The 69,368-nt window shown below is 42.1% G+C and overlaps 3 protein-coding genes across 9 annotated transcripts; 1 reads left to right on the forward strand and 2 right to left on the reverse strand.

The window, feature by feature from the left end:
* Positions 1-925: 925 nt before the first annotated feature.
* On the reverse strand, positions 926-36,295 carry elnb (elastin b). Of its 7 annotated transcripts, XM_061739734.1 has the most exons (51): positions 36,145-36,295; positions 33,822-34,037; positions 31,902-32,078; positions 26,717-26,803; positions 26,515-26,556; positions 25,513-26,352; positions 25,234-25,308; positions 24,681-24,728; positions 24,502-24,564; positions 24,369-24,413; positions 24,155-24,217; positions 23,999-24,043; positions 23,426-23,875; positions 22,831-22,866; positions 22,322-22,738; positions 20,315-20,344; positions 20,199-20,228; positions 19,880-20,086; positions 18,500-18,532; positions 18,079-18,339; positions 17,949-17,981; positions 17,779-17,838; positions 16,542-16,577; positions 16,223-16,438; positions 16,080-16,133; positions 15,232-15,285; positions 14,953-15,039; positions 14,772-14,795; positions 14,300-14,320; positions 14,033-14,059; positions 13,935-13,949; positions 13,796-13,819; positions 13,260-13,319; positions 12,914-13,153; positions 12,619-12,801; positions 12,459-12,497; positions 12,316-12,372; positions 11,936-12,226; positions 11,768-11,815; positions 11,178-11,681; positions 11,055-11,093; positions 8,400-8,459; positions 8,010-8,201; positions 7,877-7,903; positions 7,265-7,771; positions 6,311-6,370; positions 5,907-5,984; positions 4,468-4,515; positions 4,270-4,293; positions 2,947-3,012; positions 926-2,577 (listed from the first exon to the last, which is right to left on the reverse strand). In XM_061739734.1, the coding sequence occupies exons 1-51, from the start codon at positions 36,218-36,220 to the stop codon at positions 2,534-2,536; spliced, it is 6,459 nt and encodes a 2,152-aa protein (XP_061595718.1). In that variant the 5' UTR covers positions 36,221-36,295; the 3' UTR covers positions 926-2,533. The 7 variants fall into 7 exon arrangements, with proteins under 7 accessions (XP_061595718.1, XP_061595712.1, XP_061595711.1 ...); XM_061739728.1 differs by having other exon boundaries at positions 7,265-7,768; positions 8,010-8,459; XM_061739727.1 differs by having other exon boundaries at positions 8,010-8,459.
* On the reverse strand, positions 20,644-22,305 carry LOC133459608 (uncharacterized). The gene is made up of 5 exons (XM_061739735.1): positions 22,076-22,305; positions 21,866-21,898; positions 21,090-21,752; positions 20,897-20,929; positions 20,644-20,782 (listed from the first exon to the last, which is right to left on the reverse strand). The coding sequence occupies exons 3-5, from the start codon at positions 21,687-21,689 to the stop codon at positions 20,774-20,776; spliced, it is 642 nt and encodes a 213-aa protein (XP_061595719.1). The 5' UTR covers positions 21,690-21,752; positions 21,866-21,898; positions 22,076-22,305; the 3' UTR covers positions 20,644-20,773.
* Positions 36,296-63,764: 27,469 nt separating the features above from the next.
* mrps17 (mitochondrial ribosomal protein S17) lies at positions 63,765-67,044 on the forward strand. Its single transcript, XM_061740851.1, has 3 exons — positions 63,765-63,874; positions 64,187-64,328; positions 66,530-67,044. Exons 2-3 carry the CDS (start codon positions 64,206-64,208, stop codon positions 66,845-66,847), a joined length of 441 nt encoding a protein of 146 aa, XP_061596835.1. The 5' UTR covers positions 63,765-63,874; positions 64,187-64,205; the 3' UTR covers positions 66,848-67,044.
* Positions 67,045-69,368: the final 2,324 nt, after the last annotated feature.

Below are 69,368 nucleotides of genomic sequence, written 5' to 3' on the forward strand. Positions count from 1 at the left end.
TGGGAATTAGGGTTTTTACGTACAATTTCTTTATAGTCGCAGCTAAACGTTTTATTCACCAAATATATACCAAAAAATGTACTGATATTGTAATTATATCATTATTGTGAATAGTTTTGATCACAATATTCAAATTGTCAAAAGCTAATATCTTGAAGGCGTAATTTAAGTATGAAAAACAATTTTTCTTTTAGCCCAAATAAGTACGAGTCCCTAAATGAGCATGGCATGGGATACAAAAAGCATCATGCAACAATCGTTCAAACAGTTAGATGATAGAGAGCTTCATCAGTTCCACCAGGTTCACCCGTCACTACTCATCATCACCAGGATCTTTTCAGTTTGAACATTAAAGTCGAAAAAACATGTTCTGCAGGCTTTTTAATGGAAATAATATGTCAATGTTGAGAAGTCAGCAGCTTGCATGTAACATGACCACATTAATGTCAGCTGAGTTCCATCACAGGGAGAGCTTCCCTTTGCGAGACACATCTACACTTTACTGTCTTTACGAGGGACTCAAAGGCAAAAAAGAATAAGTCTGACTCCCTTTATCCTCTCAGAATCAGTTTGGTTTGAAAAGAAATACAGAGGCAGCAAATGTGTGACAGTCATACCTTACCAATAGCAATTGATTACCGACCATTCTGATTGATTAATGGGAAGGTAGCATGTTATGGCATTGTTGTTTTTTTAAGGTAAAAGCAACAGCTTGGGGTTACATTTTTTTCCCTTTACAGCTTAGCCTATGGCTTAAAAAATAAAAACCCACAACAGAGCAATAATGTTTAGACACATGTCTGTGTCAATGTAGTGTACAACTTCCTTCTCTTGCCTTTTGTTGAACCCTCTTTGAATTTCACATTTAAACTCAACATAGTAAGCTATGCTCACAGTTAGGAGATAACAATAAACTGAATCCAGATGTTGTTGATCATCTTTTTATTTCAGAAAAAGTGTAAAAAAGTGCATAATTTTCTTCATAAGCCAGATAAACAACAGCTGGTAAAAACACATTTTGAGCCACATGATAAAGAAACAAAATGTGAGAGTCCCATTACACATTTATTTTATTGTTTATCTTCATAACATCACATATTATTTATTGATCCAACTCACATTCAAGGACAATGTAGAAAACAAAGCACTTTTATTAAGCATGATGTAAGACAAGTTTAAACCTGCAAAAAAAAAAACACACACATGCACACAAACACACACACAATTACACAATGACTACTTCGAATGATGTAGCCCACTAAAGCAATAACATGTGTAAAATGATACCAGATTAAATTTCTCAGCATAATTTAAAAATCCTAGTAAATGTGAGTGATGTTTGGACAGTGTTTACAGAGGTACATCTAAAGTAGACAGACAGTAATCGGTACCCCTCAGATGTGTGAATGCGTGTATTCTGGTCATATTACCTCACAGTTAGTGTTTTTATCCACAGCAAATGTAAAGGTTAAAGCAACGCCACACCACACTCTCAAACAAACGCATCCTTGGTGAGAAAATATGCATGTCAGCCAAAGTTTTACACTCAAACTTACTCGTGTAATTTTTTGCGACTAAACAGTGCATTATATGAGTGGAAGTATCTCGCAAGTGTTACCAGTTACACACCCCGAGGTCTGGCAGAGCACACATAAACACAGGCAGCTTTCCAGAGATCACATCATGACCAGTCAAGAGAGAAAACTCCCTTTTGTTCATTGTTCCCCTAAAAAGAAAACAGCTGTCCACGTACTGTTTAAATAAGTGTTTGTATTTTGTTGTTAAAGCTAAGAACAGTGAATTGACTGCTTAGGTAAATGTGAAGCTAAAAAACAAAACCACAACAAAAAAAACTAAGGTAAACTCAGTGTAACTGAATCAAAGTGAGTTTGGTTCATAAACGGTGTCAGCATGCAGACAGGTCAGAAGGAGCTGCCCTGAAGGAGTCCTTGGCATCAGTTTTAACCCAGAGGGTTCACGGTGATTTTGCAAAATAAACAAATAATATTCAACAGAGCAACAACAATCAAAATCTGTATTATGGAAGAGCTTGGCCTCAGTGATGAAAAGAAATACCGTCTCTTCATTTCACAGGTTCTCAGCCTGGCAGTCAAGATCCACAAGGGGCTAGAAGGATGTTCAATGGGATAAATAATCTACTTTGATAACGTTAGTTACAACCACTTGAACCTACAGTTTGAACTTGCATTGCCTTGGCAATGGCACATCTGCTTTTTCTTGTCAAATACAAAAAAAAAGTTAGTAATCCAAATTAAAATAGCTAAATAATACAAAATAATTTTGAGCCCTTGCTCCCTTTCTGTCTTATTTGGAGGATCCAGCGTCCCGACAGCCTGAGAACCACTTGTGAGTTATTCAAATGCAGCTACATATTACATTTATGCAACGACAACATAACCTGTGAAAATGAAAATGTAAGTCGGCTCCTAAGGCAAGTAAGACATTTACATTCTGTGATCAAGCTATAGCACCACTGTTGTTTAAATGAGGTCACTTCCTGTCTGTCGCTCTCTCACTTCCTCCTTCGGGCACAGTATTTACCCTGACAGCCGCCACCTAAAAACCAGAGCAGACATTTATTCCTCCTGGTGTATGGCCTTGTACACCATGCTAGAACTCACAAGACTGTGTAAAATGTTGATCCAACACAACATGAAAATCAGCACTAAAACATTTTCGTATACCTGTTAACTGACAACTAGTCTAAAAGCATTTTTTCCACATCTAAAGCAAGCAGAGAAGAACACCTACGAGGCTAACAACCTGAATGTCAGAGGAAGCCCCGTTTCTATTTCTGACTTCTCAAAAGGGCCAATATGATAATTAAAGATTTAATGGCACCAAATGGCAGTGCAATAGTTTAGAGTATATAGATAGGTCTTTCTGTAAATACATTCTGTGAATACAGTGTGTGCTATTTCTTACCTCTGTAGCCTCCAGCTCCCAGCAAGGCCTGCATGGCTGCGTATTTGGCTGCCTTCTGTTGCTTGGCTTAAGGACATGGAAATAAAAACAGTGATATTGTTTAAAATTACACAAAACCAGAGACCTGTTGTTCACCACAGTTTTCACAATTAAAAGTGTCTGTTTTGTATTTATTTGTATGATGGGCTAATTCTATCCTTCATGTATACCGGCTTATTCCAATTCCGGATCAGGGGGATGTGTCTTATGGCACTTTTCCACTAGTACCTACTCAGCCCGACTCGCCTTGGTTTTGCGCTTTTCCACCAGGGGTCTAACGTGTCGAGTAGATACTTTTCTTTAACTATTCTGCCGAGGTTCTAAGCAGCTGAGTCGGCTGTATCTGACATCATCACACTACAGGCCACCGATTGGTCGGGGGGTTGGAGTCAGACGTCTGAGTCAGGAGGCGGAAATCAGAGAAAGAGCGACTCTGACGGCGGCTTTTTGTTCATTTTATTCAACCAGCACAAAAGTCTGTTTGGTGATCCAACTCTGAGGTGCAGATGTTCATAAACCTGGTGCTGAGGAGAGAATTAAAAAGGGATCTAGACGGGAGATAAGGAACTACCAGATCTACCAGGAGCTCTGTCTCTTCATAGCTGCTCACGGCTCCAGCTGACTGTTCAGCAGCGCCAAGACAAACAAAATAAAAAAAAAAAAAGGCGCCGCTTGAAGCTTCTTTCACTCCCATTTTTTAACTTGATATCAAACACAAGCCACAGACCCAGCAGCACATCTATCATCTCCTACTTTTTACATCTTTAGTGGTGTTGTCTTCTCTGTTTAGATACACAATCAAGTACGTCATAGCAGCTTCACTCCAACCTCCTACTTCTGATATGGGTATTGAAAAGAAACGAGGGCAAGGCGAGTCGAGTTGAGTCAGGCTGAGTATGTACTAGTGTAAAAGCACCATAAGTGTATCCCAGCTTTTACCTGGAGAGCTCACCTGTCCAGTGCAGGATCACATGTCAACAAACATACACACACTCCTATGGGTAATTTAGAATCACTAGTTATATTCATACATGTTTTGAGACTGCGGCAGGAAGCCACGCAAGCTCAGGAAGAACATGCAAACTCCACACAGAAAGGCCCCTGCTGGGATTTGAACCAGGAACTAATTTGCCAACAGGTAAAAGTGCCAACAACCCACCCACTATGCTGCACTGTTTCATTATTCAATGAGTTTTTATGTTTGTAAACTTCACATATATAGGAGAGCATATGTATTAGGGACTAAAGCATGGTTATCTTAAAAGACAATGTGAGTTTTCTTACATTTTTGTCCAGTTCCTGCATATCCTTGAGAACAATAACAGGGGAGAAAGGGGATTAGAAATGGCTGATAATCTTAACAATAGTTTCATTCAGCCGTTTTGTTATCTCAGCAATGGCATGAGTATCAGAATGAAAGCGCTTTCCGTTCCCTTCCTAATGTGCCTTTAACCATGCATGTTGCTGCCAGTGACCTCTTACCTGGATAAACCCCTCCCGTCGCTCCGCCAAAGCCGGTGCCAGCACCCCCTGGTGGAACAATGGATGCATTACAGTCTGAAACGCGCCCTTTTGTCCGAGCTGGATGAAAGGTGAAACTTTTATCGTACTAGGGCTGGGGATCGATTCAAATGTCAAGAATCGATTTGATTCCAATTCTTAAGATTCAGAATCGATTATCAAGATTTGATTCGATCCGATCCCGATATCGATTTGGGTTAGTGTTATTAAAACTGTTTTTTGAGTTTTTGCATGAATTATATGACTGTGTAGTTATGCAACATATGAATACTGGTATTATATTGAGATTCAACAGCAAGTATTGGCAGCTAATGATGCTGTAAGGACCAATCAGCTCCCAGAATGCTGATAGAACTGCTTTCAGAAACATTGTGTGGCAGAATTACCAAACAGATCCAGGGCAGCAAACAGAGGCCGTGTGAAATCGGTTTTAATATTTCCCTCATTCTGTTTAAATTTTTTCCAGTTTCGGTCTATATCAGGTTTTAATTTTTGATAATTTGGTTTTTAGCATTTTATGCAAATGTAACCCCAAGACAGTATATAAAGTAATGAAATATAGACAATTTATGCAATTATAACTGAAAACTTTAATGTTTTCAAGTACTCAAAACCATGTCCGATGACACCACCCATGAGTCTTTATGTCAAACTATTCAAAAGATATTGCAGAAAATAGGGACTATCAAATATCGACCAATCAGAAGAAGGGGCGGGGCTAATTTGCACCAATTATGTTCAAGGACTCAAAACTGAATCCGATGACACCACCCACGAGTCTTTATTTCAAACCATAAACCAGAAAGTAGGAACTATCAAATATTTTTTGGCGTCTATCGTCGCCAAGGTAACACTTTTGACTGAGAAAAGTAATGCCCATCGTCGCAGGATCGAGACGCACATTTTGATGGATAACACACCTGGGTGCACGTTACGGCTCGGCCGAAGAAGCGAAGCTGAAGAAATGGCATAAGTGTGCCAAAATTACACGATTAATTCAAAATGGCCGACTTCCTGTTCGGTTTCGGCCATGGCTCCAAGAGACTTTTCTTTAAGTTACGACATGATACAGGTGTGTACCAATTTTCGTGCATGTACGTCAAACCGTATTGTGGGGCTTGAGGCACAAAGTTTTCTAGGGGGCGCTGTTGAGCCATTAGGCCACGGCCATTAATGCAAACCATTAAATATCAAATTTTTCACCAGGCCTGGCGTGCATGCAAAATTTGGTGACTTTTGGGGCACGTTTAGGGGGGCAAAAAGGCCCTCATTTCATCGGAAGAAAAATAAAAACGAGAACGAGAATTCCTACAGATACAATAGAATAGGGCCTTTGCACTGTAAGTGCTCGGGCCCTAATTACTCGTTTTTTTTTTTTTCAATAGCTCATTTAAACTGACCTGGCAGGGTGCCTGGTCCCCCTCCTATACCTCGGCCTGTTCCTCCTATCCCCCCTGCGGTTCCTCCGAAGGGACTACCTGAAAGAGTAAGTAAATTGAAGTTAAAAAAAAAGTCTTATAACTTATAAACTTATAAAAGATTGGGAAAGACCTTCATATAAGCATTTTTCAGCCTTTAACTAAATTGATATTACCATCACAGTAAAGTTGTAGTCATGCAGAAAATAATATCATCTTTAATGTAAAGTGTCTGCATATTCTAATTAACCATCAAAACCCTAAAGTCCCCAGATCTGGGGATGTTGATAAGAGAATGCAAGTATGAGCAAAATAGACTTGGGGTTCAAAGGGTTAATAATTGTAATATTGTCTTTCATCATATTTTTAGCAATTACTCTTCTGACCTGAACCACCTCCAGGGACACCTCCTGCGCCTGTAGATGGGAGAGCTCCCACTCCGGTACCTAGTAAGTATGAAAACATATAAACACTTTATCTAAGAACTGATTATCTGTTTTCTCCATATGTCTTCATAAAATTCTCTATATTGATGTTCCAACTCATTATGCTTTCCTAGAACATTTTGAATTCTTGACAAGTGATCTAAGCTTTTTTGTTTATAAGCAAAAAATGCCTTTGGGATATAAACAAATTATATTAATGCAGTATTTGATTTGCTCATTCTACACTTTGCTTTGTTCACTTTATAGTAACTAAATTATAAAATGAAGAATGGCTCTTGAAAGGGGCTGATTTCAGCGTGCATTTCTTGCTCAACTCATTGGTCTCAATCCAGTGGGTAACTCACAGAGAGCCAATTCAGATATTTCCAACAATGTACTGCAGCTCGGACATTTGGTTGATATTATCCAGAGGAGCAGATGGGAACAAAAATGACTAAATCAAGCATGCTGAACTTTGTGCTGAGTTTAGCCAGTGGGTATGAGGGATAAGGTCTGATTCAGACCATGTGTGACCAGAGGATGAAATCATCTGCATTCACTGAGAACAAGTGGACACTGATTAGGTTTATCCTTTGGTATTTTCTGTTGGCTTGTAAGCAGCTCTACAATGTAATTTATGCCCTCTGTAAGACGTGGTAGGCACCACTGAGTATTTTCAGTAGTTAGAGTGGGTGTCACGTTGGCAGTTTCATTCTGCAAGTGTGAAAGTGCAACACAATATATTGACCTCATCTTCAGGACATTGTCAGGATTTAAGCTTTAGTCAGATATTTTTGACTGGATCTCCCAACAGTTATGGAAACAGTTCTGTCCTAAAGTGGTAGAGTCAACATCCAGAAACATGTAACAGAACTTTAATGTTTTAATTTCTGTGTAGACCTAAGAAGATGTTACCTGGTCTGAAGTTTGAGCCGCCCAAAGATGAACCAAAACCAGATTTAGAAGGCTTTCTTGCTCCAACTGTTTGACCACCAGCTCCTGGACCGAAGCCACCTGGTCCAGCTCCTCCGGGACCGAAGCCACCAGGTCCAGCACCTCCGGGACCGAAGCCACCAGGTCCAGCACCTCCGGGGCCGAAGCCACCAGGTCCAGCACCTCCGGGACCGAAGCCACCAGGTCCAGCACCTCCGGGACCGAAGCCACCAGGTCCTGCTCCTCCGGGACCGAAGCCACCAGGTCCAGCGCCTCCGGGACCGAAGCCACCAGGTCCAGCTCCTCCGGGACCGAAGCCACCAGGTCCAGCTCCTCCGGGACCGAAGCCACCAGGCCCAGCTCCTCCGGGACCGAAGCCACCAGGTCCAGCACCTCCGGGACCAAAGCCACCAGGTCCAGCACCTCCGGGACCAAAACCTGGCCTAGTTCCAGCTCCACCCAGACCAGCTCCTCCGCCAAGGCCTCCTGCTAGAAAAAAAGAAATTACACTTACAACAACTAAGTTTACATAATCCCAAAAAAGTGATATTTTACACAGCAGTAAAAAAAAAACAAAACAAGAACCAACTTTACCTGGACCATAACCAGCTCCTCCGTAACCTGGGGAACAAATTTGATGAAAGTCTGTTTAGTCAAACTCGATCTGGAAATTCATTCAGGCCAGCACCTCCCCTCACCAACACACACATGCATGATGCCTGCGTACCGGATTTAGAGGGTTTTCTCTTTCCTAATCCTTGGCCACCTGGTCCAAATCCAGTTCCTGTCCCAGCGCCACCTGGTCCAAATCCAGTTCCTGTCCCAGCGCCGCCTGGTCCAAATCCAGTTCCTGTCCCAACGCCACCTGGTCTAAATCCTGTACCTGTCCCAGCACCACCCGGTCCAAACCCTCCAGGTCCTGTCCCAACGCCACCTGGTCCAAATCCTGTTCCTGTCCCAGCGCCACCTGGTCCAAATCCTGTACCTGTCCCAGCGCCACCTGGTCCAAATCCTGTTCCTGTCCCAGCGCCACCTGGTCCAAATCCTGTTCCTGTCCCAGCTCCACCTGGTCCAAATCCTGTACCTGTCCCAGCGCCACCTGGTCCAAATCCTGTACCTGTCCCAACGCCACCTGGTCCAAACCCTCCAGGTCCTGTACCTACACCACCTGGTCCGCCTACAGTACCGGGAGGGAAAAAAATATATAAAAGACATTTTAACTGAACTCTTTTACAGAAAGCATTTAAAATTGTACTTGAGACAACCTTTCAACACTAAATCAGTAACTCATGATCACAACAGTATCATTTTAGAAATGGATATATCGTTTTGACGTCCGGTTACCAGGTCAATACTTATGTTGGGCCACAGTCCTGTGTTGAACATGGGAAGACTTAATTTCAATTCTGAGGCCCAACTGTGAGGCCAGCCTCGATTTCTTACAGCCGACCGCATGGTTTGAAACAAAGGAACCTCCATAATGACTCAAAGCCCCGGCAGGATTTGCATTTACGGCCCTTCGGTGATAAGGAATAGAACCCTCATTGGGCAAAGACCCCAAAACGCAGGAGGGTCCACTGCCGATTTATGGCATCCCAGGCCCGGCTATAAAGAGCAGGCTCCCCCATCTTTCTCTCTTCTCTCTCAGCCCTGTCCACTCTCCCATGGAGTTCTCTGTGAGCTATGAAGCAGGCCACAGCTCCTTTTTTAGCATGAAGAGCTACTAGCTATGGACCAGCCTTCTCCATTATCGTGCCTGAAGAAGCGTCTGGTTGCCTTGAAATGGCAACCATAATCCGCAGCGCTGCAACGAGTGACCGCAAACATCCGAGCCCCAGATGAGTCGAACGAGGGACCCTTGCATGTCCCGAGGTGAACGCCTTTGGACCGACCTGGAGCTGAAGGAGGCCCAGCTGTGGGGCCCATGCTGCATCCCCTCATCCACACTGAGATGAGGAGAGCAGGACAGAGAGAGAGACGCTCTTTATCAGGATCAGCTGCGGAGCGTAACCACCCAGCTGTTCACCAAGGAACGCTGACCGGCCAGACCAAACCACCAACTACAAAGATCCACGTGAGAGGCTGTTTTGTGTCTGGGCAGAGAATCATAGTTAACATATTTAACTAGCTTAGTTTTACGTTGTGAGCCGGACCGCTAATCCCATCACAACTGTGTTTATTAGTTTAAGTGTGTTTGTTTATTTTATCATTTGTCTAATGTTGCATCCACATTGCTGGATCTTGATGACATATTCTTTTACAACAGAAAACAAAGCCCCTCCTTATTTCCCAGTTGAATGACCAGAGCGCACATGTGAAGTTAGTTTCACATTGGTGCATCTCTGTGTGGGAAAGATCAGAAGAACTTGGTCTTCTGGTAGTGAGAAGTTATTCTAGTGTCTTGGGTTTTACTTTCTTCTATATTTCTTTCATCCTCTCTTACTAACCCCCCCCCCCCCACACACACACACACACGCTTATCTTGGCCATAAAGCCTCTGAGTTTGTTTTTCACTGTATGAGCCAATTTGAATCACGCGAGACTCAGTCAGCACGTGACTTTGTCAGCCATCTTTTCTTTTGCCTCACCAGGTGTATGTACAGCCATCGTGACAAAAACACACACACACACACACACACGTATATAATCTGAAGTTTGTGTTAATGTTTAGTTAGTTGTTGTTCGGAGGAGGGGGATTACTGTTTTGGCTCTTTCAGAGCTGCCGGACGCGGCTGAGGGATCAAGCAAGGCGATCAACGCTCTGACTTTAACGTTTGGGGAGCAAGGCCGTAAGCTGGGTGCAATTCTCGAACAAAATTGCAGGCTGGCGGTGGTCTTTGAGCTCATTGGCAAGATTGATAACACCCTGGAGAAGCTGGGAGCTCGGCTTGGCGGGAAGTGATCACAAATTCGTCTGATTGGAGTCGCCATTGATGAGCCAGAGACTGAAGGCAGACGGAAAATTACTGGGCTGCCTGTTTTCAATAAAATTGTTGATTCTATAATCTGGCCTTGACAGAGCGGTCCTGGCCGATCGCTGAGGTCACAATCTTCCTGGTGGAATGTAAACAAGGTGACTCTGCCCCCACTACTAACCCTCCCCCTCTCCCACGAACACCTGTGGATACCTGTCTCAGAACTGTATCGAGCCGCCTGATAACATCAAGGACATTTGGCTGAGAGCAGCTCTGGGCGAAGGTTCACGGACGGACTCATCGCTTCACAGACAGACACTTACTGATAAACACACACAATTCCCTCAATTCAACGCCTTCCTCGGCTCCTCCCTCTTATCAGCCCCCCCCAACAGTCTCCGGGTTTCGAGCGCCAGACGGCGATCACTTGGATGTACTGTGCGGGACCCCCCCCCCCCCCCACACACCCACATGCAAGTCTTGTGATGTCTGTTGATCTGTGTGCTGCTGAGGTGTTTTTTTGCACCTTGATACTGTGTATTTACTCAGTGTGAAGATTACTCATTTTGATAAGTTATCTTCATTATTAATCATTATTAACTGAACCAGCACTCCCTTTGTTGCAAAACACTTGACATCAAAAAGAGGAGTCTGAGAAGATAATGTGTCGTGATCTTGAGTACAACAGCGCACAGCGACAGAAATACCTTATATATATAGAAATATAATTTTTTTCGGTACCTAATGTATCTTTTCTTTTAAATATTTCTCCAGTGAGAAAGACATGTCTGGAATGATTGTATGGATATTGCATGTTATCTACAAAAGCAGGTGAAACCCAAAGCAACATGTCTCACCTTGTCCATAACCGGCTCCACCAAGTGATGATCCATAACCTGTCAACATGAGTTCACAGCTTGAACCTATTTTGGGATTTTATAAAATGTTATCTATAATGTCATGATGCATCATCATCATACCTGGTTTTGGTGCTTTTCCTTGACCTGGTGTATAAACACCAGGACGGGACCCTGTTCCACCAGGTCCGAAGCCTCCTGGTCCTGTGCCAACACCACCTGGTCCAAATGTTCCAGGCCTAGTCCCGGCACCACCCAGTGCTGTGCCTGCAGTGCCGGGCCCAAACCCACCTGGTCCAGTACCTCCAGTGCCGGGCCCAAACCCACCTGGTCCAGTACCTGCAGTGCCGGGCCCAAACCCACCTGGTCCAGTACCTGCAGTGCTGGGCCCAAACCCACCTGGTCCAGTACCTCCAGTGCCGGGCCCGAACCCTCCTGGTCCAGTACCTCCAGTGCCGGGCCCAAACCCACCTGGTCCAGTACCTCCAGGCCCATAACTACCAGCCCCAGCACTGCCAGGCCCAAAGCTCCCTGGACCAAATCCACCTGGTCCAGTTCCATAGCCACCTGGACCAGTTCCATAGCCACCAGGCCTGGTCCCAGCACCACCAGCTCCTGCTCCGTAACCTAAAAACAGAACACAGTTCAGTTTCAGGCGTTTTCATGAATGCTGGTACCTGTGTTTAATCTCTGATGGTTCAGTGTTGTCATACTTTTCTGTGGTTTGCCGGTTCCTGCTCCAGGACCGAACCTAGAACCTGCTTAACACAACACATCAACAGGTAATCGTTTATATGCTGGTGAAACGTAATCTTTTATCAATACACATTTTTTAAAGTAAGTCAGAACAGAACATTTTTAATCGAGTGTAGGTCCCAAACCTCCACCATATCCTCCTGGTCCACCGCCGAGTCTCCCTGAACCAGCGGCTACACCTCCAGGACCTGTTCCAACTCCAAGAGTCCCAGCACCCCCAGGACCAACACCAGTGCCTCTGCCTCCAGTCGGGCCTCCAAAGCCTCCAGGTCCAGTTCCGTATCCACCAGGGCCAGCTCCAAAGCCACCTGGGCCAGCACCGTAACCTCCAGGTCCCGCACCGTAACCTCCTGGACCAAAGCCGTAGCCGCCAGGCCCAACCCCTCCCTGGCCTCTTGCTCCAGCAGCCCCATATGCTGATGAACAACAAAAATAATGAAGGTAACAGTTAACGTCCTTTCTTAAAAACCCCTGAATGAATTACAAAAAGAGTGCGGTGTGAGACCTTTTCCTGCTTTGCCTGCTCCTTGTCCCACTCCCGCTCCAGTGGGGTAGCGTACGCCTGAGTTGGGAACAACAATGCAGTGCTTTTAGTCATCTTGTGAGTTTCAGCTGTGCTCTGTTACTTATCGGTTTAAGTTTGCGTACCTCCAATTGGTAAAACTCCAGCTCCACCTGCACCATAGCCTGCAGCAGATTTTGTGTGATGAGTTAAAATGAAAAAACTTTGCATCATGGAATTGTAACCACGTCGTTTTGGGGACAGACACCAAATCCTTTTGGAAACCAAAACATAATTCAAGCTCACTTTTTCCAGGTTTTGGGATTCCTGTTCCAACTCCACCAGCACCACCAGCCCCAGGTACCAAGCCTGTTGCTCCAGGACCTCCTCCAGCTGATCCAGGTCCGGTACCAACTCCTCTTGCCGCCGCACCAGCGCCACCAGGTCCACCCCCGGCACCTCCTGCTAGAGTCCCATCAGCACCGTATGCTACATTAAGAAAGAAAAATATCTTACTTATACTAGTAGATAAACAGTTGTTGATATGGACTAGTTGTAGATGTTAAACATATACATTAAAATATACATTCATGAGTCAGACCTTTTGGAGGCTTTGCCGTTCCCCCTACTACGTCAGCTGCACCCCCTAATCCAACTCCAGTCCCAGTGGCAGAACCGTCTCCTCTCCCCACTCCTGTTACACCACCTGAGACACTTCCTGCTGCCCCAGGACTGGAGGGACTCCCTCCGACTCCACCTGCTCTTCCACCTGTGCTATCTCTCTCTCCGTCAGGGCCTCCTTCTCCATCTCCTTCACCTGGTGTGTCACCTCTAGGGACACCTTTGAAACAGAAATCCAAAGATTTTAGTGCAATCTAAACTCTTGTGAGTGAAAATGACAATTGTGTAAAAGATGTTGTAAATGTTAAAGGATAATCTGGATTTACCTGGGGGTTTGAGAGGCTTAGCTCCAGGTAGCGTGCCGCTTGAGCGATCACCCCCAGAACCTGCCAAAAATCATGGGGTATAATATTATATATATATATATATATATATATGTATATATATATATATATATATATATATATATATATATATATATGTATATATATATATATATATATATATATATATATATATATATATATATATATGTATATATATATATATATATATGTATATATATATATATATATATATATATATATATATATATATATATATATATATATATATATATATATATATATATATATCCCATGTACTGAGTCTCTGGAAAGCACCTATGTACTTATGTTACGCTATATAGATTATATATATATATATATATATATATATATATATATATAAATAAATAAATAAATAAATAAATAAATGTGTGTGTGTGTGTGTATTTTTTATAGCTTTGAAATCACTGCTGAGGACATGAAAAAACTATGGCATGATGCAGAGCTCGGTGTGTGTGAGTCAGGGTTAATCTCACCTCCAGGGGGAACTCTTGTTCCACCTGAGTTGAAGAGGACAGAGAAAACCAAGACAGATGCCAAAATGGCCATTTATTACTCAGCAGCAATTACTAACGTGTGTCTTTTGAAGTGTCTGAGCCGCGTGGTTTGACTTACCAACTCCTGTCTCGGCTGTTGAAAACAAGAGCAGAGATAATGTCAAGAGAAATCCTGACCACAGCATGAACTTTAATAATTTATAGATGGTTACATACCACTTGGTTGTACAGGTCTGCCAGCAGCTGTAATAACAGAAATATATATATATTATCGTGGGAAGCGAGCTGTCAGAAGTTTTCATTCCATGAAAGGTGAGAAAAACACTGAAGATGTGAAAGCACTTCCGAGGAAACACCATCATCAAAATTAAAAGTGAACTAATTTTATAAGGTGTATTATAATGCTGTTTTCTCAGTTACTTTTCATAATATGCTTTATTAACTTCCCACAACAAATATTTAATAGTCCTTATGTAAACTTACCAGAGGTGTCTCCTGTTGAACCTGTAGAACATTAAACCAAGAGTGTTGGTTAAAATCCACCGTTTACGGACAGCATCATTATAATTCCTCCAAATATCATCTAAATTGAAGTGAGAATATCATGACTTGACAACCTTGATTAGTTTGAGTAAGCCCAAATGCAGTTACCATTAAAATTAAAATTTCACATTAATATCAAACCATCCATTTCTGAGCTAAATGTGTAACCTTAAGAGTGGCGGTGGTGAACTTTTTATAAGAAAAATAATAATAGAGATGATTTTTTAAATCCTGGACTCAAACAGTGTGTAGATAGTGCAGTATATTCTCCACTTTACAGTGAGGGAGTAATGAGGTTAAGAGCTTTATAAACGCAAGCTGGTGTCTGATAAATCTAAAGTCTGTAATACATGTGTCTGACTGCACTGCAGTGCCATGCGGTGGCTTCAGAAGGACAGGTAGAGTCTCTCACCTGGAGCCGTTGTCCCATTGAAACCTGTTTTATAAAGATGGATGTAAAAAGGCATAAAAGACAGAAAACAGCACAGATGAAATTACTAAGTATTTTCTAGCTTGTTCACTATTGCAGAAGTTGTTGAAACATTAGTAAACACTAAAGTTGTTCAGTTTTGTTAGTTAAATGATTAAATGACCTGGTTTTGCTCCAATAATGGGGATTCCTGTTCCATTCAGGCCGTCTCCATCGCCTCCAACTGGCCTTCCAGCTACACCAGTGCCTCCTGTTTTAGGATTGACGTCACATTTGGACAATTTTTAACTAGAGGTGTAGTAATATGTAGTAAAGTTGCACAAATAAATAAATAAATCTAGTTTTTAATGTTTTTCTTATTCATTTTGGAAGTCTTAGCTACAGAGCCTGTCTCCCATCCTCTTTAATGAATAGGTCTCATATTTCTAGAAATGTCACACACCATCCGCTCCAGGAATTCCAGATCCCTCTATCACACTGGCAGCCCCCCCATCACCTGTCAGGGCCAGAAAAAAGGGTGGGAAAGGGGAAAATTCAGATTGAAAAAAACAATTCAAAACCAGTGAGGAGAAGTATCAAGTTATAAATAGGTATGTTAAAGGAGCATGAGGCAGGATTGAGGCAGGATTTATGAAAATAATTTGTATACGTTTTAAGTTTTCTAGTAATAATATCAAATGAAGCGTTCCAAACCAAAACGAATGAGCCCTCTAGTGTATCTCTCCGTTGCCTTGAACAGGCTGTGTGCTGCAAAATGTGCTGCAATTGTGACCGGAATTTCCCGCGCTGTACTGCGGATGTGACGTCACATGACGCTGCATGCGCGTTCTCCCCGTTCTCCCGTGCCGGCTTCGCTGTTGGCTGCAGTACCGCCGGCGGCCGTCATGGTGAAGGGTGGCGCTAGAGAGTCTCATTTCTTAAAAGGAGCCTCATGCTCCTTTAACACAAGTTTGTGTACTTGAAACCAGACGAAAAAAAGTCTTCCTTTTTTCTGTTGCAACAGAACATACATACATACATACATACATACATACATACATACATACATACATACATACATACATACATACATACATACATACATACATACATACATACATACATACATACATACATACATACATACATACATACATACATACATACATACATACATACATACATACATGGCTTTTAGGTTTTGCCAAACTTGGTATTAATCATTAATATATATGCAAACAAAGGGAAAAAGGAAAAACACAGCATTCTTCTAAAATGTGATTTGTGTGTAATGTACGACTGAACTGATACCATCTGATGACGGTGCTGGTGTGCTACCCGGGACTCCACGTCCTCCTCCTGATCCTGTAGTTATAGGTTATCACACATCACCCATCTATATATTCATTAACAAATCATTGAAACTTGCCCCAAGTGTTAAAAAAGAGGGTTACCACTGGGTCCAGTTGTTGTCCCTGCACCGCTGCCAGTACTGGTTCCATTCACTGTAACACCAGTTCCTGTCCCGGTTCCTGTCCCCGTTCCTGTGCCAGTTCCTGTGCCCGTTCCTGCCCCCGTTCCTGGCCCCGTTCCTGCCCCCGTTCCTGTCCCCGTTCCTGCCCCCGTTCCTGTCCCCGTTCCTGCCCCAGGTCTAACGCCATTAGGTTGCCCTGCAGTTTACACAAAAGGTAATCTGTTATATGAATGGTTTTCATTAACAACTTTGTACACGCAATTTTCCTTTTCTTGCAGTCTCGTTGCCCTTCGCCTCACCGTATTTAGCAGCTTTGGATCCAGCTGTTCCATAACCTGAGGATACAACAAATAAGATGTGTCACATTTTGGACAATGAGGTGATAAAACAGAACCAGACGACTGTGCAGATGAGCGAAGCAAGTCAGGTAGCAAGCATAATTAAAGCTGCAAGCAGCGATGAACGGGCCCTCGCGCGTGCAATTTGCACCAATTAAGGTAAAGGACTTAAAACTAAGTCTGATGACACCACCCACGAGTCTTTATGTCAAACCATTCAAAAGTTATAACAGAAAATAGGGACAACCAATCAGAAGAAGGGACGGGGCTAATTTTCACCAATTATGGCCAAGGACTCAATACCGAGTCCGATGACACCACCCACGACTCTCTATGTCAAACCATTCAAAAGTTATGGCAGAGAAAAGTTTTCTAGGGGGCGCTGTTGAGCCATCTTGCCACGCCCATTAATGAAAACCATGAAATATCAAATTTATCGCCAGGCCTGGCTTGCGTACTAAATTTGGTGACTTTTGGGGCACGTTTAGGGGGGCAAAAAGGCCCTCATTTCGTCAGAAGAAAGAATAACAATTCCTACAGATACAATAGGGCCTTCGCACTGTAAGTGCTCGGGCCCTAATTAGAAATGTCCCTTTTACAAGCTGACTTTTCCTCATCTCCTCAGGTGAGGGTTGTAATGTTTATCCAAACATATTTTTTGAATGGTAGTTAGCAGTTTTTTCAGTTTTTTCTTTTCGGCCCAGTTCTTTCAGTCTTCACATCACTGCAGACCCTACTCCAGTCCACCCGTCAGCCTCCCACTCCACCTGGCCCCTACCTCTGTACAAGACCATGAAATATGTCACTTCCTGACATGGAGGCAATAACTCATTCCAACCCTGGAGTTGTAAATTGACCTTTTTCTGAAAGACTATTATATTCTGAAAGACTATTACATCCAGAGATTTTTTTCTTTCTTTTCTTGGCTGCCTTCCCAGTGCCTGACTTATTCCTGCATTGTGAACCAAGATCTTTCTGGTTGTACAGAGGCCGAATGACCTCATCACTCCCTAAGCACCTCCCACACTAAACCATTGTAAGCCTTCTCCTGGCTGAGGGATGCACCCCCCACCCCCTACCGTCCATGCCAGGTAAAGAGCTGGACCAGTGTTGTATAGCTAGGTTGAGAAAAACTACTTGCTCTTCCTGGATGTAAGTCCTGACAGTCAGACATTACTTTAATAGGTAAACAACTTACCTCCTCGTCCTAGTCCCCCTCCAAGTACCCCAGCACCACCTGCTCCACCCTGGCCAACACCTAAAATATAACAAAATATATTTTTACTGGAATTTGGATCAAACATCTATCATGGTCTTTCTGAAAAAAAAAAAAAAAAAAAAAAGAAAGTAAATATTATATTTTCATACCATATTTGCCAGGTTTTGATCCGGGTCTATAACCTGTCAATAACAGAAATGTGTATCTTAGTGATTCTAGCGGCTTAGAAATTAGAAAAATCGGAAAAATGTTACTTCAAAATATAATTTGCCCCAGAACCTGTTCCATATCCAGTTCCTGGTCCTGTGCCGTAACCTCCACCTGGTCCATAACCAGTCCCAGCCACTGATCCAGATCCAGGTCCATATCCACCTGGTCCATAACCAGTCCCAGTCCCAGCCACTGATCCAGATCCAGGTCCATATCCACCTGGTCCATAGCCTCTGCCAGTTCCCTGGACTCCTCCCGTCCCTGGTCCGTAGCCACCAGCTACTGGACCACCCAGACCAGACCCAGGGGCCCCACCACCCCCAGGACGCCCTGTGAAGAGGAGCAAGAGTGTGTGTAGTTTATCTCTATGTTTATTTCTTGCATAAGACTAGTGACTCTCGTGATTTACTGCAGAAGAAATGTTCATTATGCCATACAACGTTTCATGTTTACATAAATCATACATTTTATTCAAAAGTAATGCAAGTACCATATTTGAGGGACTTGGCCCCTCCAGGAAATCCTATGAGAAAAACACCAGAAAATTAAAAAATGTACAAAAAGCAGAGTGTGTCTTATGAGTGTTTGTGTTCAATGATATGCTTTGAATTTCTTGCACGCCACTCGCTTCCATTTAGTTCTGTAATTAAGTCCTGTATTTCCTATGAGCCTTTAAGGTGTATCTTCTTAAAACTCCACAAATGTGAGGAGCTTCGGGAGCTGCGTGCTGGCCTACGGTTGCCCCCCCCCCCCCCCCCCCCCCGCAGTCATCCCGCCGCTGCTTCCACCTGCCTGTGGTCCCCCACCCCCCTCTGGTCATCCCGTTGCTGCTTCCACCTTCGTGCAGTCCCCCACCCCCCTCTGGTCATCCCGTTGCTGCTTCCACCTGCCTGTGGTCCCCCCCTCTGGGCATCCCGCTGCTGCTTCCACCTGCCTGTGGTCCCCCCCTCTGGTCATCCCGTTGTTGCTTCCACCTGACTGTGGTCCCCCCCTCTGGGCATCCCGCTGGTGCTTCCACCTGCCTGTGTGGATGCCTGCTGTGTGCTGCTGACGTCCCCGACCCCCCTGTCTGGCCTTATGATCCTGGTCCTGCTCAAGGTTTCTTCCCTCCTAAAGGGGAGTTTTTCTTGCCACTGTTTGGCTTAAGGCTTTTCTCCCACTAGGGGAGTTTTTACCTGCCAGTGTTTATGTAATAATTGCTCGGGGGTTTATGTTCATGTTCTGGGTCTCTGGAAAGCGTCTAGAGACAACATCTGTTGTATTAGACACTATACAAATAAAATTGAATTGAATTTAATTTAATTTAATTTAATTGAATTGTATGTTTTTCATAAGTAACAACATTTAAAAATGTGGTTGTTTCGTAAAGTTTCTTAAAAGCTTTGAAAGTATTGTTTTGGCTGATTTAATAACATCAGATACATCTGATCAGATGGTTCACATTCCTTCAACCGTGTATGATACAGCATGCATGCACACCAGATACCGTTCAGCATGTGTCATGTGTATCAGGAACAAGGGAAAATTTTATATTATTGTCATATCTTATGATTATCATCATTGTTGCCATATCTCGTATGCTAAGAAATGCATCCTGGTGGCACAACACAGCAAATGTGAATAACCAAAAAAGTTGCATAAATTCTCTTATGTCTGTTCTCGTTCATGTTGAGTATTTGATCTGGGATCACATACTGAAATGACACAATTTTCAGAAGAAAAGTGGAATTGATGATCAGATTTCTGTTCCACGTTTCCCGGAAAAAAAAAAAGCTATGAGTTACACCTACCAAACAAAATATCAGATTATAGGTCACTTCAACCATGTAGTGTGAAGAAAGCTCATATCTGTCCGTAACTCCGGACCTACCTGGTCCAAATCCAGCTGGTCCACCTCCTGTCCCAACACCAGAACCCCCCGTTGTCCCTGCAACTCCAAGTCCTGCTCCAGGTCCGCCACCAGTTGCTAGTCCAACACCTCGCCCAGGAACTCCCCCATTGACTCCAAGTCCAGACCCAGGCCCAGTTCCACCTCCAAGTGCTCCTGTGCCCAGCGTACCTCCAGCACCTCCTCTGCCTGCACAATTTAATGACACAAACTCAAATGGATATTACATTTTCTCCAGTAAATATGTATTAATATCAGTTCATAGACCTTAAAAGAGATGTGTTTTTATAAGTTGTCTTACCATATTTGCGTGCTTTGGCACCTGCATAACCTGCACAAACATAAGATTTTTGGAAACTTCTATACTGACCAAAAACTTATTTAAATGGATTTGAATGTAATTTTGTTGTAGCCTACCTCCAGGTCCATAGCCAGTTCCAGCACCACCTGGCCCGACTCCACCAGGTCCATAGCCAGTACCAGCACCACCCGGTCCGACTCCACCAGGTCCATAGCCAGTACCAGCACCACCCGGTCCGACTCCGCCAGGTCCATAGCCAGTACCAGCACCACCCGGCCCGACTCCGCCAGGTCCATAGCCAGTACCAGCACCACCCGGTCCGACTCCGCCAGGTCCATAGCCAGTTCCAGCACCACCGGGCCCGACTCCGCCAGGTCCATAGCCAGTACCGGCACCACCAGGCCTGACTCCACCTGTACCAACACCACCAGGTCCATAGCCAGTACCGGCACCACCGGGTCCGACTCCGCCAGGTCCATAGCCAGTACCAGCACCACCCGGCCCGACTCCACCAGGTCCATAGCCAGTACCGGCACCACCCACTCCTCCAGATCCTGGAACTCCAAGCGCTCCACTTAGCATGCCTATAAGGGGCAAATTATTCACCTTTTATTTGATTTTTTTTTTCTTTTTAAAAATCCAATTATTCAACAATAACACAGTGACACCTAGTTGATGAGTCATCTTATTTTTCTTACCATATTTGCGAGCTTTTGCACTGGCATCATACCCTGAAACACACATATAGTAGGTTGATTATGCACTTCTTATCTTCCTAATGATGCAGATAAAATAAAAACTTCAGACACTAAATCTATTACTGTTAATTGCACAGTAGAATAAAAAGAATGTTTTATATATATGTGTAATCATATGGTAATTTATAATTACCCCCAGTCCCAGTTGCTGTTCCTCCTGGTCCAGTACCAACACCACCTGGACCAAAACCAACCCCTGATCCAGTCCCTGCAGCACCTGGCCTGACTCCGCCAGGTCCATAGCCAGTTCCGGCACTACCAGGCCCGACTCCGCCAGGTCCATAGCCAGTTCCAGCACCACCAGGCCCGACTCCGCCAGGTCCATAGCCAGCACCACCCGGCCCGACTCCACCAGGTCCATAGCCAGTACCGGCACCACCAGGCCCGACTCCACCAGGTCCATAGCCAGCACCGGCACCACCAGGCGCAACTCCGCCAGGTCCATAGCCAGTTCCAGCACCACCGGGCCCAACTCCGCCAGGTCCATAGCCAGCACCACCAGGCCCGACTCCGCCAGGTCCATAGCCAGTTCCAGCACCACCAGGCCTGACTCCACCAGGTCCATAGCCAGCACCGGCACCACCGGGCCCAACTCCGCCAGGTCCATAGCCAGTTCCAGCACCACCGGGCCCAACTCCGCCAGGTCCATAGCCAGTTCCAGCACCACCGGGCCCAACTCCGCCAGGTCCATAGCCAGTTCCAGCACCACCAGGCCTGACTCCACCAGGTCCATAGCCAGTACCGGCACCACCCACTCCTCCAGATCCTGGAACTCCAAGCGCTCCACTTAGCATGCCTATAAGGGGAAAATTATTCACCTTTTATTTGATTTTTTTTTCTTTTTAAAAATCCAATTATTCAACAATAACACAGTGACGCCTGGTTGATGAGTCATCTTATTTTTCTTACCATATTTGCGAGCTTTTGCACTGGCATCATACCCTGAAACACACATATAGATTATAGATTATGCACTTCTTATTTCCTAATGATGCAGATACAATAAATACTTCAGATACTAAATCTATTACTGTTAATTGCACAGTAGAATAAAATGAATGTTTTATATATATATATATATATATATATATGTGTAAGCATATGGTAATTTATAATTACCCCCAGTCCCAGTTGCTGTTCCCCCTGGTCCAGTACCAACACCACCTGGACCAAAACCAACCCCTGATCCAGTCCCTGCAGCACCTGGCCTGACTCCTCCAGGTCCATAGCCAGTACCGGCACCACCAGGCCCGACTCCGCTAGGTCCATAGCCAGTTCCAGCACCACCCGGCCCAACTCCGCCAGGTCCATAGCCAGTACCGGCACCACCAGGCCCGACTCCACCAGGCCCATAGCCAGCACCACCCGGCCCGACTCCGCCAGGTCCATAGCCAGTTCCAGCACCACCCGGCCCGACTCCGCCAGGTCCATAGCCAGTACCGGCACCACCCGGCCCGACTCCGCCAGGTCCATAGCCAGTACCGGCACCACCAGGCCCGACTCCACCAGGCCCATAGCCAGCACCACCCGGCCCGACTCCGCCAGGTCCATAGCCAGTTCCAGCACCACCCGGCCTGACTCCGCCAGGTCCATAGCCAGTACCGGCACCACCCGGCCCGACTCCGCCAGGTCCATAGCCAGTACCGGCACCACCCGGCCCGACTCCACCAGGTCCATAGCCAGTTCCAGCACCCCCCGGCCCAACTCCGCCAGGTCCATAGCCAGTACCGGCACCACCAGGCCTGACTCCGCCAGCTCCAGCAGCACCAGTGCCTGCACCACCTGGAAATATTTAAGACATTTCAACTCTGTTATCAAATTCAAATACTACACGCCTCTGTTATTTTATGTAATTATACACAAATCTGTCTCACCATATTTGCGTGCTTTGGCTGAACCGGGACCATAACCTATCACACAAAACAATCATAGTGAACAGTTACTCACCTGAAACCATAGAAACCAGAATTGTCATGATCCTTTCCTGGTTTTCCTTTCCTACTGCCAGTTTCATCAGTGCAACCAGCTTCCCCTGTGCTCCCTCACCAAATATATACCTACTCCTTCCACTCAGTCTTTGCCTGATTGTCTTAGCTCCATGAAAAGCCTTCTAGCAGTTTTCTCTGGATTGTCTTGTTGGTTTCTACCCTGCCTGTTCCAGACTACTCTGCGGGCTCGTCGCTTGTCTGGTTCCTGGTTGCTCAGATTCTCTGACTGAAGGTCTCTGCCTCTAAGAAGGACTGATTTTTGGCTTGTTCAGGTTGTGGACTACCACATTCCGCTTTGACTTGTACCACCTTATTTTTGGCTAATAAATTGAACTGTTCTACCGGCCTTGATCGTGCTATTCTTGGGTTCAACCTCACGGCCATCACAAGAAAGTTCCAGGAATTGTACAATACATTGTATATACAGGACACTTTGCAGAGCTTTAAAAGAAACATAACATTTGTACTTCTCAAGATTTACCAAAGCCGCCTGGTCCAGCTCCAGTTCCAACTCCGAATCCTGGTCCAGCTCCAGGTCCAGTTCCGACTCCACCTCCAAATCCAGGTCCAGTTCCGACTCCACCTCCAAATCCAGGTCCAGCTCCGGTTCCAGTTCCGACTCCACCTCCGAATCCAGGTCCAGTTCCGACTCCACCTCCAAATCCAGGTCCAGCTCCGGTTCCAGTTCCGACTCCACCTCCGAATCCAGGTCCAGCTCCGGTTCCAGTTCCGACTCCACCTCCGAATCCAGGTCCGGTTCTGACTCCACCTCCGGTTCCAGTTCCAACTCCGCCTCCTAACCCAGGTCCAGTTCCGGTTCCAGCACCTCCACCTCCAGTTGTGACTCCCACTCCCCCTCCAGGAAGTCGTCCAGCCCCACCCCCTAAAGTGCCTGCTTGACCAAGTGTTCCCCCTCCAGCTCCAGTTCCACCTAAAAAAAGGAAAAACAAAACTTAAAAGAGCCCAAGATATATTCAATACTGGGTGTTGACTGTTAGATGATGGTAATACAGCAGCTATATGTTGAAAATGAGGCTGACACTTTAAGTCGTACCATATTTGGCTGCAGCTTTGCCTGGTTTCTTTGATTTTCCTGCCCCTGTGTTTGGAAAAATGAAAAAGGTTCAAGTTGCAGAACTGCTTCCTTCACAATGATCATTGTCATTACGTATTGTAGTCAAAGAGTTACTGACTATCTGTTCATGTGTACCTGATTTTGGTGTTATGAGAGGGTAACCACGAAAAACCCCGGCTATCTGTTGTCCTTGACCATCTAATAAGAAAAAATGTAACTTAGACACAACAATCTTCTGAAAAAATGAATTGCATAGTGCGATAATTTTTATTTGTGATTAATCTTTTAAAAGTAAAGGAATAACAGCTCTGGCTGTAAACATTTGGGTTTTAGACTCTGTGACACATACTGCCTACTCCGGTTCCTGCCCCGCCTTGGCCAAGTACTCCTGCCCCTAGAGGGAAAAAGTTGGCATTTTTTAATCTCATGAGCTCTGCTCAGATGTGAAGTGCCAGATTCATTAACATAGTTCTTTTACATACCCGTTTGAGACCCAAGTCCAGATCCCGTGGCTACTCCAGGTAGAACGCCACGATTTCCGACACCTGACCAGAGGACGTGCAAAAGACAATTTTATCTCCAATTGGACGGCATCTTTTAAATGATATATTATTCAGTTGTGTAATACAGGTTGTCATGTGGTGTTTATGATATAACACACCTTGTCCAGGCACAAATCCACCTTGATAGAGTCCAGGCACCCCAATACCTGTGTGACACCACATTCACATATAAAACATTCTGAAAATATCTGTTTCTGTTTGATCATACACTATAAACATTTTCATTTCCAGCTGGGTTGTGATGAGGCATTGTGACACCACCGCGGTTGACCTGAATGTCAGCTTCCTACCACCTGCAGAGGCGACACCTTGGAAGTAGCTTTAACAAAGATTTGAACCACGGGAATGCCATATGATGAACTTCCTGACTGACTATGGGGTAGTCCCCAACTGAATGATCACATCTGACTGTAAATACCCTTTAATTGTTTTTTGTCTTTCACCTTTGGTTTGTTGATTCTTGCCGTCTGTGCTTTGAACTTATTGTATAAAAGTCCTGTTGTCAAACCACTCTGGGTCAGCACACCAACCCAGTCATGCACTGTGTCTGGTCCGTTCACCGCCGGCTACTAAATAAAACTCTCAACACCACAGCGGATTCCTGAACTGGATTCTATATTATTCCTCAACAGTTGTGATCTGAAAACCAACCTGGAACTTGTTTTGATGCTTTGCCAGTACTCGTTCCAGCAGGTCCTCCACCTGTGGTTCCAGTCTGAGGCAGTACTGGAAAAAAAACATTAACTCAAATTTAGAATGTAAACATGCAATTCAGAAATACAAACTCTTTAATCCCATGTTAACTCAATGTCATTGGTTTTTCATTTATTGTTGTTTTTGTTTTTTAACTTTGAAATGTTATACTGTATTTTGTGGAGTACATCTGTATCGCTGTTTACACTGTAGTTTAATGTAAATCATGTTGTGTACCTCTGCCTGGGACTCCAGATCCACCTGGCCCGTATCCTGTTCCCCCGGTACCAACCCCTGCACCACCTGGCCCGTATCCTGTTCCCCCAGGACCAACCCCTGCACCACCTGGCCCGTATCCTGTTCCCCCGGGACCAACCCCTGCACCACCTGGCCCATATCCTGTTCCCCCGGGACCAACCCCTGCACCACCTGGCCCATATCCTGTTCCCCCGGGACCAACCCCTGCACCACCTGGCCCATATCCTGTTCCCCCGGGACCAACCCCTGCACCACCTGGCCCATATCCTGTTCCCCCAGGACCAACCCCTGCACCACCTGGCCCATATCCTGTTCCCCCGGGACCAACCCCTGCACCACCTGGCCCAAATCCTGTTCCCCCAGGACCAACCCCTGCACCACCTGGCCCATATCCCTTTCCACGAGGTCCAACCCCTGCACCACCTGGCCCGTATCCTGTTCCCCCTGGACCAACCCCTGCACCACCTGGCCCATATCCTGTTCCACCGGGACCAACCCCTGCACCACCTGGCCCGTATCCTGTTCCCCCGGGACCAACCCCTGCACCACCTGGCCCAAATCCTGTTCCCCCAGGACCAACCCCTGCACCACCTGGCCCGTATCCTGTTCCCCCGGGACCAACCCCTGCACCACCTGGCCCATATCCTGTTCCCCCGGGACCAACCCCTGCACCACCTGGCCCAAATCCTGTACCACCTGGACCAACCCCTGCACCACCAGGACCAACCCCTGCACCACCAGGACCAACCCCTGCACCACCTGGCCCAAATCCTGCACCACCAGGACGAACCCCTGCACCAAGGGATGTTCCCACACCACCTAAGGTCAGAAAATTAAAGAAGTCAACCTTATTGGAACAGTTAAAGCTGTGTGTAATTCACTTGTACAGAGTTACCCATGTGATTTCTTGCTTGTGTTGTTCTCTCAGATGTAAGTCGCTTTGGATAAAAGCGTCTGCTAAATGACAATGGTAGTAGTTACCTGTTTTAGAAGGTTTGGGTCCATAGCCACCTCCATATCCACCTAAATCAAATAAACAATTAGATTCCTTAAAAAAAAAAACACATTTATTGGCATATTAGACAAATAAGGTGACCTATGGAGATTTAGCAGCTATCGACGATAGAAGTATTTCAAATTTCTACAAGAACTACAGCACATGCTGCCAAATAAAACTATTGACCTCCAGGAGTGTAGCCTGTTCCAGCTCTCTGACCTCCAGCTCCAAGGGCTCCTCCACCAAAACCCCCTGCTCCGAGGCCTCCATATCCTATTAAAAATAAACCAATACTACAACAACCACCAGGAGCCTTCTCTTCTTCTTTCTTTAGATGCAGAGAAGGCTTTTGACAGAGTTGAGTGGAAATTTCTTTTTTCTGTTTTATATAAATTTGATTTGGGTGTTAATTTCATTGAATGGATTAAAATGATTTATAATTGTCCAAAAGCTGCAGTAATAACCAATGGCAGGTGCTCTGACTTTTTTTCTTTATCTAGAGGGACAAGGCAGGGCTGTCCTTTGTCACCTTTGCTTTTTGCAATGGTGATCGAACCTTTGGCGGCAAGTGTAAGAGACAACATAAGTATTCAAGGTTTAAAGGTCGATAATAACGAACATAAAATTTCCTTATATGCAGATGATATTCTTTTATACATCACGGACCCAGAGAAATCAATATCACACTTGCAAAACACAATTAAACAGTTTGGAAGTTACTCAGGTTATAAGATCAATTTCAGTAAATCTAATGCTGTTCTCTTACACATGACACCAACAGATGAAATGCTTACATCTTGTCCCTTTCATTGGACACCAGGGGGCTTTAAATATTTGGGTATACATATTACTCTCAATTTAGATAATCTGTTTGAAAAAAATTACACCCCAATTGTACACAAGATAGAATCAGACCTGTTAACATGGTCCTCTCTTCCACTGTCACTATTAGGGCGCATAAACACTATTAAAATGAATGTTCTACCAAGATTTATTTTTCTTTTCCAGATGTTACCATGCTTTTTATCTGTGGAGTTCTTTAAACCATTAAATAGCAGCATCTCAAAATTAATTTGGGGCAATAAAAAACCTAGGATCAGTCTAATGACCCTAATGAAACCAGAATCCATGGGAGGTCTTGGCCTCCCCAATCTCCAATATTATTTTTGGGCAGCCCAGTTAAGGAATCTGGTATCTTGGGCATTGGGAAGACAAGAGTCTCGGTGGGTCCAAATGGAGGCTACGTTTTTCGAACCCCTGCCACTGGTCTCTCTTATATTTATGAATAAGTTTGAAAAAATAAAAAACATAGACAAATGTTTCTCTGTTTTTAATACCCTGTTAGCATGGAGAGATTGTAGGAAAAAAAACAGTATTACCACCTGTACTTCAATTCATTCCACTATTTATCAAAATCCAGATCTGAATATCAAACATATCAACATAGGTGAATGGGCAAACTCTGGTTTAAAACAGTTTAAGGATTTATTTAATTTGAACATGCAATTAAAATCATTCATTGACTTAAAATCTGAATACAACATCCCTGACAAACACTTTTTTAAATATTTACAAATACGGAGCATTTTTCAATCACTTATCAAAGCAAATCAAATTCGACTTGGACTATCTGAAATAGAGGACATATTTATAACTTCAGACACAATTAAAGGAAAGATCAGTGAGTTTTATAATATTTTATCACAAGGAGGTTTGTCATCTTTCCAAACTTCAGTGAAGATATGGGAGAAGGAGTTTGGGATGGTCTTTGAAGAAAATACTTGGTTAAATATATGTGAAAATATACATTTTCCTTTTACTAGTAATAAAATTAAAGAGTTAAGCTCCAATTTGTATTTATTAAATCACACACTGGATCTTCAGTTAGACCGGAAAAAAAGCAGGATATTAATTATGATCACATACTTCGCTAAGAAATACATACTTTTACATTGGAAAGATGATTCCCCTCCAACTTTCAAGTTTTTTTTGGATCAAATTTCAGTTTTTTTACCATTGGAAAAATTAACTTTAGAAAAATACAACCGAGCTCATATTTTTCAAGAATTTTGGTTCCCATTACTCTCAAAACTGGATAATTTTTCCAAAGGGGACCAATGAGTATCTTTATTTTCGAACTTGTGCCTTATATGCATGTATGTTTGTATGTATGTATGGATATATATATATATATATATATATATATATATATATATATATATATATATATATATATATATATATATATAGTTTGATATCGCTGTTGCTGCCATTATATATTTTTTTAATTTATTTATTTTTTTAATATTTATTTAATTTTGTTCTCCCTTAATGTATGTTTTTTTTTTTTTTTTTTTCCCCTAGGGTAATTATGGGGAGGGTAGGAAAGTGGGTATAATAGAAATCATGCATGTGAAAATGTGAATTGTGAAAATTATTGTGAAATAAAAAGATATTAAAAAAATAAATAAACCAATACTTAGCTCTTTTACTAGCGAGGGTGAAAACAGAACACTAAACTAAACATTCAATCAATCTGTGTATGCCTGTACCAGTCTCCAATTTACTTTGACACTGTAGAGTTTTTGTGCAGATTTTTGCAATAAATTCATTTCCATTATACTGTTGTTTAGATATGCATTTGCCAATATTAATTAATTTTTATGCAGCACAGTGGCTTAGTGGTTAGCACTATTGCCTCACACCAAGAACGTTCCTGGTTCAACTCCCGGGCCCAGCAGGGTCTTTCTGTGTGGAGTCTCCCCGTGCTTGCGTGGGTTCCCTCCGGTTACTCCGGCTTCTTCCCACAGTCCAAAAACATGTATAGTAGGTTAATTGATGATTCTAAAGTGCCTGTGTGAATGTGCTTGGTTGTTTGTCTCTATATGTGCGATAGACTGGACAGGTCCCTGCGATAGACTGGTGACCTGTCCAGGGTGGACCCCTGCCTCTCGCCTGTAATTAGCTGGGATAGACTCCAGTAGACCCCCTGACCCTGCACAGGATAAAACGGGTATAGAACATGGATGGGTGAAAAATTACTTTAGATTTTTTAATAAATTAGACTAGTGGCCCTTTCGCACTAGTACCGCCTTAGCCCGGCTCGGCGCGGCGCGGCGCGGCTCCACCCGCTTTGTCGCCGTTTGTTTTTCCACAGCCAGGTGAGAAGTGGGGGGAGTTTGGGTGAAGCGGCTGTGACGTACTCAATTGCGCAACACCTTTGTTCGTGTCGGCGCAGATGAGAAATCAGCTGGAGCCGCGAGCGGCTGAAAAAAGAACAGCCCGTCTACATCCCTTTTTTAATTCTCTCGTCAGCCACCAGGTTTATACCTCAGAGTTGGATCACCAAACAGACGTTTGCACTTTATAATAAAATCGCCGTGAGCCGCCAGTCGCCCTCACGCTGACTCCCGCTTCCTGATTCAAACGTCTGCCGGCCCCCCCCGACCAATCAGTGGCGCGGAGGGTGATGACGGCCCCGCCCCCGACCAATCAGTGGTGTGGAGGGTGGTGACGTCAGAAATAGTCCCGGCTCAGCCCGGATAGAACCTCGCCAGAATGGTTACAGAAAAAGTATCGGCTTATACATTAGCCTTAATCAGTGTGTGTGTGTGTGTGTGTGTGTGTGTGTGTGTGTGTGTGTGTGTGTGTGTGTGTGTGAGAGAGAGAGAGAGACGGGGGAAGAAAGAAAAAACGAGAGGCCTTGTGGAAATATGGAAATGAAATAATGGTACATGTGTGCAGTCTTTGCCTTGCTTCATTGAGTTGTTAGAGCAACAATATTTAGTGTAAAGGGGTAAACAATGGCGCCATGAGGAGGAAGCCAGGGCACAGAATTTCCACTTGAATGACTGTAACTACAAAACAAAATATCCCCCCCTTAAAGGGGACCTATTATGGCATCTACCTATTTTAAACAGGCCTTGGATGTCTTAAAAACAAGCTTTTGATTGTTTTTGCTAAATAAATTAGAAATTCAGCCTCTGAGCCATGTCTTTATCTTCCCATTCTCTAACCGCATTCTCTCCCAGTGGGCGGGGCTATGATAATGAGGCACTGTGCTGATTGGCTGCCTGACGCAATGACGCGATGACGCAAAGGACGCGATACACCGCTACAAAAAAATGGCGGAAGCTCCGGCCGGCGGAGTTAGTTGTGGGCGTGGTTTCACGCATCGCTCCTGTCGTTACGTAACGACGGGAGCAGAATCTGAACGGCTCGTAGATCCACATCACACTGGACGGCTCATCCGGGCGGCTGTACAGACCAGCCCCCGAATCTCGCACTCAGAAGGCACGCCGATTTTTTCCAGTGTCCAGCCGCGGTACTGCAACAAAAAATCCCATGGGGCCAAGAAAGCTTTTTTCCCATAGACCGCAATAGTAAAAGAGAAGCCTCTAAAACTGTTCACAGGACACCTCCAGCTGTAATCACCGGCAATTACTAATCTTTGTTTTCTATATTTTTAAGTCATGGACTTTATATCCGTCAAAAATGTTTTCTAACGGCCAGAAAAGTCAAAGAAAAGTCTCTTTCTGGGCGTCCACGGATGTTTTATATTGATATATATTATATAATTATATTATATAAATACATTAATAATATATGTAATACTTTACATGTAATAATATACATTAATTAATATATTATATTAATACATATTATATTAATACTCGCGTCATTGCCCCGGGGCATGATGGGAGACCCCAGAGCATCATGGGAGGTGACTCAACTGCGCATGCTCTATGGGCCACTTAACGCGGAAGTAAACCCGGAAGTCAGAAATTTTTTCGGCATATGCGCTGGCTGAGCAGAATCAATTGAAATGAATGGGTGGCCATTTTCAATGTACCATCCAGTTCTATAATACATCCATGGTACAGACACTGCAGAATTTGGTTGCTTTCCTCCATCTCTGAGTTGGCAGGCTGAGGGGAGACCAATTTATATACTGTATGTTAAAGCAAGAAAAAATGTGTTTTTCATAATAGGTCCCCTTTAAATAAAAAAAACCTGTATTTATTCAACTGTGCACAATAGTCTAACTTCGTACCCAGCTAATGTACACACTGTGAGTCGTACAAGTCTGCAGCAGATGTTATTAATTATTCCTGTTCTGATTTGAACCTTCACATACATGACATCATTCCAGTGTGCAGGCAGAGATTGCATGTAATGAGGAGATGTTTTACACTGTTCAGAACATTTGACTACAGAATGATCCAGACTTTTTACCAGTTCTAGAGTGCAAGATGCTTGTTACTTACCCTGGGAAGGAAACTATTACTGTACATGTCTAACTATAAATGTATGCATGACTTTAACTACTGATAACTATGTATGTGAGGAGGAAACAAAGAAGCAGTCTTACCTGCACCTTGACCACCTGGACCAGTGCCTGCTTGACCAAAACCACCCGGACCAACTCCACCAGGCCCAAGTCCATAGCCTCCAGGGCCAACACCACCGGGTCCAAGCCCACCAGTCCCTACTCCTCCTGGTCCGACTCCTCCTGGTCCGACACCCCCAGGTCCTTGTCCACCATAGCCTCAGAGAATTAGGGTGAAACAGGATTGAAAGCACTGATAATCAGAGGTGTCAAGTAACAAAGTACAAATACTTTGTTACCTTACTTAAGTAGAAATTTTGGTTATCTATACTTCACTGGAGTAATTATTTTTCAGACGACTTTTTACTTTTACTCCTTACATTTTCACACAATTATCTGTACTTTTTACTCCTTACATTTTAAAAACAGCCTCGTTACTCTATTTCATTTTGGCTTTTAAAAAAAACTATCATGTTAAATTGCTCCATCCGGATAGAGTGAATTTGGTTGTGGTTGTTTCAGATGTTCTTGTCCAGTTTTGTTCTTACATCTGTTCCCTCAGATTCCTGCAACTAAACTTGTACATTCCAATAAACATTAGGATAAATGATAACATGCCTCTGAAGTTTGACTTTTTACACCATTACAATACTTATAGGCAACTAGTCATCATATCTCCTGCTCTCTGAAACACATGTTAATGCTCAATAGTACACATATATGGTTCTTTAATATATTTGCATTATACTAAGATACATTCATTTTCAATGGCTTTTGTCCTTAATGGCTTTTTCCCCCCTTACATTACTTTTATTTTTATACTTTAAGTAGTTTTGAAACCAGTACTTTTATACTTTTACTTGAGTAAAAAACTTGAGATGATACTTCAACTTCTACAGGAGTATTTTTAAACTCTAGTATCTATACTTCTACCTGAGTACTGAATGTGAATACTTTTGACACCTCTGCTGATAATATAATATTGTGACTAGATGAAGACAGCAAGACTTCATTGCCTTCAGCTGACAGCAGCAACACGCATGTATGCTGTATGATGTAGGCAAAGAGCCAGGCGTCCTCAACTGTTGTCATTTCTCAGCTGAGATGCTTTTTCCTTGATTTCATTGACTGGAGAAACCGTTGCACCGGTCTGACGTTGCCGTGTTACGGCCAACACAGTATACCAGTGGAATGGCCAGCTAGATGTGAGGTTACTGTTTCAAACTGCACTGTGCCGACCCAAGCTGCACCACTCTGTGAAATCATGGCTTTTGTTTGGTTTTCAATCAACATGAGGAATTAATTTTCCCTGAGCCACAAAAACTGTAACCTAGGTCTCCTCCAGAAATTAATGTTTAAGTTTCATTTGTACATTTGAAAGTAATTTTGTTTTTACTTGAAGTGATATCAGCCAAAGTTATACATTTAGGCCCTTAGAGTTGTCATTTTGTTTGAAGTTTATTTTATTTTTTTTGTATTTTAATGTTTATTTAACAGAGACGATACATACACATTGTCACAAAAAATGAAAAATGTGATGCATACAAGACGTCTAGCTTCAGCTAATTTGCAGTCTTTGTCCCTGGTCAGGCAAAAGAAGGATAAAAGATACTGAATATAAAATACAATAATACAAATACAGTGTATAATGCAGTGAATAGATATCATAAACAAATAAATACAGCTCCAAAATTTAGATTAAAAATTGCACAAGTTAAATACATTAAACATTAATAAAATACTGTACTGACAATGACTTGAAAGTTAATGCTCGCATTTCTGCTTCTGCTTAAGCCAATGTTTAGCTTTGGCACTAAACATCCTTAATTGTGTTTGGGATTTTATTTCTGGTGGTAAAGAATTCCATAGGTGTGTACCCAGCACTGAAAGGGATGACTGACCAAATGTCCTGCATCATGGTAGAATTCATAAAACTGAGGAGAAAACACATTTGGTATCTACCTCCTCCAGCTCCAGGTCCGAACCCTCCTAAAGCAGTGCCAGTCCCTCCTGGTCCACCTCCTCCAGCGGGCTGAAAGCCTGTCCCAGCTCCACCTGGTCCAAAGCCTGTCCCAGCCCCACCTGGTCCAAAGCCGGTTCCAGCTCCACCTGGTCCAAATCCAGGCCCTGCACCGGCCGCTGTGCCTGCTCCGACTCCAGCAGCTGGTACAAATACACCTGATACACAAAGGCACCATTCAGATTCCCATAATGTGAAAAGACAAATTGTAATCAGATTTGAACTGCTTTCAGCTGTTGTTTGAGCAACGCAGAAGTCTGTTCAGTTACATTTGATTTATGCTGCACCAGTTCGCAACAATGTTCATTTCAAGACTATTTGTGCAGACAAAAACCAAGCAAGCTGTATTCATAACAATTGTGAGTAAAGTGATTTGTAGTAGCACTGCAGACTTGTTTGATGTTGTACTGGTTGTTTGGGGATAACTAACAGAAGTTGTGCAAGTTATGAGTCATCACTTGAAGGTAATTACACAGGATTTTCCTTCTCTGCCAGCTCTTAACCAGTTCAGTCTGTGTAAATAAGAAGGATTAAATGTAACAAATTGGATCAGATGCCACACAAAGAGAGAGAAGAAGAGGGGGTGTGTGCATCCCTGTGCTAAGCGTGTAAATGAATGCGGTGGTTATCAGCTCTGCGCTCAGTGTTTCCCTGCAGCTGATAACACTCTCTGCTTCATCTAAAAGGCATGCGTCTCCGGTCATAATTCTCACACTTTTCTGCACCTAAGTTGTGTTTCAAAAATCATGCTGGACGAAAATAGAAACACACAGACTGAACAACTATAAAAGGAGAAGTTTGCTATGAATCACGAGTCCAGATGCCAAAAGAAAACGTGTGAAGGGTCTCTTGCAGAATGCGTGTGACTGATCTCACATTAATGCCATGTACACTAACAGAACCGTAAATATCTCAGATGTTCAGTCATTCGGTTCAGCCAGCTGCTTTGTGCAAGTAAGATTCCTCACAGACACAAATATATACTCAAATTCAAACTGTTTGGAATGGATTTTCTATACATTTGAAAGAATATGTTTTATCATTCTCTTCATATCTAATAATATTGCTTCAGACCAGGCCGGCAGGACTCCCAGAAGATCCCAGAATCCTAACGACTCGCCCTGAGACATATGCTGTTCGACAGCTAACGTCTTTATTGATTGGATCAAATCCAATGGTTACTATGGTGCTTTAGGTTTCATCATCGTAAAAACATGTTGGCTTGTTCAGCATCTTGGTTTATAGTATTCAGGAGTTTGACTTTCTTTGCGGGAAGCATCCCTGAGAGGTTGCTGCGTGGGGTTAATTATGTTCAGATGGGGACTGAATGGATTCACCATCAGTGCTGTCATGAAGACAGGATGCAGCCTAATGGTTTAGATTCTAGAAGATGCTGTAACTGCAGCGTTCCCCCACTGCCAAACACTTGTGTTCACACGATCCTTTTCCCACCTCTCATTTCCTGTCAGCAACACATTTTCTAGTTAAGACAAAGCGTAGCATCCAGCTGCACGTGTACTTAGAGAACAGCTTTAGTGTGTAACATCTCCATGTTGTCATACCGTGCAGGAAGGTTTTCTTTCTTTGGTTTTCTTTTTTTGATATCTAAAAGTAGAAAAGGTTTGTACCAGGAGGGAAAGTGTATAACATCTAAGATTTCATTAAACGCTCACTGTTGCCATGACTATTGTGTGGTGACACCTTCACTGGCATGAAAAGAAAGAGTTGTGTCCCTTTACTGCAAGCTCAGGTTCAACACAAAAATAATGAACACAGTTAGTATCCAGAGACATGATGTTTGAAGCACATGGTTAAGTTTTAGCAGAATTAATCAAGATAATTGTAATATTGGTCCCCAAACCTCATGCTTCAGAGGAACATACACCTGGGTTTTGTGCAGAACAAGCAGTTTTAGATTTCAGAGGAATGTCATCTTTGTTTAAAATTTTTGATGTCTGTAAAGTCCATTCTGACCAACACCTGGGATTTTTGTTTCAATTCCACAGAAAAGTCCAACATCAAGATTTGATTGATGATTACACCCATACGTCTATTATTTATCCTTCACTTACAATTTCTTCTAGGAAAATATAACCGTAAAAGCCCTTCCAAACATGTCATAGAAAATCAACAAAACCTGAAGAAGAAAAATAAAAGCTGAGTTAATGCATTTCTCCTCTCCCATCATATCTATGCAGCCCGTGACACCTGACCCACAGGTGCTGCACTCTGGAGTGCTGCACACCTGCAGGGAAGACAACCCACCTCCTTGCAGTGACGGTTTCCAGAGAGCCAGGAGAAGCACTCCATGCAGGTAAGTGACCACCGTCCCTCTTGCCATCTTGCTCTGAAATGTCTCCCTCTTTCCCCAGGCTCCAGGTTTTATCCTCAGCAAGCCTATCGGGGCTTGACGAGGCCTGTAGGAAGAAGGAGGGAAGATGAATGAATAGTAAGGGCAAAAAAAAAGAGGGGGGGGGGGATTTAAAGCAGGATAGTATATAATTGGCTAAGAGACGAAAAGAGAAAGACAGAAAAGGAAAGAGAGAGAAAAAATACTCTGGATCCCCTTATTAAATAAAATGGGTTGGTTTAACCCTCCAGTGGATGTTGGACTGCATTTATTTGATTGGAGGTGATATTGTCAAGAGGAGAGTGTGCAGGGTGGATGGCTTGAGAGGGGGTCTGCATACTCCTCCATAAATCACAAACAGATACCCATTCTTCTAGAGTTATAGATTTCTAAACTGCATCATGTCTAAGTGACACTGTAATGACAATACAATGAAATGCAGCTTTAAATGATTTGCATTATTCAAATGTAATTATAAAAGCACAGGCATCATGCCACTGACACGTAACCATGAACGCAGCTGATGGACACAGACATAAACATTTTAACTGTAACCTGTTGCTGTGAAATATGTTGTTACGTATCCTTAAAAGGTTGGGGGGCGTAAAAGGATTCTGGTCCGAATTACAACATCAGGGTTCATTGCCAAAAAAAGGGAAGTTAGATAAAAAAAATTATTTAAATTGACAATACGATGACTGGTAAAGGTTTATCATTGATTAAATGCAAATCAGGGACAGATGGGAAAACGTTTGAAGAGTACAGTAGAGAAATGGAGGGAAGAGAAAAGAAGGGAACCGAGGGAAAATGATCGAAGAATTAAGACATGCACTGTAAAGATGAAGCATGTGTTTTTTAATGCCTTTTGTCATCTCTGGATCCACAAAAACTGGTTTTCTATGTTCGCAGTTTTGTGACCAACAGTTCCAGCTGCCATGCAGACTCCCGGTCCAGGATACCTGGAAGCAATCAGTGTTTTTATTTCAGCCAGCGGTATTGTTATGGGTTTTCTCCATGTTTGGGCTAGCTGGTCCCGTCCCAGGTCCGGAGGGTCGGTGTTTTAGTCTGGCAGGATCAGTGAAATACTTTCAATCCCTGGAGGTAATGAGTTTAGAAACAGATGAGGTTAATGAGCTGATGGCACCTTGATTGAGACTGAGGGGCAGGAGAAACAGCTGAATCCTTCATCTGAGACAGCTGTGCTCTTAGTGTGGCAGAAATATGCAGTTTCACAGGTTTCAGGTGGACAGTTTTACTGACCTATTGCAGAAAGACAAGCATCAAGTCTGTGAATAAACTATTTGCATGCTGTAAAAGTCCAGGGGGTCGTGTTAAACTCGTTCATAGTTCAGAGATGAGCATAACCCATACGATTCATGCATAAAAGGCTAGTTTTTCACGTCCTGCACTACACCAGTCTGAAACATGGCAACAGTTTCTGTGATGGGAGCACACACACACAAACACACACACACATAAACCTTTGGCTCTGAGTTTTGTTCAAAACAGCTCAGTTAGTAAATGAGAGCATTGTATATTTGTATTTCTGCAAGAGTTTACATGTACATCTGTGTTTTTGTGCTTTAAAAAGAGAGGCAGTGTTACCTGAGCACCCATAATTGGTCTTAAAATGTAGCTTTATTGCTCCATTTTCAGACCTGGTATGCCCTGTGTTTAGCTTTGATGGAACTGCATAGTTATGCAGTGAACTAATGCTGAAGTAATAATAAAGAATGAAGGGGAAATGAAAAAGTACATGCTAAGAGCAATGTGTATGATTAGGTATTGCAGCCACTGATACAGGTGTGTTGTCAAGGCTTATAGGATATACACAAGAGACATACTTAAACGGATTTCTGATTCAAGCTGTATGTTACGTTTACATTTTAAAAATGTATTTGCTGAAATCATTTTTGACATGAATGCCCTAAATTTCATTTATTTGCACCGCAGTCCTTATGGAAGCCACATTTTCCCTTGTCAGCTTGGTATAAATGCTTTAAAAGGATTTTCTCTCAATAGAAATCTCTCCATCTCAAATCTGACATCTCAAAAGGGGGGGTAATGTTTTTTCTGACGCATGTGCATGACTGGAGGGTGTCAAAGGGATCATTATGTTTCTCAAAGTGAGAAAAATAGAGCTGTTAATGTATTCTGAGAGCAACCTTCCACTCCAGTAGGGTCTTGGTGGTGGCAGTGATGTAATGACACTGACAGGTATGAAGGTAAATATGGTGAGAAACATCAATTCAGCACAGTGTCCAACAACTATAAGTTTAGTTTGTTTTTCCTGCAGAGTTGTCCAGGTATTTGTGTGGGGTTCTGCCCGACATCTGGAGGCGTCCAAGTCTGGTGAGCTGGAGCACGATCCCACATCCCTCCAACGCGTGCTACAGTAAGTCTGTGCTCCCGTTGACCGATGACGACAAGAGCAGGATACAAGTGTCCTCATAAATGTACAGTAGCTGAGTTTATCAACTTGGTTTTTGGGGGGGGTTGTTTGTTTTTTTGTTTTACATCTTCAACAAGTCCTGCATGGAAACAAAGCCAGATCACTCACAAGAGTGTAAGAGATAAGTTGAAATATATTCAAGTCATTGAAACTTAATACAACACTTATGTATTGCCAGAGGTGTCTTCAGTATTCACATTCATTACTCAGGTACAAGTATAGATACTAGAGTTTAAAAATACTCCTGTAGAAGTTGAAGTATCAACTCAAGTTTTTTACTCAAGTAAAAGTATAAAAGTACTGGTTTCAAAACTACTTAAAGTATAAAAGTAAAAGTAATGTAAGGGGGAAAAAAGCCATTAAGGACAAAAACCATTGAAAATGAATGCATCTTAGTATAATGCAAATATATTAAAGAACCATATATGTGTACTATTGAGCATTAACATGTGTTTCAGAGAGCAGCAGATATGATGACTAGTTGCCTATAAGTATTGTAATGGTGCAAAAAGTCAAACTTCAGAGGCATGTTATCATTTATCCTAACCTTTATTGGAATGTACATCCAAGTTTAGTTGCAGGAATCTGAGGGAACGGATGTAAGAACAAAACTGGACAAGAACATCTGAAACAACCACAACCAAATTCACTCTATCCGGATGGAGCAATTTAACTGGATAGTTAAAACGCCGAAATGGCTGTTTTTTAAAATGTAAGGAGTAAAAAGTACAGATAATTGCGTGAAAATGTAAGGAGTAAAAGTAAAAAGTCGTCTGAAAAAGAATTACTCCATTGAAGTATAGATAACCAAAATTTCTACTTAAGTAAGGTAACAAAGTATTTGTACTTCGTTACTTGACACCTCTGTGTATCGCTCATTTGACGTTCATTTCTTATTAGAAGTTTTATAAAAGTGCATTTCTAGATCAGTCGCACACATTTTCACGAGCACTTGATTAAAAGCAAACAAACATTTTGATCCCTTCACCCTTCACATTTGAAAAACTGTAATCAGAGGTATGTTTCAAATTTTTATCACAACTCTTGCCCATGAGACTTAACAGCAAGCGTACAGAAATGTTTTGATTAGTTCATGTAATTTTTGTACTCTATAAGTCCCAATTTCATTTAGCTAGTTACTTGCGAAATACAGTATTAAGGTCTATTAAGGTCTGTTGCATATTTTGTGCTCTATTTGATTTTGTAAAAGTGACAAAAACAAAGCAGCGAGATGATTTTTACTATTGCCTCGTAACAAAGGGGACTTGTTGAGGAGCTGTATACTCTCCTGGTGATCTGAGGTCCTCCCATAGTTCAGGGATGTGCATCTTAGGTTAATTAGCTGGGATTGTCGGCAGCTATCCAAGCTCTCGTTGTCAAGTATAGACAATAAGCATCACACAAGAAAGCTAAAGCTACAATAAAAGGAGAATTCAGAGGAAGTCTGTAAAGTATTTCAGCCTTCTCAGGTTTCCTGCAGCATAAGGTTTTGAGGACAAAACAAAACAGTAATTTGATTATCACTACTCTTAAGAGTTGCTGATAAATTCTGTTTTGCTGAAGTTACACTGGAAACCTGTAGACATGACATCATGTTGTCTGAATTTGGCCCGTTGTCCTGGAGGAATAAGAAGAAATCACCACTCTCCAAAACTGGGCATCGAAATACCGGTTTTATTGCCAGAAATCTCTTCCACATAGTTAAGGGGTTATTATTCACATGAATATGTCATGAATGCGGTAATGTATGTAAATAGTGTGATTAATATCAACTTTGACAGGCAGCGTTGCCGCGAGCACGCCCAGCCACTCTTGTCCACCTGCTGTCTGCAACCTGCGCTGCCCTGATCCATGCCAACTCACAGAAGCATATCAGCGTTGCAAAGCAAGCAGCTGAATGAGTGGTGCCTGTTTTGAGTTTACCTAATGTCTACCTAGCGTTTACCCAACGTCTGCTGTCTATATATGGATGTCTGTTCGCGGAGGGGGCTGCTCCCCCCTGTCAGACTGCTAATTTACCCCTCGGGGTGATGGAGCAGCGAGACCAAGCAATGGAGAGAAGAATGGAGGTGAAGGCAGCGAAGCAGAGCAAGAGGCAGACAGAACAGATTTAGCGCAGCCAAAAATAAACACATTTTTTTTATTTTTGCACACAGACGTCAGGTTTGCACTTGTTTGTGTGACATTCCGATTGATCTGAGCACAATCTCATCTGCAGTGAACCCACTTGTGCATCTTAATACACTTGTCACCGTGGAAACGATGTATCTTTCACTGCACAGTGGGACGTAGCCACGCAGAGCCGCCGCAAGGGGTGTGCGAAACGTGCAACCGCACGGGACCTCGCGCCCCAAGGGGCCTCGTGCTATGGGCGTTTTTTTTTTTAGTTTCAAATTTTTTTCTTTTTTTTCTTTTTTTTTTCCTTTTTTCCCTTATAAATATCAACAGTCACGTTCCATTACAGACCTAAATATGTACTAGTCTGTGCATATCAATAAATATATGTGCAATGATGCGCGTGTCTGTTGTTCAATACAACTGATCAGACCAAGCGCAGACACAAGCTGCTCTGATCCAGACGGGTGGAGTTGGAACAAACTGTCACACAATGTCGAGAGAACGAGACAGAATCAGGAAATTTCCATCAGGGAATGAAAAAAGAAAAAAACTAAAGAAAATGGAAGAGTTTAATGCCTCTCTGAAAGGCTCGTTTGATAAAATTGTAAATGTTACAAAAATCCCCGATCCGACCGGGTCTTAAGCAGCCGCGGGGCCCCGCGTCGAGGCAAGAGATGATGATGAGGCAGGGGAAGGTATCCAGTATTTTGCTAATTGGAGAGTTAAAATTGCGCATATAGACACCAGATCCGACCTGAAAATCCCAAAAATGTTGCGCGCGCGAGGGCCCCCCAAACAGGGCCTTGCAAATCTCCCAGACGGCTCTGTAGCCACGTGTATTATCCAGCCGTCCATCTGGGAGTTGGTTGTCTGCTTGTAAAGTGTAACATCACAAGTGTGGCAGTCAGCGTGTGGCAGTCTGGGCTTCAGTCTGCATCACCGGCTGTCTAACTCCTTTCTAAGCAGCTTCTCAGTGCAAACTGGTGTTTGCGGTTATGTGAAGATGATGGCGTCATACATGATTAGTAACTGATAGCCATATGAAAAATATTAAGTCTGCAAACTTGACATTTTTAGATCATACATTACTGCTGCATATCTTGCTGTAAAAAGAAGGTGTCTGTATGATAACTGATTATTATCCTGCTCATCACCGCTGTCAGTGGAGAGCAACGAAGACGTCTGCTTGACGACTGGTTTGGCAGGACGTTAGCATGAGGGAAGACGGGTCACGGGGGAGTTTGGACTGAATAAGGCAGTATATTGACAGTGTAAATGAAAAAGAAACAACAGCAACATTTAACCCTCTCAATGGACTCACATGCAATCACTTTCTGGCAATGACAGCATACGGACGCTGGTGAGCTCATCTCCAGTTGTTCCCGTTATTAGTAATACCACATGTTGCAGACCATTAAAGCTGATAAGGTGATAATTTACTTAAGTGTTTTAATTAAGTCAGTGAGGGAGAGCTACATCACAAGAGCACAACATTTTTTTCATATTTTTTTTCTTTCAAATAGGGGGACACCGACACAGAAACAACTGTTCAAAGGCTTATTATTGGACCTTCATTTTTCTCATCACAACACACAGCTGAGGAATGTCACATCAAATGCAGAACATGGTCGCACGATACCGGCGGCCCCTTCATATGACTCATAGTGACCTCTGACACGGGGGGGAGAGGCTTCGCCTCCCTGGAAGGTTGAAACAACACAAAATCAAGAACAGCGCCTTACATAAACACTACAGGGCCGTGATATAAGAGAGACTATCCATCAATGTGCAGTGAGAAGACAGCAGAAAAATTATTTAGAGACAGATTTAAAGGGAAAAAGCTGGGTAAAAAGAAATACGTGTGTGTGTGTCTGTGTGTGTGTGTGTATGTGTGTGTGAGATCAGCAGTGTTAGTTTTGTGTCCACTGTGATAATATGAAGTCCAGAGTCTTGTGATTGTACAGGAACGTCACACGTGCTCTGCATTGAGGCTATGAACTCAGCATAAATCAGAGGGGCATTTCTCTGTGATGTCAGAGATAGGATTTCAGATACCAGGACGTGTAAACGAGACAATCTTATTTCCTTCCAAGTTTTGAACTTTGTATGTGTGTGTGTGGGGGGGTATGTATGTGTTTCACACTCTTGCTGTCACATGTTTTGCATTGAATGTTTGTCAGGCAGGCTGATGTAATTAGAAGTGTGAGGTCAATGTTTCACTACATGCCAGGTGTACTTCACCATGACACATGCAAATATTTAATCTTGAGCTCTCTCGAGTGTACGGCAGGATGCATGGGAGTTTGTTCTGTCTGCATATAATTTTTGGACATTCAGAGAATAAATTAATATGTCTGCAGGAATTTCATATTGGGGAATCCTGCAGGAGGTTGTGGTACCAAGAGTGGTATCTGGCATTTCATCAGATTTGTTTTTGGAGAGTTTCTGCCTCTAAAAACTCCACCAGAGATGCCCATTGGTAGTTTTCTTGTTCACATTATTTCTTTTATTTTTGTCGATTGCTACAGGAGGTCCACTTCAGATGGATCAGGACTGCATCTGTAGGAGCCATTTTTTGTTTTGTTTTGTACAGAACTACAAGGCGTCGCATTTTAAGTTGAGTTGACGTCATCAACACACATTGAAGAGTAGGCGCAGGTGTGTGGGTGCTGAAGGACGCTGAGCAGAAAATTGTTTAGTTTTGACATTTTGAATGAGTTTATTTGTACTTTGAACCATCACCCTTTTTGATGTATGCATGCATAGCAACTTCTATGTTTTTGTTGTTTATATGACCGCACGGCACACTCCCACACATCCACTCATACATTTGTTCATTCATTCACTCAACCTGCAGCAAACCGCCCCGGACCTTCAACCAACAATTCATCCCAGGTACGTAACCCAGAAAACATGTATGAAAGCGCATTATAGCGCTTTGGAGACTGTGCCTTTAGGCATCCTGTTTTAAAGCCAAAACAGCATCTTTCCATTTTGAAAGTTGTATAGTCTCACTGGCTTCTTAGAGTGGTGACCTCCAACTTCCCCTCTGACAGTTTGAACATGAGTCTGAGGCAACTGGAATGGAAATTATGAGAGAGGACTGTCTGCTGCTCCAAAGCAAGAAGGTTCCCAGTTTTAATTTTGGCGGAAGTCTTCCCTTGAGGAGTTTGTATGTTCTCCCTTTCCTGCTCTTCTCTGGTTACTTCAGCTGTTTGGTAGATGATCTCTGTGTGACCCTGTGGCAGGTGATCTGTTCAGGCTGTACTCTCCCTCTACCTGATGAACGCCTGGAATGAAACTGCATACGGTCCCACTGATGTGTATTGAATGTTCCCATGAAGTACACGGTGTGTAGGACACTGTCAGGGTTTGACACTTCCCCCCAGTTTGTGACTTTCAGTTTCTGTCTTGCCCCGCCTGTGTCCCATCTGCCCTGATTGTGTCTGCACCTGTGTCTCGTCATGTCTCGTTATCCCTTCAGTATATCTTGTCTTGTCATTCCTTTGTTCCCTGTCGGTCCGTACTGGTTCTTCCTCCATGTCTCCTCGTCGTTTTTTCCTGTTCCTGGTTTTTGGTTAATCCTGCTCTGCAGCGCTTTGTTTTTGCCTTTTTGGATTACCGGTAAAACCCTTTTTGTTGCAACTCCTGGCTCCTGTTCTCCTGCACTTGGGTCCTTAGCAAAACCGAACCATAACAGAACGGACCGACCAAATGGACCCAGCGGGAGAGCGCCTCACCCTTATGGAGTTTTTGCGCCGGGCCGAGGTGGGGGAGTGTGGGGACCCCCTTTTGGGAACATGCCAGGCTCGGGGTGGGCCCAGGAGCCTGCAGGCTTAGGGGAGGCAACGGCGACGGCGTCAGCGCCAGCCCCAGCCCCAGCCCCAGCTTGTTCCAGCTCCAGCTCCAGCTCCTGCTCCCGTTCATGTCCCTGTGGTGGTCCCGGACGCACCTCCCCATGTTCCTGTGGTGGTCCCGGACGCACCTGTCCCTGTTCCAGTGGTGGTCCCGGACGCACCTCCCCATGTTCCTGTGGTGGTCCCGGACGCACCTCCCCATGTTCCTGTGGTGGTCCCGGACGCACCTCCCCATGTTCCAGTGGTGGTCCCGGACGCACCTCCCCATGTTCCTGTGGTGGTCCCGGACGCACCTGTCCCTGTTCCAGTGGTGGTCCCAGACGCATCAGCCCCTGCTCCGGTGAGGACCCGTGTCCCCCCCCAGCCAGCTCCGAGGACCCGTGTCCCCCCCAGCCAGCTCCGAGGACCCGTGTCCCCCCCCAGCCCGCCCTGGATGTGGACTGTGGGAACATCTGGGATCTGTCCCCTGAGGGGGGGCCAGTGCCTCGGACCCGGGTACCCCCGCAGCCGGCGCCTCGGACCCGGGTACCCCCGCAGCCGGCGCCCCGGACCCAGGTACCCCCGCAGCCAGCGCCCGGGACCCGGGTACCTCCGCAGCCATGTCAAGTTCCAGAGCCATGTCACGTTCCAGAGCCATGCCACGTCCCAGAGCCTTGTCAAGTCCCAGAGCCTTGTCAAGTCCCAGAGCCACGTCAAGTCCCAGAGCCACGTCAAGTCCCCGAGCCACGTCAAGTCCCCGAGCCCAGCCAAGAATCCCCGTCACGCCCCCCGCCAAGACCCACGCCAAGACCCAGGCCTAGGCCTCGGGGACGCCCCCCCGAGCTCTCTCGCTGGTCTGCTCGGTCCCGAGGGCGGCCCCCGGAGCTTTGGCCGTGTGTGGCTCCCGTCATTACGTAACGACGGGAGCGATTTACATAATCTGCAGAATCTAGCAGAATCTGAACGGCTCGTAGAAGCCACATGACACTGGACGGCTCATCCGGGCGGCTGTACAGACACTGCAGAATTTGGTTGCTTTCCTCCTTCTCTGAGTTGGCAGGCTGAGGGGAGACCACTTTATATATGTTAAAGCAAGAAAAAACGTGTTTTTCATAATAGGTCCCCTTTAAGCAGAAGCTGGCCACAGCGGTCACATGACCGGCTTCTGAATACTTTAAGGTTGAAGACGGCTGCTGAACTAGTGTGCATTATAATTTGGGTGTGCAGTACGCACTATATGTTTTCAGTCTGATCCGAGTCCAGTTTAAAATCGTTTTGAGGGCTCAGTCAACACAAGGTGTGAATGGTGTCACAAGGATCTCAATGAGGCCAAAAATGCTGCAAGATGATGTTCAGACTAGCCTGTTTTGTTTTAAATCCAACAATGACATTTTAAACTAAGTACAAACAAGTGCATTTACATGCTGGTTTGACAATAAAGTAATGCTACACAATGAGAGGTTTTCATGAAGTAATGTTTGTGATGCCAGCTGGACTGACTGATCACCTCATTAGTCGACAGGCTTGGGTGGAAACTCTCCATCTCTGATGAAATACTCACTTTCAGCTCTCTCCATGCTCTGAATAAATAATGATCCCCTGCTCAAGTTACACTGATGGACGAGAAAAAACACTGACAGAACCAACACTGGCAGACAGAGAAAATTGATAAGCAACAAAACGGTCGCACCCATACATGTAACATTGGGCCTGATTCTTCAGCTGCATCAGTCAGGTAATATGAGACAGCTAACGTTTGCGTTAACGTGCACATTTCAGCAAGCATTGTTGAAGTGCTACACAGTGAGTACACATTTCCCTGAGCTCAGACTGTTAAAAAAATAACAATCATCACATCATAACCCCCTTAAATCCCATCAGTCAGCGGCAAGTTCTGATGCATGAGCTGGTATTTAATGGCCTGTGTAATACAGTTACATAGTGACCCAATTGTTTAACAAGCACTGTAAAAATACCTAAACACTCATGTTTCCCGTTTTAAAACAGACCTCAGGTTCCACATAATGAGGCAGATATTTTACTGATTATAAATGTTATTAGTGTAGAACCATGACTGTTCTCAGTGAAAAGTTCATAGTCTGTACGACCGTCTTCTCATCTTGTTTGCATATTAAATAAAAACAGAATCCATGCATACAGCTGTCAATTTTCTGTACCTGTTTTATCCTATTCAGCGTCACAGAGGTCTCCTGGAGCTCATCCCAGCTGTGAGCTGACCAGGAGGTCTAGGCCAGTGGTCAGTATGACCTGGGTGGAGGAGGAGGAGCAGGCATGACACAGAGGGAACCAGAGAGATCTTAGATCTTAGATAATAAGACCTTTAGAGTGGCTTGTTAAAGAGAAGCATTCAAAATCCCTATAAGACATTTCTGAAGAATCAGATGATATTCTGTCACCATTCATCATGTCGGCAGCGTTGGATCCGTAGATCCTGCAGATTGCTGGTTTGATCTCTAGCGCGCTGAGCTGTGATATGTTGCCATGATATAATTCGCAAACAAAAGTACTACAATCTATATATGTAGTGGGTAAATGAAAAACACATTGTTGAGTACTTTAACATGTATATCTATAGACCAGTCACCATTCATGACTGAGAAGGTCACAATCTAATCATCCATCCATCCATCCATCCATCCATCCATCCATCCATCCATCCATCCATCCATCCATCCATCCACCCATCCATCCATCCATCTCCCGCTTATCCAGGGTCACATCGCCGGGCAGTAGCTTAAGCAGGGTCAGCTCGTCTTCACACTAATTCACACAGGAAGATTTAATTGAATTCTAAACAGGTACACCAGTTCTTTACTCCGATTCCTCATCATTTCTTATGTTACAAGACAAATGAATCATGTTAACTGTAAAGAAATCACAACACTGAATGTTCACAAATGGCAACTATATTGTTAAAAAAAATAAAATAACATGTATGCACTATTGCTGGCTCAAGGAAGGACCGTGCGTTTTCTGAAGGTGTCGTTGAACAGCTTCAGGTGCTTGGAAGATCTGAAACCATAAACAGAAAAAAATGTATTACTAATAGAGCTCCGGTGTTACCGGTAACACCGGAGCTAAGCTAAACACTTAGCCCATACAAAGATCATACTTGTAGACAAATATAAATAACATAAAAAATAACGTCACTTACCACTGACTCGTGTGCAGTTGCCGGGTCCGTAGTGTAGGAACTGATCCTTTTATGAGGGTAATTGATGCAAAACCTAATTTTTACTGTCCCTCGTTGTTGAAACAGCCCGAGGTAAAGTGGTTAGCACACACGATTCGAAACAATGGCGGACGCTCCAGCCGGCGGAGTTAGTTGTGGGCGTGGTTTCACGCAGCGGAGGCCGACCTATGGAAATCTGAAGTAGAATCTGAACGGCTCGTAAAAGTCACATGACACTGGACGGCTCATCCGGGCGGCTGTACAGACACTGCAGAATTTGGTTGCTTTCCTCCTTCTCTGAGTTGGCAGGCTGAGGGGAGACTACTTTATATATGTTAAAGCAAGAAAAAACGTGTTTTTCATAATAGGTCCCCTTTAAGTCTCTGGTTCATCAATGGCGAATCCAAATAGACAAATTTGTGGTCAATTCCCACCAAACCGAGCTTCCAACTTCCAACATCTTTTCCATCCTGCCAATGAGTTCAAAAACCGCTGCTAGCCTGCGATTCTGTTCAAGAAACGCATCCAGCTTGCGATTTTTTTTTTAGATTAAGGAGGAAACCTGAGCTCAGTGCAGGGCCCTCCCGGGGTTGGTAGTGGGGAGCAATGCCCAGGGCTGTCACTTAGGTAGGAGCACTGGGTGATATAATGGGAAAAAAATCTGGGATAAAAAAATATTTAAAAAAAAATATTTTTTTAAATTAATAGCTGTCGACAACTCCCAAATTTGTCGATATGCCAGATAACCGCCAGCTTCAAAAAGCAGAAATCCTGTTGTCTGAAATCCAGTTATGAAGCATCTTCAACGTCCTCGACCGACAGCATGGACAGACACACGATCCTCCACGTCTTCCAGGAGTCCATCGTGTATCCAGCAGCAAACGTCCCGTTGGGGCAAGAGGGCTCCCTTTGCCCGGTCTTCTCGTCGAGAAAATTTGGTCAATTGCGTTGAGAGACCAGCTAACCGATTTCATGATTGTAGAAAGATGTGAAAAGAGAGGCTCCAAAAAAGTGACAAGAGCAGCAGCAGGGCAGATAGGAGGGGAGCGGGAGCAGAAACAAAAATCAGATGTCCAAGCCACCTCACCTGGCTCCTCCTGATGCAGAGGAGCAACGGCTCTACTTGGAGCCCTCCAGGCTGACTGGACTTCTCACCCCATCTCTAAGGGAGAGCCTGGTCACCCTAACCCTAACCCTAACCCTAACCCTAACCCTAACCCTAATCCTAATCCTAACCCTAACCCTAACCCTAACCCTAACCCTAACCCTAACCCTAGCACCCACTTTAAAGAACTGCGATGAAAAATCAAAACCCAACACAGGCAGATCGGTCATAATATTCAACAATTCAGTGGAAGGTAATAAGTAAACGCTATGATTTATAATATTTCACAGTGTTACAGTAGATGTGTTTTCTTTTTGAAATTGCTACTCTAGCTGGATTTCGATGAGCATTTTGGAGATACAGCTTGTTTCTTTCTGTCTTTTTTGAATTACTTACCAGTCAATTAATCATCTATACTTCCTATCCTTTCACCAGAGCCTGTGCCTTTTATTTGAAATGACTTTTAGGGTTATTAAAAATGCTGTTTTCTGGCATTATGTGAACATCATGTTTCTTAATGAAGCTCATGTAAAATAAGTAGACATACAGTTCTCGACACCGGTCTTAGTCTCAAGACCACTTTTTTGTGGTCTTGGTCTTGTCTCGGCCTCGACAGTCTCTGGTCTTGGTCTTGTCTCAGGTCCCTGGGTCTCGCCAGGTCTCAGACTCGGATAACTGAGAGTCCTTTTCACACCAAGGTGACAGAATCTGGTGATCAGCAGTTCTTCCTCTTGTTAATGTACAGTTTTGTAAACTATTTGTATTTTGCATTTGATTTAATATTTTGGTGCATCTGCACGTGTGTCTGTATTTAATTACAGTACTGTGTTTATAACGGCCTTGTTTGAATAAATATATATGTCATCATTGGCCTTTGAATAATATTTGCATATCGTTGTGATTGGACATCAGGTTCATTTCAGTGATGCTGATATACGCTGTAATCTGGCTACTATAATGGTAAATTTATAGTTCAATTCGATAATTGTATCTTTAATATTTAAAATTCACGTTTCGTGTACAAATTAAGTCCAATTTAAATCAGTAACATTTACTATTCATGATTTTCTGAGGTGGATGAGGGTGTTGGAGCTGGTTATTCTGCTAGAGGACTTTGGGACTAGTTAGTAGTCGTGTCAATCCTTAAAAGCACTGGAGTCAATCCTCCAATAGTGTAGAAATAGCGGTAGTGCAGTCGCCACACATATCTGATCTCAGCTGATGGATGAAAACATTTATAGTGAGTTCAACATCATCATCCACTTCTCTGTGTTATTGTGCTGCAGTTGAAAACAAGCTCATATGGAAACTAGCTGAACCAGGATGATGTTCTACAATCACGCAGGATCAGGAAATAACTAGGTTTTTTTTTTGGTCTTGGTCTTGAGCTGAACTAGTTTTGGTCTTGACTTGGTCTTATCCTGGTCTTGATACTCTCTGGTCTTGTTAGTGTCTTGGTCTCGGTTTAGCTGGTCTTGACTACAAGTCTAAAAAATAAGCTAAGCCCCTGATCAGTTAAACTTACCTGCAAATCTGCAATTAGTCACTGTTAGAATACCACATTTACACCAAAACCTGTTTAAGAATGACTCCATACATTTTCATGAGCAATGAAATAATATTTGCTCCTGTCTGTTGTGTGTGACACGGTTCCACGAGTGCTCATATTCACATTATACTGTGGTCGCTCTGCTTTTCTTGAGCTTGGCCCATGAATAAACATCTGGGAAAAAAAAACAACCTTTTACCTTGTCATGAAGAGCTTTTTGTGAGTGAAGAAAAAACAACATGCTTATACAATAAACTATTGGACTAAATAAAAGCAGCTTAAATTAATATGTTTTTAAAAAGCGCCATTTCCTCTTCTTGGTTTTTATTCAGTCACCCCTCGTTTAAGACTTGTAACGTCCGTGTGTTTGTGCCAGGCCGCATGTTTGTGAAAACAACAGCATCACTGACCTGTGTGATGACTGCACCTCTGCAAACACGGTAATTACAGCCATTAATGAGCCAGGGAGGTTGTTTCTCTGCACTGTCAAGTCTTTTTATTAAAACATCTGCCAACAAAGTGAGAGGAAAACCTGGAAGAAACACATGCTGCTCCAAAAGTACTTAATATGTTGTTTTAACTAAAAAAATAAAAATCATGTAATATTTGAATGCCTCTACAACCTGGCATATAAGACAAAAACCATTCATTAGAAAATAAAATGTACAACCTGCATGTGACTTTTCAAATGTGCCTGTAAATGACTACTTCATGTGTTTAAAAATGTAAAGGTCTTACATTCTCAGCTAGTGTTATAGTTACTAATTAATCTTCGACAGACCGGGTAGTTTTGCACCGACAAAAATGAGATCAAACATAGACAGACTGACTGACAGGAGGACATACATATACATATATGCAAACTTTGATACACAACATGCAAACAATCAACACAAATGTATAATTTGACAACAAACTTCTCAATATAATGTGCAGCCTATGTTATATGCAGTATAAATAATGAAGTGTGCTAAGAGACAAATCTGCTGAAAGAAAAACTGAGTTGTTTGTCAAAAAGAAAAAAAGTTTCTTCTTTTTACTCCTTTTTATTCTTTTTTTTGTCTGAACCACAGCAATTAAAAACTCTTGGTGATGTAACTGTCATTAAAATAACATTTATAATTGTACCTGCCAGAGTAGATCCATATTTTTTTTATGATGGCTTCATGCTGCACTTTCGCTTATCTCATTCCACTCCAGCAGTCAGAACGAAAAGTACAAGCACACACCAAAACCCACTCCTCCTCCACACGGGGATGTGTGCACGCTGCTGGTATGTGTACGTTAAACATGTGCTGCCACATACCACAAGCATTACTGTAGGGAGTCTCGTCCAAAACACAACAGGAGAATTGAATCACTTAGCAGAAGGAGAGAGAAAACAAAAGAGGCTGACAAAATGAAAGCAGAGACAAAGATATGAGACAATTGGACCAAAGTGCCACAAAAGTGACACTGGCAGCAGGATTTATGAGCTCTGCTTGTGGTGCACACCTGCAAAAAGCCCTGTTCTTCTGACCAAACATAGGCTTGAGCACGTCCAGGGGAAGCTATAGTATAAACAATGAGTTGAGACTTTTTTGGCAGCTCAATCTGTGACCTAAATACTGAAACTATGAACAGTGCTGATGGCTGTTTCTTGGAGGTACAGTATATGGGAAGATAAAACTGTTGAAGTTGCCGTAATCATTTTTACAAAATATCTAGGCTGATCTGAGCTGTGATGGTTACAGGAGGCCTTTGGTGAGTGATAACTTGGGGTACACTTCGGTGTGGACACTCTTTTGTACAGATATTTTCATATTCATATAAATAATGGATTTGAAAAGTATAAAAAGTCACATTTATTACCACCAAAGGTTGGGTCAGAGGCATCACTTCACTGCGGATCAGCCCCGATTTACTGACTTTAAGTATGAACATGCTGGCGTTAAAAGCGCAATTGAAAAAAAATGATTTGAAAACATGTAACCCAGCAGAATAAAAACAACTGAAACACACAATCCAGGCTAGAAACGAACAGCATACCTATTTTACGCATCTCAAGCTAGAAAAGAAAAATGCTAACTTCTGATTGTATGTGTGTGTAAATAAATGAAGGATTTGTCTTTGTGGTTGTCACCTTGGAGCCTTTTTTTGTGTCCTGTCTTTGGTGGAAAGGACAAATAAGCAAGGATGTGAAGATAGGATGTGGAAAAACCAGTACAGGTGTACCCCACCTCTGTCTCAACGTCTGGAATAGGATCCTGCACATGCCGTGTGCCAGTTTATGCAAAGTACATGAGCTACCGGAACTAAGCACGAAGCATCTTGGTCTCCAGAGAGTTCTGAGCTGCTACTAAACAACAATAAACCTACTGAAGGCCACATTTTTACCCCATCTTCTTTGCTGTTGTATGTTGGGGCAGCAGCATCACAGCCAGCGGCACCAACAGACGTAGAGAGGAGGTGGAGACGAGGACACTGTTGTTATCCATCAATGATCAGCACCCTCCATCACACAGTGGACAGACAGCGGAGCACCTTCTCCCACGGGCTGCTACAGCTCCGCTGTCCAAGGCACAGATACAGGGAATCTTTCCTGCCACATGCAGCACAATAAGAGCTAAAAGGAAAAGAAAAAAATCTCAGCTCAAAATAAATATATATGTTATATTAAAATATATTAAAAATGCATATATATATATATATATATATATATATATATATATATATATATATATATATATGCCTTAGGTTTTTACCAACATCGTATTAACCATTCATATATATGCAGACAAAAGAAAAAAAGAAGAACAAAAAGAAAGAAATCTCAGCTCATAACTTACAGTCACTTTGCACTTTATTTCCTATACAAACTGCCATTTACTGTATATACAGTACTCTTTGTACAACACTTTGTTATTACCGCTTGCTACTTTATTTTATTTTATTATATCTATCTATCTATCTATCTATCTATCTATCTATCTATCTATCTATCTATCTATCTATCTATCTATCTATCTATCTATCTATCTATCTATCTATCTATCTATCTATCTATCTATCTATCTATCTATCTATCTATCTATCTATCTATCTATCTATCAGCTTCAGCCAAGCATTCCTCGGACACGGTGGCCAAAACACTGGGAGCATCTGCCTCCATGGACGCTGCCCATCCATGGAAGTTTTACTCGTTCACTCAATACTTCGGTCTGGACTTCATTTACCTCAAAAAATATCTCCAGCTCACTTTAAAAAAGAAAGGGAGAAAAAAGAAAAATATCTATCTATGAAAACAAAGTTCATAAAATAAGCTTCAATTGTTTTTTGTGCAATTCTGCAAATGACATACCTTTGCATTTCCTCTGCTCTTTATTACCTGAAGTGAACTTCATTCAGGTTTGGTTATATTAGACGCCAGTTTTTCAACAAGTCATCTCTACGATCTTTAAAGAGAAAGTAATTCAATTCCAATCAATCTGTGTCCAAACCAACTCAAGATAATCCATTATAGCCTAATCAGTTTCGATCCAATACCATTAAAAATGTAACCAGCTAACTGGTTAGCTTCACGGTAAGTCCTCAGTATTTCTGGACAGACGTTTTTAAATTTAGAGTTTAAATCATTAGAGACTTTTTGTTTGGATTGTAACCCCATGAGATAGTAATATGTAATGTGCACAGTCTGATAAGAGCGAACAGTTGAGCCTTTATCAAAACATCCAACATCATGTGCAGCGGTCGCTGCCGATATGGGCTTTGCAGGCGGTCTCTGTAATGTGCTCTCTATTAATCACTTTTCAGCTGGACCTTGTAGAGCAGACAAATCTTGAGGTTGAGGTCTTTTATTGATATCTTCAGAAACAAAGAGCTCCATTATCTCTTTCAACTTCAAGCCAAAATCATGACCTCACTGCTCTGTGGGAAATGTCCCCGTGTGCTGCCCCCACCACTGTTTAACTTCATCATATTTTTCTTCGGATGGCGTATCGATATGGATTTGCGTTGAGGTCGCTGGGATTGCCATTGGCTCTTAAAACGACCCCAGACTGAAATCTAAAATCTGAGTCTGTGATTAGTTTAGAAAGTAAAACTTTACAGCATAAATAAGGTTCCCCCGGTCCCACTCCTCAGGGGCCACTGCCCTGCATGTTGCAGGCGTTTTCCTTTCCCCAGCTCTCCTGGTTCAAATGAATGCGTCAACTGCATACTTGTCCAAACCTTGATGACCGGTTAATGTTGGTCAGTTCATCCAAATCAAGAAAACATTGAAGACTTGCTGGTCAACAGAGATCAGGTGGTGAACAGTAAGAAGACCACATTCACACTCTATTCAAATGCATCCTAAGATGTGCAATATCATAAGTGCAATATCTGCCAGTCTACCTCACACACACTCTACCTGCTTTTTTTTTTTTACTTTTTAGTCTCTTTTCACCCCTCCCCTGCATGTGTGTGCTAAGTGTACTGCTGCCAACAAAATACGTTTCCCCACTGAGGGAGAAAATAAAGGATTATCTTATCTTATCTCTTATCTTATCCTAGGAAATCTGATCACGTGGCCAAGAGGGATTCAGATTCATTTACCCATGATGCAGTTGAAAGGGGCCTGTGATACTTGTGTCCACATTCTCTTCATAGTCTGAACACAAAAGCATTCTTGGACAGATTCAGGGACTGGTGAATTAATGAACCTCATCGCTTTAGACAGTAACTCATTTGATTTTGCGTTCGTGGCAGATCATTCCTTTTATTGCACTCGCCCAGATTTGTAGTAAACATATTCTTTGTTGAATAAAGTCGGGAAAAATTTGTTTGTTAAAATGTTAAAGGCCCACTCCACTGCACATTTAAATAGAAAAGGATGCACATTGAGTGGAAAACTCCGAGCTGCTGACTTTTCCACTCTGTGCTTTTGTCAGTACAACATGGAAAAAAAGTGCACAAGTGAAAGTGATTAAATAAAACATACAAACAAAAAAAAGAACCATGAAAGTGTAACCTGCGGTTGCCGGCCTCTATGTTGTCCATCAGTAATATTAGACTCAGACACTTGTGGAGGTCAAGCTTGATTTATTCTTGCAAAAACAGAATTACTGTAATTTTGTCCTAACCTTAAAACGTAATGATTTATGTCCTGCATTTGTGTCGACTAGTTCTTTCCAGCTAACCAGTGTGGCTTCAGGTGATTGGCTACAGTTTTTATTGGTCTCAAATAACCCTGATTCCTTTGTGACAACACTATATCTTTCCGCTCACGGCACACGGCTTCTTGTGCCACCACAGACTCGTCCTTCTTTTTGTTTCCCAACATGAGTGTGATCCAAATGTTTGATATTGTTCATGTTTCTTTTGAAGGACTGATTGGTGCCCAGTAGGAGTAAACCTCAGAGCGACAACGATCTATCACGAAAACAAAACATGTTTCTCTCTGCCTCACTGGGATTCATAGGGGGCCTCAAATGTTGGAGCCTTCTGCCGTAACCTGCTCTACCTCACCTGCTGCCAGTGCTGCGCTGTCTTGCTCTCACCGTTTAGACTTCAGTGCTGGAAGCTAAAGGAGCTGGAGACTAACGTTTGGATTTCTCAGAAAATGGTACAAGATGTGGAAAAAAGTAGATTACAATAGAATTCTTACGTTGCTTAAAGGGGACCTATTATGAAAAACAGGTTTTTTCTTGCTTTAACATATATAAAGTGGTCTCCCCTCAGCCTGCCAACTCAGAGAAGGAGGAAAGCAACCAAATTCTGCAGTGTCTGTACAGCCGCCCGGATGAGCCGTCCAGTGGTATGTGGCTTCTACGAGCCGTTCAGATTCTGCTCCCTTTCGTTACGTAACCAAAATGCAAACCACGCCCACAGCTATAAAACCGTGTAACTGCATGCGAGCACTTTGCAACTGTATTGAGGTTTTTGTAGTGAAATGAGGAGGAATCATAGAGATAACTTCTCATTTCAACTAACTGGATCAGTCGTTCCTCATCCGTGACCGTTTCCTACAGCGCTTTCAACCGGCTTTCAACGCGAGCAGCAGGAAGAAAATAGAAGCAGGGCGTCCGACAAATATTCAGCTCAAAACGGCACGCCGCGCATTGCTGCGTCGCTGCATTGCTGCGTCGCTGCGTCGCTGCGTCGCTGCGTCGCTGCATCGCTGCGTCGCTGCATCGCTGCGTCGCTGCATCGCTGCTTCGCTGCGTCGCTGCGTCGCTGCATCGCTGCGTCTGGAATTGATTTTGTCGCTGACGCTCGCTCACATCGCATGAAGCCTGATTTATGGTTCCGCCTTAAATCGACACAGAGCCTACGCCGTAGGGTACGTTGCGCGTCGCCGTGTACCCTACGGCGTAGGGGCTGCGTCGATTTAACGCAAACCCTTAATTCAGGCTTAACTCCGCCGGCCGGAGCTTCCGCTATTTTTTCATAGCGGTGTATCGCGTCATTCAGGCAGCCAATCAGCACAGAGCCTCATTATCATAGCCCCGCCCACTCAGAATCCCGCATAGAGAATGAGGTTAGAAACGGTAAAGATAAAGACATGGCCTAGAGGCTGAATTTCTAATTTATTTAGAAAGAACAATCAAAAGCTTGTTTTTAAGACATTCAAGGCCTGTTCAAAATATACATTAAATGCCATAATAGGTCCCCTTTAATTTAGTGGATTAAAAACACTCCTCTGTCCTCGTCTCCTCCATCGGGTCCTGTTATCCTCACCTCATGACACCTTTTTATCATTCCATCACACTTGTGTGTACAAACAAGTAGGGGCCATGGGTATGATAAGAAGAGACTTACTGAATCTTTGCATCCTTAACACAGCCTAAAAGCCTTTATTATATACAAAATGACATTGGAGGAGAAGGAGCTTTTACATGGTCTGGAGAGGTGTAGACCCAGTGTTTTTTTTTTTTTTAAAGATGATGTCCATGTTCTGCTTTTGTCAGATATCGTAACCTTTTTTGTAAACTGAAAAGAACAGAACATGCTCTCGTATTCAATCACTCAGCTGCCTCCAGCTCTGAAACAAGCCCAAAGGCCGGTCCCGACCCGAAGGCTTATCCAGAGATAGCCTTGTTCAAAGTCAAACACAAACACTCTGGCTAGACAATCTAATCTATTGAAAAAATTTAATATCTGGAAACTTACAATGGGGAATTTAGGCCAACATCATTCCAGTGTGTTAATATAAGAATACAAAAGCTGCTGATTAAGATGTCACTGTGTTATCAGAGAAAACATATGTATACACGCACAGGCCATGTGCTATCAGACCTCTGTCTTATGTCACAGTCCTTTCACATAATTCAGAGCTGTAATGGACTGTCTACTTACATTTGCAAACATTAACTACATATGCAATTAGGTATGTATGAGAGTATCTTTAGGAAAATACTGTAACACTTGGACCTGATACCATATGATGTGCATGTGTAGGCTCGCCCACATATTTGATAAAATAGATCTTACATTAAAGCATTTCCTGAACAAAATCACATTGAAATATATCAATAACATGAACTTTATTCTATTATCCCTTCACAATAAGATATCATTATAATCATTATGTGTAGCATCATTGTTCTGAGCCATTCTGCTTTACATCAGGTCAGCCTCACTTGTCAGACAACTGCAGAGAAAGGTTTGAAAACAGATGGTTTTATGTGAATTGTCTCAGTCTTCTTGTATGAAGGAGACTAAAGTTGGCTAATGCTGTAATTCTGGCAGAGGTAAACCAAGGCTGCACTGCCTTAAATGGAGAACACAGACCCAGACCCGTGTTTTACTACAACATGGCTCTGATTAAGACCAGACTGGTCTGCCTGTGGTCGGTTCTGAGACGCAGTCCATTCCAGCTCAAGGAGAAAACTGTTAACACTGAGATAATGAGCGCATCTTTGATTTTCACTTTACAGACATCCACATCACCCCATTGAAGCTCAAGAGGGGCTTATGCCGCAGCGCTAAATGGAGTATTGATAATGTTTTAGCACCTTTTACTGTATGATTTAACCCTTTACAAAGCAGCCTGTGCTCAGGGCTCTGCTCTCATAGGACATGTGTCCCCTGAGCTGGGGGCTCTGGTGGTCAAAACACACTGAAAGCAAAATATTTCATGAGATTTACATGGCCATTGATGACTGGCAGTGAAACACCTGCCTCATTTTCAGAAGAACATGTGTTTATGGTTTTGCAGGGATGTCCAAACATGTAGTTGGAATTGTTATACCCCATATGTGCTAAGTATATCCCACAATGCATCATAAAAATGAAACCAAAGGTCCCATTAGCGGGCAGCGTACTGTGATGTTTTATATGTGCAGCAGTGGTGCGAACATGAACAAGGACATGAGTTCAGAGGTATTACGGTTTTGACAAGCAGTTTACTGAAACTGAAAAAGATCAATCATTTTTTGTAAGAGGAACAGGGGATGAACCTAAATATAAGAGATCACACGGAGTAATCAAGCAAAATCAGTTAATAACAAAAGGCCCTGTACAAGTGTCAAGTACGGGAATGACTGAACTAATGACAGACAGAAGGACAAGGAGAAGAACCAACAAGAGGATGGACTAACAAGGAAATGAAGACAAAGCAGGACACTGGGGAAATGAGCTGCCGACAGAGTCGTTAACATCATGACGGGACAAGTAAACTTAAAGGAGCTTGAGGCCGGATTGAGGCAGGATTTATGAAAAAAATTTGTATACGTTTTAAGTTTTCTAGTAATAATGTCAGATGAAGCGTTCCAAACCCAAAAGAATGAGCCCTCTAGTGTATCTCTCCGTTGCCTTGAACAGGCTGTGTGCTGCAAAATGTGCTGCAATTCGGGCCCAAATTTCCCGCGCTGGGCTGCGGATGTGACGTCACATGACGCTGCATGCACGTTCTCCCCGTTCTCCCGTGCCGGCTTCACTGTTGGCTGCAGTACCCCCAACGGCCGTCGTGGTGAAGGGTGGCGCTAAAGAGTCTAATTTCTTAAAAGGAGCCTCATGCTCCTTTAAGGAATAGCACTTCTCAAAATAATACAGGACAAGGACGAAAAACAAGATGGAAGCTAAAACAAAGAAAATCCACAATAGAAGACGGATATCAAAACCACAAAAGTGTCCTAACTGGTCCATCCTTTTGAATCTTGACATAAAAAATACTTCTCTAGTTTTCTCCTCATGGATATTGTTTAATTGTGTTAGACGGTGCAGAAATTCTGAGACTTTTTTTTTAAGCTTAAAATTTGAAAAATTATATATTTATTACTTTCATTTTCCTCACGGGACTTTTTCTGTTCCAAATTCCTAGTTTCAAATTTGTCGATAATCCTGCACTATCAATTACATTTGCTTGTCTTTAGTAGATCTATTTTCTTACAAAGTTGATAGTTGTTGGGTTTTTTTTTGGTATGCATTCTCTGATGAAGATTTATTTAGCTCCAGTAATTTTCATTGAAGGATTCAGTCGTGACTAATATTTCAGCTGAGATGGCTTCATGATCAGTGAATACACTTCGTCAGTAGGAACTCCCCATGTTATTAATGCCATCTGGAGGATCGATCATGGACTGGAAACCTGTCCAGGGTGGAGCCCTGCCTCTCACCTTTAATGAGCTGGATGGGCTCCGGCAGGCCCCCGTGACCCTGCAAAGGATAAAAACGGGTATAGAAGATGGATGGATGGATGATGGATGGATGAATGATGGATGGATGGATGGATGGATGGATGGATGGATGGATGGATGGATGGATGGATGGATGGATGGATGGATGGATGGATCCATGTAAATTTTCTTTGATCTGGGTTTTTGTGATACCAAGTCTCAAAAAGATCTAAACGTAAATTCAATTGATGCTGCCGGCCATCTACTACTACTACTATTACTACTATCACTATTACTACTACTACTGCTACTACTACTACTACTACTACTATTACTACTACTACTACTACTACTACTATTACTACTATCACTACTACTACTACTATCACTATTACTACTACTACTATCACTATTACTACTACTACTATCACTATTACTACTACTACTATCACTATTACTACTACTACTATTGCTACTACTACTATCACTATTACTACTACTACTACTACTATTACTACTATCACTATTACTACTACTACTACTACTACTATTACTACTATCACTATTACTACTACTACTACTACTACTACTATCACTATTACTATTACTACTATCACTATTACTACTACTACTATCACTATTACTACTACTACTAATACTGTCATTTAGCAGACGCTTTTATCCAAAGCAACTTACATGTGAGAGAACAACACAAGCAAGACATCACATAGGAGTGTCGAGGTTTGACATTCCCCCCAGTCTTTCAGTTTCTGTCTTGCCCCACCTGTGTCCCATCTGCCCTGATTGTCTGCACCTGTGTCTCGTCATGTCTCGTTATCCCCTGTGTATATCTGGTCTTGTCATTCCCCTGTTCCCTGTCGGACCGTACTGTTTGTTCCCCATGTTTCCTGCCACGTTTTGCTCCTCAAGTTTTTTTATCCCTTTTTAGTTTGTCTTGATCCTGCTCTGCACCGCTTTAGTTTGTTTTTTTTTGTTAATAAATCCTATTTTGCCGACTCCTGCCTCCCGCCTCCTGCTCTCTTGCCTTCGGGTCCACACCTTACCCCCAGACGTGACAAGGAGGGTACAGCAAGGATTTTGAACCTTCTTTTTCCATTGCTTGACCAAAAGTGGTATACAAATCAACTCCCCTAATAATATTGTTAAAGAACATGCTAAAGTTAACTGGTTAATATCCCATTTCCCTGTGTGTTTTAGACATTTCCCTTTTTCAACACATCTGTCTCAAATGAATGAGTCATTGATAGGCTTGTGCCGACCCAATGATGAGCTAATAGTGACCCCTTCATTTCAGTGACATACCACTGGGCAATCACAGCACAGAATGATTTACTAATCATAATAGAGACTCAAAAATAACTGGCCAAATCCGCTCCAAACAGTAACATCTGTCAGTGATCTCTCGCATTTGCAGACTCAGACTGAAGCAGTGTCTATTCCTGTCTTTTCATTGCTGCCATCTTGTGGAGATACAATGTTTCTACGGTGTCTGGTTTTCCTAACTACCTTCTTTGTCTTTCTTTCTTTATAGAAAACGAACAGAACATCCTCAACTGTCTTCTTCTCACAATCCAATATGCTCTTTAGTCCGCCTCCTTTTAGGAATAACTCTGATTTTTATGAGGATGGAAGTTTTGAGTTAGAGTTTTCACCTTTACTGTAAGTTTGTAGATAAAAAGATGTTTCAAAACCAAATTGTGATAATTACCAGTTACCTGTTATTTAATAGAAAAAAACTGTATTTAATAGATAAGCAATTAACTGCAATAAATCCTTTCTTTTGTGACTTCTTATCAACCTTTTGGGTTGATATGCATAATCAGTGTGCTATTAAGATACCAGAACATCCACCTTTTTAGTTAAATTATTATTTTATCGCAAGTCTATTACAAGTCACACTATTTCAAAAATGACCTGCTATTTCTTGGGGAGTATTTTGTTCATGAATATAAATCACTTAAACCCTACACATAAATCAGGTTATTTTATAAATGTCCTACTATTAGTGGGGAATACATATAAGCATTGACTATATGATGAGAATTATATATATATATATATATATATATATATATATATATATATATATATATATATATATATATATGAAAACCCATGTCCTTGTGTTTTAGTTCTGTATTGACTTCCCTTGTTCCCCTCTGCCCTGATTGTTTGCACCTGTGTCTCTCAAGTCCTCTGCATATCTTGTCTTGTCTTTCCCTTGCTACCTGCTGATCTGTACTGTTTTTACCAGACTGTTTCATCCTGCCTTTTTTTCTCTTGGCTTTTTTCCTCATCTCGTTTTCTGTGATGGTTAGTTCTGGTTTTAAGTTGGGATTCTTGTTTTTCTTTTCAACAAATCATGTTTTTTTGGGAGTTCCTGTCGCCTCCGTCTCCTGCATCTGGGTCCTACATGCCTCTAGTCGTGACTGGAAAAATGAAAAAGGAATCTTCTGCCCCATTTGCAGGCAATTATCTTGGGATTTGCTGTGATCTGTGATAACTACAAAGGGCGTCTGAGAAATGATTCCCGTCTGACCTGTGTGAATGCGCTATCTCTCTTATTTGTAAAGTAAAAATTCCATTGCAAATTACCTACCCTATTTCAGCGAACACTGAGGTGATAAGATCATTTTAATCTTTTTCAAATGCACATGTCAACAAATTTGTTGGAATTAGTTTTTTTTTTAATTTTGCAAGACCTAATGTTCCTAACAAAGCTCTCTGTTCTCAGAGTGCAGGTTTACTCTTAGTTTCTAGAGTATCCAAATGTAGATTTCTGCTATCAGGAACCATTACTATGGAACCAACTTCCAATCTGGTTTAAGGAGGTTGACACCACCTCCACCTTTAAAACCAAACTTAAAACCTTTCTGTTTAGTAAACCTGTAGTTAGTGTTAGTAAACCTCTATTTAGTGTTTAGTAAACCTCTAGTTAGTGTAAACTCTAGTGTGTTAGAGTCAGTAGTCATAGCTGCAGCTGCAGGACCAGATACCTAATTCCACCTAAAGTAAAAGAAACTCACTTCAAAATTATTTCTGGTATATACCCTGAGGGAGATTTTCTGCATAGATGATTTAAATTTGATTCTGATCCATGTGTCTTTTGTTCCTCTGAAATAGAAACAACAGTTCATCTGTTCTACACTTGTCAACATGTTAATTTTTGTCTGATATTCATAGTTGGACATCACTTAAAACCTCTTAATATTCCTTCTTTCTCATCTAAGGATGTTCTTTATTTCATGAAAAATTTGGACTCTGATATTTCTGATGTCATTAATCTTGTGATCATTTTGAGTAAATACTTTATTCATACCATCCTCATACATACAAATGGAAAAATACCCCTCCATTGTTTACCATCTTTCTAAACTACTTATTCATTCTTACTACATATATCCCCTTGTAAATACGTATAATTCAGATCCTTTAAATATTTCTCTAATACGAATAAGAAAACTGCTGATTTATTAAAACTTTGTTTAGTCCTTGCTGTTTTAAATATAATAAATAGCCTTTGTCATATTGTTTTTTGTCACAGTTTCTTTATTCTATTTTCTATTTTTGTATTATTACTTTTATTATTATTATCTACAAAAGCTTCTCACTTCACGGTCTGTTCTGAAAACTGTAAATTTGTCAAACTTAAAAAAAAAAAATTAAAAAAAAAAAAACATGACCGTCACACTGCGTTGATGACGTCATCAATAATCGCCGACCTCACCAGCATGGAGGAGTCCTGTTGCTGAAGATTTTTTTGACCTTTCTGTATCCCTTTTGTCGTGTTACGGTAAGTGCATCTATTATTTTCTTACCTCCTTTCCCCCCACTGCGAATCTGTGTTCAGATCAAACTAAGCTGGTGTGCATTGTCATTCTGTCTTGTAAATGAATGCGGTTGGGATGTTATCGTTAGCTGGAAAAGGCTAACGACCTACGTGATCATTGATCATTTTATAACGTTTGTTTCAATGAATGCACACGTCATTGTTTTAGTATTCAAAAGGTTTAAAATATAACATTACCGAGGCAGGTTGTGTTTTCCGATATGTTTTTTTTTTTTTTTTTTTTTACAAACGTGACCTCTTTTTTGTGGTTTCCAGGTTTCAGTAAAAGTGCAGAATGACAACCAAACACGTAGCGGTTCACGCTAAGTGGATCATCGGGAAAGTGATCGGCACCAAGATGCTCAAAACTGCCAAAGTGAGGGTCACCAGGCTCGTGCTGGATCCTTACCTTCTTAAAGTAAGTATATACATATATAGTCATACTACAGGATTTTAAACTGAGCCATATGTCCACATTTTTTAGTACAAGTTTGAATGATATTGTGTTTTCACCTTTTCCATTCTACAAACATGTAATGCTTCTCTAGACAATAAGAGATAATAAATAAGATTAGAAGTAATTTTGAATAACTTTTTGACTATAGTATTACAGAGGACATATGTCGTGCGAAGACTTTGGGAGGTGGTTCTGAGTTCAACAACAACAAACAGGGACCAGAGGGTTGTTTCACAAAAGTAGGATTAAGAAATCCAGGATAAGAGATAAATCCAGGCTTGACATAGGGAAATCAGTTCATCCTGGCTTCGCCTGTTTCACAAAGGCCAAACCAGGCTCACGATGTGCGGCTTTGTCAAGCCAGGTAATTATAATAATAATGACTTGGATTTATATAGCGCCCTTCAAGGCACACAGAGCGCTTTACAGAGATCATTATTCATTCATACACATCCTCACCGGTGGTGGTAGCTACGTTTACTTACACCTTGCAGGTGTAAGTAATCCAGGTAAATGCGTGCCCACAGATTTTTTTGAAAAGACCATGAGATTGACTACAGATTCACTGATTTATACAACAATTGCGTGCACTGTACTTCTCACCAAATGCGCAACATTTTTTGATGGAGGATTGTGAAATAATGTAGCCCATCATACTCAAGAAAGAAACTCTGCTGTTATTATAAAAGAGTGGCATGTCAAACAATAACGGATCGCCTGAATGAGTAAAATACACATTTTTTAACCACTACTCTTAACGGAAAACATTATAATCATATCATTCAAGGATTAACCTGACATTTGCTCAGATTAACAACTTTAAACGTATAAGTGAACAGTGGAAGTCTATAATGTAACGTGCAAATCTGACAGCAGATTAATTCATGTAACCCTGCGTCCTGGACAGCTCAGTTGGTAGAGCTGGTTTGAATCCTGGCCTGTCACTCTTTCCTGCGTGTTTTTCCCCCTCTCTATACCCTTTTCCTGTCTACCTACCTTACCACCATTTAAAAAAAGAAATTCATGTTACTCTTTTTTTTTTTTTGCTCCACATCTTATCAATATCTATACAATACGAACATGACTGGACCAAATAAGACTTGGCAATAAGTCAAGATTAAATATAAGAACATTTTGCAGACTGATGAGTATCTGGAACAAATGTTGAGTACAATGTACAAATGACTTGTTCGGACTTGGAAGGTGCCTGCTCATATATTTTATCTCCATATTTATTTTAGCCTTTAAAAAAAAGGCTCATGTGTCTGGCCCACCATCCCCAGAATCCAGACATTGATATTAATAAAGGGAGGCCTGTTTTAGAGGGAATAGGTGCTTCATACATGGTACATCATCCCCATACTGAATATGCAACATTCAGTATGGAGTATGGGAGTATTATTCAATTATTCAATTCATTACTCTGTGCAGTGCTGAATTTTGGGAGCCAGTAGTCTAAACAGGTAGGGGATAGCATCCTCAGAAAAAAGTTAGCGCTCGTGGAGGTAATTGTCCGGGAAAAGCCAACAGGTCGGACTCGTCCCGAAAAACTTTTTGTCAGAAAGCCGTTCTCAATATAAGTGCTTCATCATCGACAACATCATTCAAGTATGGACAAAAATTCAACTTTGAATTAAGCCTGAGTCCAGGCTTAATTCAGCCAGGATATCCGGAGATTCCGGCTTGATCCGCTATCCTGGTTTTGTGAAACAGCCCTCTGACCATAATTATTCTTGTAAATTGTTGGAACATTTCACTTCCTCTTGAAGAAATGTACTTTTCAAACCTTATTTCAGGTGTTTCACTTTATTACAGCATGTCGAGCTTCATACATTGGAACAGACTGCTTTATTTTATTTTATTTTAAATACATTTGCCACACTGTTTGGTTGTATGAACAATTCATTGCATTTTTAATGTATTCAAAAAAATCTAAAACTGCAATAGTGAAAAAATATTTTGCTAAAATATTGCAAGTCATCAAGAGCAAATTAATTTCCAACTTTGCTAAATCATTTTGACACGAACTACAATTTAGCAATTTAGTACTAAATACTGCTACTTGGCAATGTAATCGGCATAGTCTAAAACTGAATGTTGATTTCTGAATAATTATGTCATATTCAAACAGGTCCAACATTATCTTTTCTCCCCTTTTTTAGTACTACAACAAGAGGAAGACCTACTTTGCTCATGATGCCTTACAGCAATGCACTGTGGGAGACGTCGTCCTTCTCAAGAGTCTGCCAGAGCCCAGAACCAAACACGTGAAGCATGAACTGGCTGAGATAGTGTATAAAGTCGGTCGTGTAGTTGATCCACTGACAGGAAAACACGTCGCAGGGACTGAGTTTGTGGATTCTCTGTCTGACCTTCCACTTGAACGGGACACAACATTGTCAGAAAAGCTGCAGGAGCTCAACATCTCTGCCACTTCCAGTGGAGCTGATTCTCCACCTGCTCAAACTCCCACTTCATGAGAGAAAACTGCTCTTTTATTTCTGTGTAAATACCACTCTGCAATGTTTTGGTTTTGTGTTAATTTAGAGATGGCTTTATAAGACAATTATCTAGTCCTACTGTCTACATATAATTTACAGTACATGCTACCTACTCATGTATGTTGATTTTGATTTTCAATAAAAATGTGTGGGGGAAGAAAATCACAAACATGTAACCATGGTGCATGTATTTATTAACTGTTTCATGTAGTATTGAATATCACATATCAATGAAGTGTACATATGCAGCACAATAACTTGATTCGCCTAAGAGCAGGGTTAGTGAATTAGCTGCAGAAAAAGGGGGTAGACCAAAGAGAAGTTTTTGGCTGTGGTGAAAGAGGATGATGCAGAGGACATGCAAAGATGGAAGCAGATAATCCTGAACGGAAAGGCCTAAAGATGGGGAAAACCTGACTTGGATGACTAGTGCACTATAAGCATGACATGGCTTTAATGAATTTAATTCTATGAATCTATTCAAATAAACTCCCCTGATTGTAGTTTTAAATGTGCATGTATTGGACGTGTCGGGGTAGCAGTGGGCAAATAGTCTGGGGGCATTAAAAGAGGCCAGCCACTTTTCAGAGTGATTGAAACAGTTAAGATAAACATTAAACTGTAAATGACATTCAGGAACTCAAAAGCATCAATTCAATTCAATTTTATTTATATAGCGTCTATTACAACAGAAGTTGTCTCTAGGATCTTTCCAGAGACCAGAACATGACCCCCGAGCAGTTACCGTACATTAACATAAACAATGCCAGGAAAAAAAGAATCACTGCACTGGACTCTAATAAGATAATAATAAAAATATCAGACGAGGATTGGTCAAACATCTGTAAAACCCAATTGAGCACTTCGAGTTCAGGTCTATGGAGGGAATTTACGTGGAAAAATATGGTAAGATTTTTCATCACTCCAAAAATGAAACATCCACAGAAAGATCAGCCAGGAAGTGGACACTGCTGGAGGGAGTGTGGAAACCCCCAGGCAGACCATTTCCACATCTTCTGGGACTGCTCAAAGATCCAGCCCTACTGGGGGGATATAATAAATATAAACAATTCAATATTGGGTTTACAGATCACACAAGATTTCAAAGTAATATATCTTGGGAATATCCCTGCCACACTTGACCCAAGTGACAAATACCTGATTAAAATAATGTTAGCAGATAGTAAAAAAGCTCTAACAAGGAGGTTGCTAACTAAAGAGCCCCCGACAAAAGAGGAATGGACAGGAATTATAAACAAAATATATATTAGGGAAAAAATAACCTCCTTGAACCTCAATATGGGTAAATGTAATACTTACTGGTGGAAGTGGCCATCTTATTTTGATGGGCGAAGAAGAGGGTGTGGAGGTGTGTGTACGTCTTTGTGAGAATGTGAGGCAGATGTTTATGAAGATAAACAGTTGTACAGGTTCTTCACATCCCTCTGTGTCGGTATGTATGTATATGTAATTGATGGCCTGGGATTTATGTTTGGGACTTTTGATGGAGGTGCACTTCCAATGCTGCCATGTGGCTTTTCCTTTGCTGTTGATATCAGAGCGGCTCACTGACCCGACCTGTTGTTACAATCTGTGCACTTTTGTTATTTTTCTTTCTTTCATTTTACTTTGCTTTTGATTTTATGTCACAAAATCTTAAAAAAAAGTTTTAAAAAAAAGATAATAATTATTATTAAATAATTTAATAAATAATAATAATGGCGATATATACCATAAACAGCTGTTGTTTTCTGCACACACACACACACACACATATATATATATATATATATATATATATATATATATATATATATATGTATATGTATATTTTTATATATATATGTATATGTATATTTTTATATATATATGTATATGTATATTTTTATATATATATATATATATATATATATATATATATATATATATATATGTATATGTATATTTTTATATATATATGTATATGTATATTTTTATATATATATATATATATATATATATATATATATATATATATATATATATATATATTTTTAAATGTATTTGTTAACAGGGACTGTACATATTGATGAACACAAGTGTAAATATGCATGGTTATAGCCATAGGCTAATTTCCACCATTAGTCCCTGGGGCAAATCAATGCCAGATATATAATCGGACACCATGCAAACAAGGGAGTGAGACAAGATATAACAACGAAACACAACATTTTAAAGACACGACTGAGCTAGATAAAATCAATAAGAAATAAAAACATGTTACAATTGAAACCAGTAATTAAGTGACCGTCATGTTTAAAGTGCTAAGTGCTTAAGTGCAAGAGATTTAAAGTGTTAATGCAGATTACACATCGTCCCATTATTTCTTTAAAGTGCTCCAATGCTCAGATTTGTATGATCATTAATATTAATGGTTAATACCAAGTTTGGTAAAACTTAAAGCATATATATGCATTGTAATCTTTTTTCTTTTTTTTTTGTTAAACAGCTGTTTTCATGT

Source organism: Cololabis saira, chromosome 14, assembly GCF_033807715.1.
Source record: "Cololabis saira isolate AMF1-May2022 chromosome 14, fColSai1.1, whole genome shotgun sequence".
NCBI classification, from domain to species: Eukaryota; Metazoa; Chordata; class Actinopteri; order Beloniformes; family Belonidae; genus Cololabis; species Cololabis saira.

Coding starts and splice junctions, on each gene's coding strand:
- LOC133459608 (XM_061739735.1), bottom strand. CDS start 21,689: ATGGACCTGGTGGAGTCAGGCCTGGTGGTGCTGGAACTGGCTATGGAC. Junction 20,930..21,089: donor AACAGCAACTGGGACTGGGG/GTAATTATAAAT, acceptor TGTGTGTTTCAG/GGTATGATGCCAGTGCAAAA.
- mrps17 (XM_061740851.1), top strand. CDS start 64,206: ATGACAACCAAACACGTAGCGGTTCACGCTAAGTGGATCATCGGGAAA. Junction 64,329..66,529: donor TGGATCCTTACCTTCTTAAA/GTAAGTATATAC, acceptor CCCCTTTTTTAG/TACTACAACAAGAGGAAGAC.
- elnb (XM_061739727.1), bottom strand. CDS start 36,220: ATGGCAAGAGGGACGGTGGTCACTTACCTGCATGGAGTGCTTCTCCTG. Junction 17,839..17,948: donor ATCAAAACCTGGCAAATATG/GTATGAAAATAT, acceptor GTTATATTTTAG/GTGTTGGCCAGGGTGGAGCA. Junction 5,985..6,310: donor TGTCCCTGGAGGTGGTTCAG/GTCAGAAGAGTA, acceptor TTACTCTTTCAG/GTAGTCCCTTCGGAGGAACC.